Source organism: Entelurus aequoreus, linkage group LG11 (assembly GCF_033978785.1).
Source record: "Entelurus aequoreus isolate RoL-2023_Sb linkage group LG11, RoL_Eaeq_v1.1, whole genome shotgun sequence".
Taxonomy (NCBI): Eukaryota; Metazoa; Chordata; class Actinopteri; order Syngnathiformes; family Syngnathidae; genus Entelurus; species Entelurus aequoreus.
Window position 1 is genome coordinate 27,861,836 of NC_084741.1, and position 72,089 is coordinate 27,933,924.

General features: G+C 40.3%; 1 protein-coding gene across 4 annotated transcripts; it reads right to left on the reverse strand.

Moving 5' to 3' along the window:
- Window positions 1–10,700: 10,700 nt before the first annotated feature.
- LOC133659944 (meckelin-like) lies at window positions 10,701–48,080 on the reverse strand. 4 transcript variants are annotated; one of them, XM_062062880.1, is made up of 17 exons: window positions 48,007–48,080; window positions 38,269–38,304; window positions 37,188–37,341; window positions 36,952–37,092; window positions 32,852–32,950; window positions 32,670–32,768; window positions 30,414–30,500; window positions 28,666–28,765; window positions 28,460–28,599; window positions 24,845–24,952; window positions 24,686–24,763; window positions 22,020–22,136; window positions 17,336–17,452; window positions 11,405–11,512; window positions 11,237–11,339; window positions 11,030–11,172; window positions 10,701–10,951 (listed from the first exon to the last, which is right to left on the reverse strand). In XM_062062880.1, coding segments are annotated over exons 2-17 (1,677 nt in total). In that variant the 5' UTR covers window positions 38,271–38,304; window positions 48,007–48,080; the 3' UTR covers window positions 10,701–10,870. The 4 variants fall into 4 exon arrangements, with proteins under 4 accessions (XP_061918864.1, XP_061918866.1, XP_061918865.1 ...); XM_062062882.1 differs by lacking the exons at window positions 38,269–38,304; window positions 48,007–48,080 and adding an exon at window positions 37,443–37,791 and having other exon boundaries at window positions 36,952–37,047; XM_062062881.1 differs by lacking the exons at window positions 38,269–38,304; window positions 48,007–48,080 and adding an exon at window positions 37,443–37,791 and having other exon boundaries at window positions 36,952–37,050.
- Between the last annotated feature and the right edge of the window lie 24,009 nt (window positions 48,081–72,089).

Sequence of the window (72,089 nt, forward strand, 5' to 3'; positions counted from 1 at the left end):
GAGTCAAGACAGGCAAGTCCCGAGTCAAGTCCAAAGTCAAGACTGGAAAGTCTCAAGTCAAGTCCCAAGTCCTGCATTTTGAGTTTCGAGTCCTTTCAAGTCCTTTTAACCACAGACTAATATATTAACACAGATTGTGTATGCTTTTAAAACGCTGTATTTATTTATTAAAACAAGTGCATTTGATATTGCAGGAAAAAAAATAGTGCTGACATTGCACTTCATAATAGCACTATTAACCAGTTATTTTAAACATTTAACTCATTCCTTTACAGAATAAACCCATTTGAAAAAACAAGTGCAACTGTACTTATTTGTACAAAAGTGTTAACTAAGGCTGCAGCTAACGATTATTTTTCTATCGATTAATCTATAGATTATTTTTTTCGATTAATCGGTTAATCTATAGATTTTTTTTCGATTAATCTATAGATTATTTTTCCTTTTACCGATTATTTTTTTATTCAAAATGAAGATGAAAAAATAAATGTAGGCCCGTTTTTTCAAAAGGCATGGCTTTTATTTACAAAAAAAAGAAGTATGGCCACTCAGTCAACATTGACAACTACATGACTAAATATTCTGTAACAATGTAAACATTTAAAAATTTTAACATTTAACAAAATTAAAAGTAGCTTATTTGCTTTTTAATGTGCAAATATAAAAGTCAACATCCAGTGCAAATCTTAATATTCTGCAATAGTATAAGCATTTCAAAAGTAAAAGTATTGCTTATTTTGCTTTAAAATGTGAAAAAATAAAGATAAACATCCAATACAAAAAAGTGCAAAACGAAATATTCTGTAACAACAGTGTAAACATTTCAACAAAAGTGAAAGTATTGCTTATTTGCTAAAATGTGCAAAAATAAAGATAAACATCCAATACAAAAAAGTGCCAATCTAAATATTCTGGAGCACTGTAAACATTAAGTATAGCTTTTAAAATGTGCAAAATAAACATCCAGTCCAACACAGTACACAATAACCAATTCTACTCATTCCAGTGAGTGACTAACAGTTGTAATGAAGAAAGGTTAGCATGTGTACATGTTTGGTTCTTTTCTTGTTTACAATATTCCCAGCAGCTGAAAATAGGCGCTCAGAAGGGGTCGATGTGGCTGGAACTGAGAGGTAATTAGCCTTCACCTCAAGCCAGGACTGCGAGTGAGCTGAGCTGCAGTTTATATTTCTAGAAGGTCAACGGGCTCATAGTGATGTTATTAGTAGTTGACTGGGAGGTGTTTATTATCATTTGGGGAGAGTCCGCTGCCTGATGCTCACCTGCTAAACACCTATCTGCTCCACGCTGAAGCGCTGACTACATGCGCTCTGAATACACACTGCTGATTGGCTGATAATGCTTCGTGTGTACCAATCAGATGGTTGTGTGGGTGGGACAATGCTGTGTGTGTACCAATCAGATGGTTGTGTGGGTGGGACAATGCTGCGTGCTGAGACAGAGGCAGAGGAGCGAAGCAGCTCGTTAAGACTTTAGCAGCTAAAGTTAGCTTTAGCTTAGAAACTCGTTCGGTACACCCCCGTGCCGAACCGAAAGCCCCGTACCGAAACGGTTCAATACAAAACACATACCGTTACACCCCTAGCAGATACAAATGACCCATTCATGTTTTTGTGTAATGATGACAACGTATGCTCGCGCGGACGATTGACTAGTTGATGGTTTTCTTTTCAAATGTTCGTTCATAGCCGTTGTGCTGCTATGATAGGCCATTTCCGCTCGACACAGTGTGCATACAACAACATTATTAGGCCGTTTATTGAAATACTCCCACACTTTTGACCACTTTTGGCATGCTTTTCCCCCCTTGCTCGCACCGCTCACACCGCTCGCACCGCTCGCACCGCTCGCACCGCTCGCACCGCTCGCACCGTCTGCTTTGATCGTCTGCTTTGCGGTCCGCCATGAGGGTAGTGTGACGTAAATATGCGACGCGTCGACGCACAAAAACGGTGTCGACGTATTTACGTAACCGATGACGTCGACTATGTCGACGCGTCGTTTCAGCCTTAGTGTTAACATTGTATTTCCATGGCATATTGCATTGTAACTAGTTCCACAGCAGTTTCTATCCTGTTCTTACCTTATCTCATTGATCTAATCTCATACTGTATGTGTGTTGATGTGTGCGTACACATGAAAAACATAACAAATACATGAACATAATGAACAGAGTTGTACTTTTTAGATGTCAGGGCCCTATGCAATATGTACACATATTCTTAATATAGTATACATTTTAACTGACCTTTATTTGACTATGTTTGTCTTTTTGTAAGTGGCTAAAATATGCGGTGCTGCTGACCGCCGTCTAACGTTACGTTACTGTGTGATACATTGACTAACGTAACGTTATGTGTAGGTACCTCATGCAACCCTGCTTAAAAAATCACTTGAGAAAAAGTATGAATAAGGTAGCGAACTGCAGTGGACGCAACATATTGCCGTGTTGGCAATGGCATTATAACCATAGACATCTTATAACTAGACGCAAGATTGGCAATTTGGCCGCCATCTTGAAGTGGTGATGAGGAGCCGGCGAACAGCCTAAACTGACAGTTGACAGGTAGAAAACAAAGATGCCGGGCTGGTGTTCAGCGTTTTCCTACTCAAATGAGCGGACTGTTGAAAATAGGAATCGGGAGATTACTTTTCACAAGTAAGATTTAACATTAACGTACTATTGTTTGTATTTTATGAAAATAATATTACCACAGAATTGAGAAGGAGCAAAGATCTTCAATATTTGTATGTGAAAATCACATATAAATCTTCTGGGGGAGGATGACGCCCCTACAGGGGTTTGCTTTACAAACTTTCAGCCCCACCTAAAACAAAATTCACCAGCCGCCATTGATTATGATGCATTCTCATTTTAGGCAAAATATAAGACAATACTTTCTTAACAGTATAATTGTAACCAGGAATAAGTCTTCAAGTAACGATATTCAAATACTAACATTGTTGGGTAAGACAGCATTTGGTTTTATTCTGAATCCAGTGAAACAGATTGGTGGTTTTAGCTGATATAAAGACTTTCAGGTGTTTATTTATGTTTAAGTATTTGGCAGACGCTTTTATCCAGAGCGACATACATAAAAAATACATATAAAACAATCACTGTAAACATTATCATTTAAGGGAAGAATGTAATACAAAATATCGATACAAAGTGTCAAGACAGAATAAACTCTGCTGCTGCAGCAACAGAGATACAGTCTATAAGATATATAGATATCTAATGTATTCATACATTGTTTATGTAGGATATACGCATGTATATATAACCTAATCATATTGTTTCTTCAATTTAAAAATAGCTGACTGTTTTTTCCCCCTTTTTCTGGGATTATATTCCCAGTTTTGATCTCGGACGTCTGGTCACTTATAGCGTATAAGAATATTATATTACTGTTAAGCAAACTATGAATAATAAAACACACCAAAACATGTGTCCGTTATCATAGCTACACGTATGACAAAAAAGCGCGTGAAAATCAGTGGTATTCAGTGAGGTAAGATTAATTAAATGCGCTGACAATTCATTGCTCCTGCCAAATGAATTGCACTGAGTGGAGCGGATCACCACTCCAAGATGGCGGCCCCGCGTCTCGTCTGCGCCAGTAGGCAGTAGCGCTCGATGCTGCGTACCCTTAGAACAGGGGTGGGCAATTAATTTTTACCGGGGGCCGCATGAGCAACCCGAGCACTGCTGGAGGGCCACACCGACAATATTTCAATTAAGTTTTGCACAAATTATTTTTGATATACCGCAAGATAGATGATAATAATAATAATAATATTTTCATTTAACCTAACTTATCTTTATACAAAAGCAGATGGCTTTTGATGGTTTTATTTTTAACACTTTCTTACACAACACTTCCTGATGTATATTACAATACAACAATTTCAATTTCTGTCACTTCATCCTGCATCCTCTTTGTTGTGAACGTAGCACGTCTGTAAGGTGATTGGCGAAGAAGGAAGAAGCGTTGCTGTTGCGGAAATGAGGAGTGAGGATTGGTTTTCCTTTTGGAAAGAACGAGATAAGTTGAGCTGTGTTAGTATAGCATGCTCAATAAAAGTTTAAAAAGAACGTCAGACTTGGTGTGCACTTCTTCTGGACGCTACAATTGATGTCACAAGTGGGATGAAATGCCTCCCAGTTCGCCTTGCCATCAAACCTGGGAGTCTTCATTGAGGGCGGAATTCCCCCCGTGGCAAGCAGCGTGGCTGCACCTGTAAACGCTCTCTCCCTCTCTCTCTCTCTTTCCGGCGAGCTCCTCACGTGGCACGTACCTCCCGATGACGTAGCACACAAGCAGCGCAGTATGCGCAAAGTTTTACTTCTGACACCAATTGTAGCGTCCAGAAGAAGTGCACAGCAAGTCTGACGCAATTTTTAAACTTTTATTGAGCAAGCTATACTAACACAGCTCAACATATCTCGTTCCTTCCACACGCACGTCTCCTCACTTCTCATTTACACAACTCAAGAAGACAACATCTACTTCAGCAGGTCGTTACACTATATTCTTTAAACACAGCAACATGTGTACCACAAATAAGCACACGGCTTTACTTTTACTTGGCAGTCCATGTCTTTTTTAAAACACGCCATTCGTCATCAACTTTTCTCTTTTTAGCGTCTCGGGGATAACCGCTGTGCGCCTTCCCTCACAGGACATACGCACATATAACACTTTTCAAAATAAAAGCAGCACAGTTGTATTGCACGCACGACAAAGATGTTTTTTGAAATGTATTTTGTATTTGTGATTGCCGCTGCGCGCACGAGCATACGTCCACACGGAAGTAATACAAATAACGCTTTTCAAAACAAAAGCAGCACTGTTGTATTGCACACTCGAAATAGATACTTTTTTAAATGTATTTTGTAATTTATAATTGGCCTCACGCGGGCCGGACAGGGGCTTACAAAGGGCCAGATGCGGCCCGCGGGCCGCAGAATGCCCAGGTCTGCCTTAGAAGATGTCTATGGTTAGAACGTTAGCAGTGAGTTTGCAGCCTCACTGATTTAACTACACAGCAAATAAAAGTCATGTTACTTAGCCAATAAACGTTATCTTACATTCAAAACGTACCCTTCTTTGTGCAACTTCAAATGTCGAACGAAGTTGGAAGTTGTTGCGTCTCCGTCTGTAATATTCGAACAGCGTGATTTGCATACGGCAATTCGTTTTTTGTTGACCAAGTTGTAGTTTTTATACCCGAACGAAACCAACTTTGGCATAATTGTTTCTCACTGGCGCGTTGTTTGACAACTCTTGTTCATTGGTTGTCCTGCAATTTGATTGGATGAATGCTGTGTGATGAAAATAACGTAGATCTAATTTGATTGGCTGTTGTGAGAGCACACACGCTGACATGCAGCACACACGCTGATAGACACACACGTGAAAAATGAAATATACGGAGCGCTCCCAAATAACTTTTTAAGCTTTGGGTTTTGGGGAAAGTAGCAAGTCATGTCAAGTCAAAAGGCTCAAGTCCAAGTGAAGTCACAAGTCATTGATGTTAAAGTCTAAGTCGAGTTGCAAGTCTCTTCACATTTTGTCAAGTCGAGTCTAAAGTCATCAAATTCATGACTCGAGTCTGACTCGAGTCCAAGTCATGTGACTCGAGTCCACACCTCTGCCATTTAGTGATCAATTGTACGGAGGCTTTGCAGCTGACGTCATCAGCCACGTGACATTAGCTTGGCGGCCATCTTGCCGGTCACCAGTTCACTGCCGGTCAACGACTCACACACGCTTTCTTGTTTGATCTGCTGCTATTTGAGCTTGGAAATGCCGGAAACCTGCTGTGCTGTTGGATGTAGCAATAGACGAGGCGATAAACCAAATCTTAGCTTCGGATCGCGGCGATTTGTCGTGAACGATGGAAACCTACGATGTACACAAGGATATGCAATGAACACTTCATATCAGGTATGTAAACAAACTATTCACCCCTGATTTGTTTCACAAAATGTGAAATAATACAATATGGGATGATACATATATGATTGTTGAAAATGCTGGGTGCATTTTTAGAAAGGCAGCAAGAGCAGCAAGGCAGGGAATGGGATGATTTCTTCAGTTCACCCCCCCCCCCGCCCCCCGGTTCTGTCTGTGTGATGCTAGGTACCGTTTTTATTTTTTCATGATGTCTCATCTGATTGGCTTGAAAACTTTATCAATGTAAACGTTGAGCTTCATATTGGAATTGAACAATTAATTATCATGAGTGAATGCATTAGGAAATTTCAAAAAAAATTATGATGGACCTTGTGAAACAATTTTTTTCTAATGAAGCATTTTTGAACAAGAGGCTTTTTGTTACTTCATTTGGCACAAGGTAAAATCTACATTGGTAAAGTTTTATCGCCTCGTCTATTGCTACATCCAACAGCACAGCAGGTTTCCGGCATTTCCAAGCTCAAATAGCAGCAGATCAAACAAGAAAGCGTGTGTGAGTCGTTGACCGGCAGTGAACGGGTGACCGGCAAGATGGCCGCCAAGCTAATGTCACGTGGCTGATGACGTCAGCTGCAAAGCCTCTATAGTTTACTATGTTGTGTGTATATTAAATGTCTAATATAATTGTTCTCTTTGTTTATATTTACTGTATTGACAAGCAAAAGGACTTAAATTAATACTACAATATAGACTGCAATAGTTTCCTATATTGGGTGTTTTTTTTAAACAAGTGTACAGTATTTGTAATTTGTTTTCTTTTAATACTCCGGCTTCCTCCCACCTCCAAAGACATGCACCTGGGGATCGATTGATTGGCAACACTAAATTGGCCCTAGTGTGTGACTGTGAATGTTGTCTGTCTATCTGTGTTGGCCCTGTGATGAGTTGGCGACTTGTCCAGGGACGGTGTAGCCCGCCTTCCGCACAAGTGCAGCTGGGATAGGCTCCAGCACCCCTCGCGACCCCGAAAGGGACAAGCGGTGGAAAATGGATGGATGGATATTTTTTTAATCAGTAGAGTTTCAGTATTAGTAAAATATCTGGCAGACTGCAATTTTTAAAAAGTATAACAATTTGTGCCTGCTTGTTTTAAATCTAGAGTCTCTGTGTCAGAGGTGGACATGCATTCTACTGAGGTGGCAAATTATGATATGTCCAGTCTATTGCAGCACCAAGCAAACAATCGGAAAATTCCCGTCATATCAATTCCTAGATATGGTCGAAACTATTTAAAGTGCACTACGCATAATAAACGCAACATTGTTAATATTGCCACTACGGATAATCTTAACAAAAACTCGTCAAAACAGCCCAATACCTATAATATGGGCTTTTTAAACATAAGATCATTGTCTCCCAAGGCGTTATTAGTTAATGAGGTCATTAGAGACAACAATCTTAACATCATTGGTCTTAGCGAAACCTGGCTCAAACCAGACAATTTTTTTGCTAACTATACGAATGCGCATGTTGCCCGTCCTCTTAAAAGGGGAGGGGGGCACTAATATACAATGAAAATTTCAACCTTACCCCTAACCTAAATAATAAATATAAATCGTTTGAGGTGCTTACTATGAGGTCTGTCACACCGCTACCTCTCAACCTGGCTGTTATCTACCGCCCCCCTGGGCCCTATTCGGACTTTATCAGTGAATTCTCAGAGTTCGTTGCTGATCTAGTGACGCACGCCGACAATATAATCATAATGGGGGACTTTAATATCCATATGAATACCCCATCGGACCCTCAGTGCGTGGCGCTCCAAACCATAATTGATAGCTGTGGTCTTACACAAATAATACATGAACCCACGCATCGCAACGGTAATACAATAGATCTAGTGCTTGTCAGGGGTGTCACCACCTCCAAAGTTATGATACTTCCATATACTAAAGTAATGTCCGATCATTACCTTATAAAATTTGAAGTTTTGACTCATTGTGAACAAGCTAATAATAATAATAACTGCTATAGCGGCCGCAACATTAATGCTGCCACAACGATGACTCTTGCTGACCTACTGCCTTCGGTAATGGCACCATTCCCAAATTATGTCGGCTCTATTGATAACCTCACTAATCAACTTTGACGATGCCTTGCGCGAAATTATTGATAGTATAGCACCGCTAAAGCAAAAAAGGGCCCCTAAAGGAGCACCCCATGGTTTACAGAAGAAATTAGAGCTCATAAATCATCATGTAGAAAACTGGAACGCAAATGGCGCGCGACTAAACTTGACGTTTTCCATCAAGCATGGAGTGATAGTTTAATAACTTATAAACGCATGCTTACCTTAGCTAAAGCTAAATACTACTCAAATCTCATCCGCCTCAACAAAAACGATCCTAAATTTCTGTTTAGTACAGTAGCATCGCTAACCCAACAAGGGACTCCTCCCAGTAGCTCCACCCACTCGGCAGATTATTTTATGAATTTCTTTAATAAGAAAATTGAACTCATTAGAAAGGAGATTAAAGACAACGCATCCCAGCTACAACTGGGTTCTATTAACACAAATACGACTGTATATACGACGGACACTGCCCTCCAAAATAGTCTCTCTATTTTTGATGAAATAACATTAGAGGAATTATTACAGCGTGTAAGTGGGATAAAACAAACAACATGTTTACTTGACCCACTTCCTGGGAAACTTATCAAGGAACTGTTTGTATTATTAGGTCCATCAGTGTTAAATATTATAAAGTTATCATTTTCCTCCGGCACTGTTCCCCTAGCATTCAAAAAAGCGGTTATTCATCCTCTGCTCAAAAGACCTAACCTCGATCCTGACCTCATGGTAAACTACCGACCGGTCTCCCACCTTCCGTTTATTTCCAAAATTCTCGAAAAAATTGTTGCACAGCAGCTAAATGAACACTTAGTGACTAACAATCTCTGTGAACCTTTTCAATCCGGTTTCAGGGCAAATCACTCTACGAAGACAGCCCTCGCAAAAATGACTAATGATCTATTGCTAACAATGGATTCTGATGCGTCATCTATGTTGCTGCTTCTTGATCTTAGCGCCGCTTTCGATACCGTCGATCATAATATTTTATTAGAGCGTATCAAAACACGTATTGGCATGTCAGACTTAGCCTTGTCTTGGTTTAACTCTTATCTTACTGACAGGATGCAGTGCGTCTCCCATAACAATGTGACCTCGGACTATGTCAAGGTAACGTGCGGAGTTCCCCAGGGTTCGGTTCTTGGCCCTGCACTCTTTAGTATTTACATGCTGCCGCTGGGTGACATCATACGCAAGTACGGTGTTAGCTTTCACTGTTATGCTGATGACACTCAACTCTACATGCCCCTAAAGCTGACCAACACGCCGGATTGTAGTCAGCTGGAGGCGTGTCTTAATGAAATTAAACAATGGATGTCCGCTAACTTTTTGCAACTCAACGCTAAGAAAACGGAAATGCTGATTATCGGTCCTGCTAGACACCAACATCTATTTAATAATACCACCTTAACATTTGACAACCAAACAATTACACAAGGCGACTCGGTAAAGAATCTGGGTATTATCTTCGACCCAACTCTCTTGTTTGAGTCACACATTAAGAGTGTTACTAAAACGGCCTTCTTTCATCTCCGTAATATCGCTAAAATTCGTTCCATCTTGTCCACTAGCGACGCTGAGATCATTATTCATGCGTTCGTTACGTCTCGTCTCGATTACTGTAACGTATTATTTTCGGGTCTCCCTATGTCTAGCATTAAAAGATTACAGTTGGTACAAAATGCGGCTGCAAGGCTTTTGACAAAAACAAGAAAGTTTGATCATATTACGCCTACAGGTATACTGGCTCACCTGCACTGGCTTCCTGTGCACTTAAGATGCGACTTTAAGGTTTTACTACTTACGTATAAAATACTACACGGTTTAGCTCCAGCCTATCTCGCCGATTGTATTGTACCATATGTCCCGACAAGAAATCTGCATTCAAAGAACTCCGGCTTATTAGTGATTCCCAGAGCCAAAAAAAAGTCTGCGGGCTATAGAGCGTTTTGTATTCGGGCTCCAGTACTCTGGAATGCCCTCCCGGTAACAGTTAGAGATGCTACCTCAGTAGAAGCATTTAAGTCCCATCTTAAAACTCATTTGTATAATCTAGCCTTTAAATAGACCCCCCTTTTTTAGACCAGTTGATCTGCCGTTTCTTTTCTTCTCTCCTCTTCTCCGCTGTCCCTTGCGAGGGGGAGTTGCATAGGTCCGGTGGCCATGGATGAAGTGCTGGCTGTCCAGAGTCGGGACCCCGGGTGGACCACTAGCCTGTGCATCGGTTGGGGACATCTCTGCGCTGCTGACCCGTCTCCGCTCGGGATGGTTTCCTGTTGGCCCCGCTGTGGACTGGACTCTCGCTGATGTGTTGGATCCAATGTGGACTGGACTTTCACAATGTTATGTCAGACCCACTCGACATCCATTGCTTTCGGTCTCCCCTAGAGGGGGGGGGGTTACCCACATATGCGGTCCTCTCCAAGGTTTCTCATAGTCATTCACCGACGTCCCACTGGGGTGAGTTTTTCCTTGCCCGTATGTGGGCTCTGTACCGAGGATGTCGTTGTGGCTTGTACAGCCCTTTGAGACACTTGTGATTTAGGGCTATATAAATAAACATTGATTGATTGATATGATACTCCTTCATTTCCGAACTTGCCCAAAATAGAAAAAATGACATTATACACAATGTGCAACCCTGAATAAATACACATTTTAATCAATATTGTCATGTTTTATACATAACATTACAGTAAACAAATTGAAATCCAAACTGTATTGTCTAAAAAGGGAATCAGCAAAAAAATTAAAGACACTGACCTTTTATAGTTATGAGTTATTACCCTATTATTTACGTAAAAAACCTCTCATCCACTTGACTTTTGAAGACCAAATTCTTCTTCCCGAGACCAACGCGGATCTTTTTAAAGATCTGTAGGGAAGTTGATTAATTTCAATACAGCATCATGTCCGTCTTGGTAAAAGTATATACAGTACACAAAATACTAACCACTTGCTCCAAGTACGTCAGCACGGCTGCTAGTACAAAGTTCTGAGATGCAAGGTCAATGATGCAAAAGAACAACGTGTCAAAAATCAGCAGGGTGCCCTCATGTCCGTAGAAGAGCACATTACTGAAGGTGTGGGCTTCATCTATGGTGACAAACACACTTTACAACATGCACCAACAAACAAATATACACAACACCACAAATACCATTATAAAAGATGCTCTTGTCCTTTGGTTCAAGAAACTCCATGCCCATGATCCTCTCTAAGGTCAGTTTGTCCCTCACATAGTAGTCCACGTCAGGGTGGGCCTGAATGAGAGGAAATTAAGCATGGACCTTGACCACTAACCAAACTAAGTCAGTGTGAAACTAACATGATCTATGACGGATCCCAGGAAGTGGTTCATGGCATGGTAAGCCCGGATGTTTTGATCTGGCTGATTGGCAGAGTTCGGGTCCATCAGCCGTGACGGTCTGTATCTCTGAAAGACAAAGCGAAGCATTAAAATTTAAACAATTGCATTTATAAAAATGTTTTTCAAAGTGTGAGGAGGCACAGTAGCTTGATTAAGACACTGGTAGACACATTTTTTAAAATTAATTTAGCCAGCAACCTAAGCAGAGAAACCCAGTCTTCCTACTCCCCAGGTATTTCGTCCAGATGTTTCCAGAGGATTATGAGGCATTCCTAGGCCATCTTAGAGACATAGGTGTTGCGGCGCGGATTCAAACCCAAGACTCTCCCGCAGCAAGATCACACTCTCTGCCTGGCAGCATGCCAGGACACGCATCCGCACGCGCCGAGCCGCAGCTGCAGGCTGTCAGTCATCAGCGCACCTGGCAGCAATCAGGAGGACAGCATAAGAACCAGTCACTCCTTGGGACCTACGCCGAAACGTCGTTAACTCCTGTAGTAAGCATTCACGTCTCTGGCTTCCCTCTCGTTGTCCTCGCCTCTTTTGTCTTCTGCCCCTTTTTGTCTTGTTGACTTATGTCCTTTGTCCTCCTTGCAGTGCCCGCCTTGTTCCGTGTGCTCGAGCGCTGTACCTCGACCTCCACCCGGAAATTGGACTGCCTCCTTCGATCCTCGATCACTCGCCTGGACTCGGACCATGCATGTACAACATCCTCTTGAATTATTTACATGGTTAATTTTACACTTAATCCTGCAACCAACACTTAGAGTAGCATACACATCCCACACAATCATCAAAGGTTACAATAAACCTGGTAACCTTAAGTCTTACGTGGTATCGTCTCCTTCCAACCCTCACATACATAACGATAGGGCCTGATCTACTAAGATCCAAATATCAAGTGGTAAACAGCGTGTGCAAATTTCAAATTTGCTAGTACTCTTTGTGGGCGTGTTACGGGTGATCTCTTAAGACTGCGTGTGCAATTAGTAACAAGTGCAAAAGTGGTGCAGACTGCTCTAATTCTAGTAGTTTTTTTGTGTGTATACAAACGGCATCATTAGGTCCAATCCAGTGTTGGGAATAACCTGAAATGGCCCGAGCAGATGCGTACGTGACTAAAGACACATTGTTATTGCCAGAAAGTACTGAAGTTCCATGACTAACAGGAAGAATGTAAGAATGTAGAACAGATGGTCAGCAAGAACAGGATGTTGGGGAAGATTCTGGACAGTCCCAGAACTTACACAATGTAATGGGGTGTACACTTTTGTGAATGACAGCATGTAATGGAATGTGTACTGCATCCAATGAAAGGTTAACACAATGTGATCGGCTGTACTCCAAAACCAAAAAAGGAGTTGTTTGTCTTAAAATGTTCCGGCCCACTTTGAAGGGCATAAAAAGGGTGCAGAAACATTATACGGGATTTGTGCTTGGACCGCAACGTGTTAGATTCTGGTGGTAACCCACAAGTTCTTCCCAGAACTTGCGAATCAGGTCCACAGGGTCCCGTCCTCTCGGCGCGGTCGGTCTTACCAGGCTGCTCCACCTACAAGGCTCTACTCAGCTGGATGGCGAGGCAATTTGCCTAGTTCTAACTACCCTTTGGTTCAGCGTCTGTCCCGCTTCCTTTTGTGGTTGACTCGGCTGAGAAGCCTATCTCGTAAGACCGAGTCAAACCCTCAAACCCCGCTGTTTTAGATAGCTTTGTCAGGTTTGTCACTGACAGTTTAGTTATGTTTTGGTTTTCCCTCTGTCTTAATTTCCTGTAAGCGCTCTCATTTTGGTTCAGTTTCCTGCTAGTCTCCCTGAGCGCTGTTCCCCTCAGCTGTGGCTGATTGGCACCTGTCCACACCTGGTGTCAATCAGCCAGCTGCTATTTAGACCTGCTTTGACCTCCAGTCAGGGCTGGATTATTGTCATTGTAATACTTGTTGCTGTCGTTGTATGCTGTGGACTGCTTTCTGTCTCCAGTTCTCCCTAGTTCCTCGTCTTTTGTGAGCTGTTCCCTGGTTCCTGATTATTGTTCCTGCTTGCTGTCTCCTGTTTTCCTGGTTCCTGGTTTGTGCTTTCTTTCTTTATTTTTATTTTATTTTTTGTTTTCCTGTACCAAGCCTGCCTTCTCTGCATCTTGGGGTTCGTCACCAACACATTGTGACAGGATACTCCAGCCTAACACGAACCCCGCGGAGATTTTGATGGCAAAGAGGCTTAACAATGCTTTAACATTAATGGCCGAATCCAAAAAAAGCTTTGCCTCTTTTTGTGATCCCTCCCACCCATCGCTGTCCTGTGTTGGCTTCTCGTGGGAACGTCTTGGATCCGTCCCTTGAGGGGGGGACTATGTGTAGCTGTGCAGCTGGGGAGGCACTGCTACTCCTCACCCCGGTGTGTCTGCAACAGGCGGCACCATCTTCTTCGGTGGGCCAGCAGACGCCACCATGCACTCCGGTGGGCCAGCAGACGCCACCATGCACTCCGGTGGGCCAGCAGACGCCGCCGCCATGCAGTCCGGTGGGCCAGCAGCAGACGGCGCCACCATCCTCTTGTCGGCCACGGATGTGGTCGTTTCATGGGCAACCGCCTCGCCAATTGCGGCGGCGTTCTACTCGCTGTCGCCACCTGACTCTTCCCCGCTGGTTGCGGGGTCACCTGGCCTGGCGGCCCACCGCCTTGTCCTCCCTCCACCCTCCCGTGACTTTGGACTGGTTTTTTTGGAGGGGGGGGGTTCTAGAACGTCTGGTATCCGTTATGGGAAGGGGGGCTACTGTCAGGTTTGTCACTGAAAGTTTAGTTATGTTTTGGTTTTCCCCCTGTCTTAATTTCTTAGCACTCTTATTTTGGTTTAGTTTCCTGCTAGTCTCTCTGAGCGCTGTTCCCCTCAGCTGCGGCTGATTGGCACCTGGCCACGTCTGGTGTCAATCAGTCAGCTGCTATTTAGACCTGCTTTGACCTCCAGTCAGGGCTTGAGTATTGTCATTGTAATAATTGTTGCTGTCGTTGTATGCCGTGGACTGCTTTCTGTCTCCAGTTCTCCCTGGTTCGTCTTTTGTGAGCTGTTCCCTGTTTCCTGATTATTGTTCATGCTTGCTGTCTCCTGTTTTCCTGGTTCCTGGTTTGTGTTTTTTTCTTTATTTTATGGACATTAAATTATGTTTTCCTGTACCAAGCCTGCCTTCTCTGCATCTTGGGGTTCGTCACCAACACATTGTGACAAGCTTGCCTCTAATGAATCTTGGTTCTTGTTACTGACTAGGTTAAATTTGAGGGCTGGGAATGGAATGAAAAGCCCTTCAGGACATACTGTACGTGTAAGTGGATTGACTTAGAGCGACCTTTCAGAGCTAGTTGTAGTACACACAGGATTTCTATCTTTTTACGTCAAGGACGTAATGGTACGATAAGGGATACAATCTTGGTATTTTTGTAATGGTATTTATTGCAGGCTCAATAGGGTAAGCGTTGCACAGAGTCAATAATCGTTCACATAAAATTGTAAAAATGTATTTAAATGCAAATCAATGTAATCTCTAATTCGGTTTAAGATGGGTTTCAGATCGTTTCTTACTGTGCAAAGTTCTTTGGGGAATGTCCGAAAAAGTCCGAAAAGTGTCTCATTGTTTAGAAGGAGCTGGGTAGGTCGCAGGATCAGGGCGACCACACTCAAGCTCTGGCTGCTCCACAGAAGAGGGAGCCCGGCGCACCAGCTCCTGGTCGATGCTTTTCATTCCATTCCCAGCCCTCAAATTTAACCTAGTCAGTAACAAGAGCCAAGATTCATTAGAGGCAAGCTATCTATCTCTTCTCAGCCGAGTCGACCACAAAAGGAAGCGGGACAGACGCTGAACCAAAGGGTAGTTAGAACGAGGCAAATTGCCTCGCCATCCAGCTGAGTAGAGCCTCGTTGGTGGAGCAGCCTGGTAAGACTGACCACGCCGAGAGGACGGGACCCTGTGAACGGAGAGCTGGACCTGATTCGCAAGTTCTGGGAAGAACTTGTGGGTTACCACCGGAATCTAACAAGTTCCATTCAATTATACTGCATAAAAAGGGGCTCATAAATACATAGACACATGAGAATGCACTAGTTCAACAATAACGTTTGTTGAATCCTAGAAGCAGCTTAACAGTCTTCTGCGAACCGATCTAGCGAGTGCTTTGGTTCACAGCTCGATGAAGCCAGCAGGACCGCATCGTCCGGAAAAAAATCACAGAAGCAATACTGCGGCCATCGAACCAGATTCCTTGATGCCCTGGATGTGCCTAGACATTTTGCTCATCAAAGACATTAACAGAATCGGTGACAAAAGTCAGCCCTGGCGGAGCCCTACTCTGGAAACAAGCTTGACTTGCTGCCAATCTCTGGCAGTTGCCATTCTGAAAGCGAATAGCCAAAATCAGTCAATCCAATATACTTCCCTGTACCCTCACATGATTCCTGAAATACAGGGTCCTATTCCTTCTCCAAGTCTACAACACACATTTGGACTGGTAGGGCAAACTCTCGTGCACTCAAGAACCGTGCCCAATGTATAGTTATTCCAAAGTTCCATGACCAGGTCGAAAACTACACTGCTACTCCTGGATAAGAAGTTCAAATATCCGGTGCACCATCCTCTCCAGAATAGATCTTACAAAAAAGGGGTTAGTAGAAAACTACATAATACTCTAGAGCAGGGGTGTCAAACTCATTTCGCATCGTGGGCCACATACGGCCTAGGGAGATGTCAAGTGGGCCGGACCATTAAAATTATACCATACTCTGCTATAAATAACCAAAATATCATGTCTTTCCTTTGTTTTGGTGTAAAGAAGCACAAGAACATTAGGAAAATATTGAAATTTAATGAACTATCCTTTTACAAAACATTTCATGAAACACCTCATATTTCCTTAGACAAATGTGCAATTTACTTTTATCATTCACAAATATGCATTGCAACTGATCCCACTGATTGTACAAAGGCACACAACTTTAATTGGTACTGAAAAATATAGTAATGCACTTTAAGATTAAATGAGACTTTTAAAGAAAGGAATGTTTAAACCACTTACACATACGCATATAAAATCTAAATGTAATCCCTGCGTACACCTTACAAACTAAGGAGAGTGATTTTAAATGTGTAATGAAGAAAGTGTTCGCCTGTCCTGTAAATCTGTAAACTTCATACATGAAACATACATACACATACAATACATACTGAACATTTATGGAGTTGTATGAACAGTAGAATTCCATCACACAACTTTTGTTTTGAAGCTGCTGACTAACATTAAAGTGCACATTTTTTAAATCACCACAGTAAGGATTCATCTTCACAGAGCTGTATTCTTTCAATGCAAACAGTATCTAAGGCAGCATTTTAAAGGTGTTAGTCTAGTCTGGACTTGTATTTGTTCCTGAAACTTGGCATCTTTTGGCCTGTACAAGTGCATCAACACCAGGTGTCATGTCCTGACTAGCTGTCACTTTCAGAATGTCATTTAAGTGCTTGTTTGTGAGCCTTGAACGCATTTTTGTTTTATTGATATTCATCACTGAGAAAATTGATACCGTCTGCTGTTTTCAGTCTGTCTCAGTGATGCGGCTTGTCTTCTACTCTGATGGAAAGAGTGCGCCCCTTAGCGGATAATCCATGAATTGCAGCGAATTTAAAATATTAATTCCATGTCTTTTATGCATTTTTTCCACTTTCAAATTATCCTGCGGGCCTGATCGAACCTCCTTGGGGGCCGGTTCCGGCCCGCGGGCCGTATGTTTGACACCCCTGCTCTAGAGAAACAGTTTTTTTGGGAGTAGTGGAGGCCCGACCATATTATATTCTGAGGGGAGGTTACTGTGCCAGTTCATATTTTATAACAGTGGCAGAAATGAGTACAAACCGTAATGAAGGACTCCTGTATCCTGTCATAATGGGATCGCAGCTGTGTGGAAAGGGCCACCTGAAACGTCTGGATGTCTGTGTTGGGAAGAAGACCTCTTTGACCACACCTTGTCTCCTTTGAAATAAAACAATACAACCTTGTTACTTGGGAACTTTGACCTACATAGGGTCTCCCCTTGAAGACAATTGACCACCAAATATTAGGAACTATTGACGTACTATGTCTATGGATGTTTTCATTTATCCCTGTAATTGTATTCTCAGAGCATTCAGTTGATCGCAACTGAACTGTTCAGTTTGTCTTTGAAAGATGTTTCGCCTTCATCAGTTTCAATGATTTAGTCTTAGTTGAAGTCTATGATTTCTTAGACCGAGTCTAAGTCTATGAGCATGTACTGATGGAGCTTGCTTGAAAGAGACGAGAAACATATTTTAAGAAAAACTGAATAGTTCAGTTGCGTTCAACTGAATGCCCTGAAAATGTACCTACTATGCTACTATGCTACATTTCTGTAGAAATTGCATGAAAATAAGTGTAATTTACATGTTTGGTTATTCGCTGACCTGTACATCAGTGGTGCCCAACCTTTTAGAGCCAAAGTACCTGCTTGACAATGTGTTATGAATAAAGGGGGTAACTATGATAGCTCACGCATATCACACCAAACATTTGTATACTATCTAAACAAAATAATGCTAGTGATATTAATACATATATCATCAATGCTTTATAATCATTAGCATGAGCGTTGTTAGGCCTATTTTAAAATGTTATTAAGTCCCCCTAAACAATTGTGGGATTTTGTTGTTTTTCAAAAAAGCGCAGAGAAATTTAATATAAATATGCAGAAATATGAGTATATGAGTATATAAATAATAATATATATATATATATATATATATATATATATATATATATATATATATATATATATATATATATATACTGTAACCTGTCACTATTCACTATGGTTTCCCTTTACTTCACATTGTAAGGTGGAGACCATTGTTCCCTCTAAGGTGCGCGTCTGTGCAATTGCACACTGCTATTGCATCCTCTGCGCACAACAAATCTATGCCACGCACAAAATCAAATCCAATTTGAACTCTTAACAAAATAAACACATAATTTGTCCTGTGAGATTTGGCAATGCAACTGTGAATGACAGGTGACAACAAGCGGCCTCAACAGATAAAAAGAGTGTTTGTCAACACTCAATTATTTTAACGTCTGTCGTGACGCTTAAAGGACTACAGGTTGTTCATGTATCACTTTGTTGAGCAAATTTGCTTTTTGTCGGCCGTAAACACACCAAAATCATTGGTAAAAATCTTTTAGCTAGCAACACTGGTCAATTTCTGCTGTATAAACCAGGGTTAAACCAACGCTTTGTCATCTGTCATATCAACAGCAGCCGCTCGCGCTCTCTTTTGCGCCAACACACACACTCATTCGACTCTGCCATTGATGCGTTTATGGCCACATAAAAAGTCGAATAACGCCAACAAACTATGACACCCCAATCAGATGTGCGCCTATTCTACAGTCATTTATTGAGAATGTTAACTTACGGATAATAATCATGAAATGTGTCCATGAAGGTTCTCATTCATCCAGGTCATTGTAATCTCAGGGCATTCAATCAATCACAACTGGACTGGTTAGATTGGTCAGATCTACTCCTATCTAAGTCGGACTAGATCTGACCAATCTAAGTCTATGAGCACAAATTTATGAAGCCTACTCGGATGAGCGGCAAAACATCTTCCCAGACAAACCAAGCAGTCCAGTTGCGATCCATTGAATGCCCTGATATAATCATGAAATGCTGTTACTAGATAACAGAAATGCTTATAAAAGTATATATATTTTACTGTCAGAAAGTTACAAGAATGTACCTTTTATCCTATGTTTACATCTCATTGTGCAAGATTTGAATGTTTCAAGAGAACTAAATGAGATCTCTGAAAGGGGTACGAATTATTTTCTCTGAAAGTACCCCTATCCGGACATACAATACTAGAATCCAAATCACTTATATTAGAAAACAATCTAATGGAAATGACTGCTGTCATTTGATTATAATATAAGACATTTAACTTGTTAGTATACCAGGTCTGCGATGAGGTGGCGATTTGTGGTGTAGCCCCGCCTTCCGCTTCGAGTGCAGCTGGGATAAGTAAGAAGACGACGATCCTAGCTACCAGATCCTCAAGCTGCCTTTTGAGAGCGTTTTCTCAGCAGGAGCACAAGTTTCTACCGCGTGTCCCTTTTAGGGTCACGCCGTGACCCTAAAAGGGACACGCGGTAGAAAATGGATGGATGGATGATGTCAGGTTTTGGACAGGTGTGATTCTGGTAAGGCCACAGTGTGCACGTCTGATGTTGCTCACATCAGGGAGCTTTTGCGTTTGTTCACACACATGAAAAATTAGAGGGAACATTGGTGGAGACCCTTTGTCAGCGCTTATTATGCAATCCAATCCGTTCCACAACCCCCACATTACTGAAAATCTGAAAAAGTTTATTTTCACTAGAACCCTTTTCTGTTTTCAGGTCAACTCTGTAGTGCTTTGCAAGTTCATTTACACTGCTATCATCTGTGCAACGTTTCCCCGTCTTTTAAACATACTCAAATTTTACACATAAGGGCTTCCCTTAAGATGTGCGCTAATTTATGGGCTAATTTGCATATACTTAAAGATGGAATATGACACTGCCGGTGTGGATGATAAAGCAACAAGGCATAAAGGTAAGAGCAATCGGACTTAACAAAACCTCATGGAGCTGGATGCAATCTTACTTGGAGGGGAGGGAGCAGGTGGTAGAGGTGAACGGCACCGTGTGTCCCCCCGTCTCGGTGAGCTGTGGAGTCCCCTAAGGCAGTATATTGGGACCTTTACTGTTCCTAATATACATAAACGACTTGTCATCGGCATGCGACTGTGAATTGTTTTTGTTTGCGGATGACTCGGCCCTGCTGGTATCCGACAAGGACAAGTCAAAGGTGGAGAAAATCCTCAGCGCTGAACTCTGTAGAACATGCACCTGGCTCGCTGACAACAAGCTATCCATACACTTGGGTAAAACGGAATCCATCCTGTTTGGGTCCCACATCAACCTTAAGAAAGTCAATGACTTCACTGTAAAAGTGGGTGACATTGTCATCACCAGGAAAGATGAGGTCACCTACCTAGGTTCCATTCTAGAGGCTAATCTTTCCTGTGATAAAATGGCTACCAAGGTAATCAAAAAGGTTAACCAACGAACAAGATTTCTCTACAGAATCTCCTCTCTGGTCAACAAAAGCACCATGAAGATTCTGGCGGGAACTCTCGTTCAACCCTTTTTCGATTACGCATGCACCTCCTGGTACCCTAGCACCTCCAAAACCATCAAATCTAAACTCCAAACATCCCAGAACAAGCTAGTCAGGTTACTTCTAGACCTCCACCCCAGATCACACCTCACTTCTACCCACTTCTCCAAAGTGGGCTGGCTCAAGGTGGAGGACAGGGTTAAACAACTTGCACTGAGCCCAGTCTATAAAATCCACTACACCTCCCTGATACCGAAGTACATGTCAAACTACTTCCTTAACCACAACACCAGGGGGAGCTCCACTAACCACGTTAAACCCAGATTCCGAACTAACAAAGGTCTTAACTCATTTTCTTTCTATGCCACATCAATGTGGAATGCGCTCCCAACAGTTATAAAAGAAAGGGCATCTCTATCCTCCTTCAAAACCGCAATAAAAGTTCACCTCCAGGCAGCTACAACCCTAAACTAACACCCTCCCCGGATTGCTAATAATCAAATATAAACAATCAAATGCAGATACTTTTTCTTATGCCTTCTGATCTCTCTCTCTCTCTCTCTCTCTCTCTCTCTCTCTCTCTCTCTCTCTCTCTCTCTCTCTCTCTCTCTCTCTCTCTCTCTCTCTCTCTCTCTCTCTCTCTCTCTCTCTCTCTCTCTCTCTCTCTCTCTCTCTCTCTCTCTCTCTCTCTCTCTCTCTCTCTCTCTCTCTCTCTCTCTCTCTCTCTCTCTCTCTCTCTCTCTCTCTCTCTCTGTCCACTACTTGCTGTCCATATCCTACCCCTCCTCCCCCTCCACACCCCTGATTGTAAATAATGTAAATAATTCAATGTGATTATCTTGTGTGATGACTGTATTACGACGATAGTATATATCTGATAGTATATATCTGTATCATGAATCAATTTAAGTGGACCCCGACTTAAACAAGTTGAAAAACTTATTCGGGTGTTACCATTTAGTGGTCAATTGTACAGAATGTGTACTTCACTGTGCAACCTACTAATAAAAGTCTCAATAAGGATGTATTGTTTTAGTATTTCTGTTTCAATATAGTATTTAATGTTTTTATTACTGTATTTAAAGGATATGTCCTTCATGTGAATAGATTTAGGCAGGACTTCTGACACTAAAATTGTATTAAAATTTATCTTACAACGTGTCGAAGGAAGGGAACGGCCCACGCTCCCCTCACCTCCCAGGGGGTGAACAAGGGGATGGGTCAATGCAGAGGACAAATTTCACCACACCTAGCATGTGTGTGACAATCATTGGTATCTAATTTACTTTTAAAATGTAATGAATTATGTGCCGATTTGTGAGCGTGGCAAAATGAAAAGCAAGTGTTGATGTTTATACAAACCGCTTCTCTCCTCAGGTTGTTGTTCATTTCCTCCATGTTTGTATCAGCGTGGCCATGCACTGAGCGTCCATGGATGTAGTAGCCAAAACAACGGTGAGATAACAGCAGTACTGAAATCTGCACAAGAGCAAACCTGTTAATACTTGCACGTGGAAATTGGGGAGTTTATATGGACAATAAGGGAAACAAGGAAAAATAAGACGTTCCGAAATAGATTCAGAATGCCTAGTTTGGTGCAACCGTATTCTTTTAAACTGTATGCTTTTATTTTGAAAGCTTGACTGGCTACAGACTGGGTTACACCAATCTTGTCAGAGTGTGCAGCAGGCTAGGCTATTCCCTCAGTACCGGATAATTATTTTTTCCCATGAAAGTTTACTATGGGAAAAACACAGGACAATTACGGGAAAAATACAGACAACTATTAGAACAGGATGGTGCCAAGAAAGCAGGGCAAAATACGAGAGCTTCCCAGAGAAAATGGAAGGTCTGCACCAGACAAAACACCAGGCTAAATTTAGGCCCTAAGCAGATTTTAATTTTATACTTTTGTTTTTATGTGAAACAATCTTTATCCTTTTTAATGTGTTGCATATTTTTTTATCTAAACAAAATCAATGTAAAATAAATTGTTCAATAATAATTTTCTTTAGTGGAAAATCATTTTAAAATCATTAAAATACAATACTCCTGGCCCTATTTCGCCGATTACAGATCCCAGTACCATTGTTTTATGAGTTGAGCACTGTACAATGTGTGCCGCGTAGCCATTATGATGGTGTTAGGGAAGTATGTCATTATATTTCAATCAGTGATGTAGCAGGAAGCGTCCAGGAATATGTTTGTGGTAAAGTTAAATATGAAGCGTTCTGTCATTCTTAAAGGCCTACTGAAATGAATTTTTATTTATTTAAACGGGAATAGCAGATCCATTCTATGTGTCATACTTGATCATTTTGCGATATTGCCATATTTTTGCTGAAAGGATTTAGTAGAGAAAATCGATGATAAAGTTCGCAACTTTTGCTCGCTGATAAAAAAAAACCTTGCCCCTACCGGAAGTAGCGTGACGTCACAAGCGGTAGTGCTGCTCACAATTCCCCGTTGTTTACAATGGAGCGAGAGATATTAGGAGCGAGAAAGTGACGATTACCCCATTAATTTGAGCGAGGATGAAAGATTCGTGGATGAGGAACGTTAGAGTGACAGACTAGAATGCAGTTCAAGAGATATCTTTTTTCGCTCTGACCGTAACTTAGGTACAAGCTGGCTCATTGGAATCCACACTCTCTCCTTTTTCTATTGTGGATCATGGATTTGTGTTTTAAACCACCTCCGATACTATATCCTCTTGAAAATGAGAGTCGAGAAGGCGAAATGGACATTAACAGTGACTTTTATCTCCACGACAATACATCGACGAAGCTCTTTAGCATGAGCTAACGTGATAGCATCTGTCTCAAATGCAGATAGAAACAAAATAAATAAATCCCTGACTGGAAGGATAGACAGAAGATCAACAATACTACTATCAGGAGACACGCACTGGACATGTAAAAACAAGGTTAATGTGTATTCGACGCCTGTCGAAGCCTAGCAATGCTGTTGCTAACGACGCTAACTTAACAACGGGACCTCGTCAGAGCTATGATAAAAACATTAGCGCTCCACCTACGCCAGCCAGCCCTCCTCTGCTCATCAACACCCGTGCTCACCTGCGTTCCAGCGATCGACGATGCGGTCGGCGGCCCGGAGACGTAGGAAGTCAAGGTGAGTTTGCCGCTAGCGCGTCTGCTATCCAACAAAGTCCTCTTTGTTGTGTTGCTACAGCCAGCCGCATACACCGATCCCACCTACAACGTTCTTCTTTGCAGCCTCCATTGTTCATTAAACAAATTGCAAAATATTCACCATCACAGATGTCCAGAATACTGTGGAATTATGAAATGAAAACAGAGCTTTTTCTACGGGCTCCGAATACTTCCCTTGCCCTCGTGACGTCACATGCATACGTCAGCATAATAAAACGTTTTTAACCGGAAGTGTGGCGGGAAATTTAAAATTGCACTTTATAAGTTAACCCGGCCGTATTGGCATGTGTTGCAATGTTAAGATTTCATTATTGATATATAAACTATCAGACTGCATGGTCGGTAGTAGTGGGTTTCAGTAGGCCTTTAAGTTGACATTTTACATGCGCTTATGGACACAAAACAGGGCCCACCACCGATCGCGAGGCCCCTGTGTTTAGGGAGGGACGAGCCTGCTGAACACACTATTTTGGGCTGGGCGGATCAATCAAAATATAGATCGTATTGATACAAATAGTAGTATCATATTGATTCAAGCCATTTAATGTTTTTCTCAATTTTTCTATAGATATGTTTTTTGTACTGTTCACAAATACGTTTGGTAATAGAAATAATTTTGTTTGCCTAAAAAAATTCTCTGTGCTCTGTTACATGATATAAAAAAAGAAAAAAGTCATTCTGATATTGAAAAATGTAGTTGTACAAGTTTAGGTATCAGTATCAGTGTTGATCTTGGCCCTTTATTTACTTGACATCGGATCGATTCCCAAAACTGCTGTATCGCCCACTCCTACTTTTTAGAAAACTTTGCAAAGCAGTCAAGAGTTGAAGAATTTGACACACATTGTAACTCACATTGCTGATGGAGCAGAGATCTACAAACTGGCGGATTTTATCGTCCACACAAATCTCGTAGAAGACCGACAAAATGATCTGTATGGATGAAGAAGGATATTTACAATGTCATCAAAACTAACATACTGAATGTGACTTTTAATGAATGGAATGCGTCACCTGCAGAAATCCAATGGAAAGCCAGAGTGTTGTTGCAAGGCCATAACGCAAGATCCGGCTGTATGAAGTTGTGCGGTCCTTTAACGTGTATTCAGAGAAACCCAACCCCTGAATGATGTTATAAAAGGGGATACATGCGTCAAGCAGACATACTGTATAGCAGGGATATTCAACCTAACTGTTTTGGGGGCCACATTTCCAGAAAGCTAAGGACTTTACTACTTTGTATATTAGTCTTCGTCTTTTGACAAAAATGTATTTTTAGTTTTAGTCATATTTTAGTCCATCCATCCATCCATTTTCTACCGCTTGTCCCTTTTGAGGGCGGGGGGTGCTGGAGCCTATCTCAGCTGCATTCGGGCAGAAGGCGGTGTACACCCTGGACAAGTCGCCACCTCATCACAGGGCCAACACAGATGGACAGACAACATTCACACTCACAGTCACACACTAGGGCCAATTTAGTGTTGCCAATCAACCTATCCCCAGGTGCATGTTTTTGGAGTTTTAGTCGATTTAATTTCTTAACATTTTAGTCGGCTAAAATTACAGTTATTTTTGTCGACTAAAATATAAAGTATAAATCTTTGAATTTGTCTTGATATTAAGGTTATTACAATTATTGTACAATGTAATAAATCAACACAGAATATACAGATTCATTCCAATACAGTCAAGGCGTTGAGGGGATCTGGTTTGGTGGCTGCAGGATTAGGTCTCTGCTTTTTGCAGATGATGTGGTCCTGATGGCTTCATCTGGCCAGGATCTTCAGCTCTCACTGGATCGGTTCGCAGCCGAGTGTGAAGCGACTGGGATGAGAATCAGCACCTCCAAGTCCGAGTCCACGGTTCTCGCCCGGAAAAGGGTGGAGTGCCATCTCCGGGTTGGGGAGGAGATCTTGCCCCAAGTGGAGGAGTTCAAGTACCTCGGAGTCTTGTTCACGAGTGAGGGAAGAGTGGATCGTGGGATCGACAGGTGGATCGGTGCGGCGTCTTCAGTAATGCGGACGCTGTATTGATCCGTTGTGGTGAAGAAGGAGCTGAGCCGTAAGGCAAAGCTCTCAATTTACCGGTCGATCTACGTTCCCATCCTCACCTATGGTCATGAGCTTTGGGTCATGACCGAAAGGACAAGATCACGGGTACAAGCGGCCGAAATGAGTTTCCTCCGCCGGGTGGCGGGGCTCTCCCTTAGAGATAGGGTGAGAAGCTCTGCCATCCGGGGGGAGCTCAAAGTAAAGCCGCTGCTCCTCCACATCGAGAGGAGCCAGATGAGGTGGTTCGTGCATTTGGTCAGGATGCCACCCGAACGCCTCCATAGGGAGGTGTTTAGGGCACGTCCGACCGGTAGGAGGCCACGGGGAAGACCCAGGACACGTTGGGAAGACTATGTCTCCCGGCTGGCCTGGGAACGCCTCGGGATCCCCCGGGAAGAGCTGGACGAAGTGGCTGGGGAGAGGGAAGTCTGGGCTTCCCTGCTTAGGCTGCTGCCCCCGCGACTCAACCTCGGATAAGTGGAAGAAGATGGATGGATTCCAATAAATCTCAATATGGTGCATTACCTAATTCAGAATCAATTCAGACTAAGAGACTAAAAGTCTCAAGATTTTTTTTTTTTCAGTAATTTCCGAATGTGCATGTATTCAATAGAGTGTAGTATGCAACGGAGCAGATCGTTCGCCATTTTATTAAGCAAACGAGCTGGGTAGAGCTATGGCAGGGTACAATGTATTCACTTGCTCTGAGCGGAGTGTAAAATGAAATAAAGTAATTGTATTTAACAAGAAATAAATGAAATGGAACATAACATAACATTAATAGTATAATGAGAACTGCTATAAGTGTTACATTATTTACAAATACAAGGTTGTTGAATACATGAACTGTTTGGACAGCATAACTTAGAATCATGTTTTAACTATTGCGTTTGATAACAGTGTAACTATTTTCTGTTCTATGATTGAAATGTAATGTCGACATTTTACATTTTAACATGTAGGGGGGAGTACAACGCTAGTGTACAGTGCATGAAAATATGTGTGCACGATTATGGTCATATGACGAAAAAATCAATTTTTATTCTATAGTGTGTACAACTGGCAGCACGGTGAAAGAGGGGTTAGTGTATCTGCCTCACAATACGAAGGTCCGGGGTTCGATCCTGCGCTCGGGATCTTTCTGTGCATGTTCTCCCCGTGACTGCGTATTTATTTTCGGACATGTGGTATTTTAAGCGGTCTTGCTCCTACTCTACCGTCTTTAGTAATAACGGTAATTCAGTACAGTATGAGTCATTTTGAAAACATTCGCTTCGGCTTTCTTACTGTTGCGATGGTTAGTCTGCAGATGGCGCTACGAGTGTTGTTTTTTTGTTTACCGGGGCAAAGGTGAAGTTCAAGGTTCTAGGTTCAAGGTTTTATTCGTCACATGCAGAGTACACCACAGCGAAATGATTTTTTCCATGCTCTTCAGATATTGTGTACAGTGGGATCCAAACACTAGTTGCTGAATCTAATACACTAAATACAAAAAATACAAAATTTGAATAGCTCTGATGTACATTAATTACAAGACAATAAGTTGCACAATAAGTCCCAGTAGTTATGGTCGAAGTATCAGTACAAGTAAAAGTACAGTAGTCACATACAGTACCAGTGCAATGTCAAATAGTATAACAGTATATACAGTATACACAGTATATACAGTATAGGAAGTAATAAATATTAAGGTGTCTACAGTTCTTTGGCAGTTGAGTAGTGACAGTAGTATGAACAAAGGTTGTGCTTTTCCACCCGTCTCTCTCCCACATGTAACTGTGATTGGCCATTTTGTCCCACCCATTTGAAGACCAAATTAAATATGATTGGACTTTGTCTCTTGTCAATATGTTTGTTTCATTTTATTTCGTTGACTAAATTGTCAATTCATTTTGTCATTGTTTTAGTCAACATGCATTTGTTTTAATTAGTTGTTGTCCTAATTTCGTCAAGGGAAAATAGGTCAGAGACGATAACGAAGACAAAAATTAACACTGGTCAGAGTTACAGGAGCACTCTCCTGTTTTGAAGGAGCTTCTGCAAAAAGGTTAGTCAAAGATCATCTCTATGACAGCACTCTAGTGTTTTTAAAGAATCTGCTGCAAAAATGTCGTCACAAGTTTTTTCATCTGAGCTCGCAGTTGTATATCCCAAATAATGAAAAAAAGAGGACCTAAAATGAAACCTTGAGGAACACCACTAATATAACTGAAGCTAATGACTGCATCTGAAGTAAACAAGCTGCGTTAACATCTAGGGAAAAAATGTGTAACTGCCAAAAGAAGAGGAATTAGAGGGGTGTCCTGAGGAACACCTCAGTTTTGACCCCTGTGTTCTATGTTTGCTACCAAGGTTAAATGTCAATGCAAGGATCTGCCAATGTGTTTACAGTGCTCCAGATTCCTCTGTTCAACAGGAGCATTCTCGCGTTTTTAAGAGTTTGCTGCAGAAGTGTTTTGTCTTCACAAGTTTTGAACTGAACTCGGGGACATTCCCAGTCCCAGGCTGGATTTGGCCCCAGGACCCCATTTGAATAGCCCTGCTGTAGTGCCTGCATAAATAAAATTAGATTGCATACTTCAAGGCAGAAGAGCACAGCCATGATCTGAAACGTCGGCCAAATCTTCCGGAGGGTTTGGATCTCTTTCCACTCGTTGGCCACAAAGTATGTCCTCCAGATGCTGACAGGGGAGATATCATGTTTCTGCTCACCATTGGCTAACGACAGAGGTGCAGAAAACAGTAAGCAGATATAAAATAAACAGCAAATAAGCATTTCAATACCTGACACAGTCTTTTTCGCTGTGGTCCGTGGTCTCTCCCAGTCAAGAAAGAAGACATCAACAGATAACTGGATGGACAGCTTGTGGAGGAACTGGACCGCCTGGAAGGACATACAATATCCTACTCTATCAATCAATGAAAGTTTATTTAAATATCCCTTAATCACAAATGCCTCAAAGGGCAGCACAAACTACAGCGACAACCTCGGCTTTGATCCCACATAAGGGCAAGAAAAGGCTCAATCCCGAGTGGATAGGGTTAATAAAGTGAGAGTCCAGTCCATAGTGAGGCCAGCAGGGGATCCTCTTGCATGTAGTCAGCAGCACAGAGACGTCACCAAGTGATGCAGAGGAGTGGTCTACCCTGGGTCCAAACTTGGAACAGATAGCGCCCGAAACTGATCCGTGGCCACCTGATAACCTCTCCACGCAGGGGCTGAGCAGAAAAGAGAGACAGCAGATCAACTGGTCTAAATTGGGCCTATTTAAAGGCTAGAGTATACAAATGAGTTAAGATGGGACTGAAATGCTTCTACTGAGTTAGCATCTCTAATTGTTAGTGGAAAACGCTCAATAGCCACAGACTTTTTTGGGCTCTGGGAATCACGAATAAGCCGGAGTTCTTTGAACGTAGGTGTCAGGGCGGAACGTAGACTACAATAAAATCAGCATGTGCATGGCGTGTATTTTCTATGGATCTATTTTGTTTGTGTGTAAGCCTGCAAAGTGGCTTTGTTCCGTGACCTTGGCGCTCTTGCAGAGTGTTATCGCAATAGTCAGCGATAGCCAGTCAGTCCAACAAAAGTCAACAAAGTGTGTTTAAACTTTTCAGTCTAATTGTCTGTTTCTGGTCCTCAAATCCATCATGCCTTGCCATGCAGAGCAGACGGCGTATCCAATATGTTGTCCAGCTTGTGATTTAGTCCAAAATCACAAAAGTCTGAGTGCCCATTGCTCTGCCCATCCTTCAGTCATTTTTGGCAGCTTTGGGGGTACCATGAACGGCTGCCAGCATCTTCCAATTTGTCGATACTCCAGGCAACGCTTACTCCAATCAGCAGATGTCCTGTTATCATGATTCCAAATCAGTAGATATTTTCAGCGTCCTCGACTGAAAGGGTCGCCAAGTAAGCGGCACTCCGCTTCTCCCAAGAGTCCATTGTGTGTCCAGCAACAAACGTTCCGTCAGGACAGGCAGGTTCCCCTAAACGCGAGCTTCTCATCGAGAAGAGCTTGTCAATTTCGAAGAGCTTGTCAATTTCGAAGAGAGGCCAGTTGATGAATTCGATTGTTTAGATATTAAAGAGCAGTGCAAAAAGAGGCTCCAAGAAAGTTAAAACGAGACAAAACAAAGACGCAAGCAGGAGAGATAATGGAGAGGTAAGAAGTGTCCGCCTTCGATGAGTGCCAGCAATAAAAATATAATTGTATTTGTTAATATTATTCTAAAACTCACTCCTGCTACGTACTTAAGTTGTTTTTAGTAGGACTACAAATAAAATAAAGTTGCCTGAGATGGGACAAACAAATGGCACCAATTGGGTGGAATGGCCCTGCTAATATATTAATATTTAATGGAAGGTCTTGTCTTACAACTCTGATGAGCCTGTTTTGCAGATGCTTGTGTGACAGAAGCTACTGAAAAGGATAGGCTAAGGGCCCAACAGAAGACCCCAAACATTTTCATGATCTTGTATCCTAGATAGAACCATGAATACAGGTCTGCTGCTTGATCTTATTTGATCTCACCTTGAGAGCAAAGGCACAAATGATGTACTTCACCAAGTGCTCCTCTTGATCCGGCAGCGGAAACATCACAGGCACTCGCTTTTGGGCCTAAACACACGTAGGCAGAAATACATTCATTTCCAGCCCTGACTTAGATTACATGTTATGGTATACATCATATCAACTATTAAATCCATATTGTGTATTTACGTGTAACTAATAATCAACTTCTGAGCTGCAGTCTGTATAAGAACCAGTAGGGGACCCTAAAAGCAGACGTCACCCATTATAAAGAACTTTCTATTGACGTGGCCTTCTACCACAGACACACTGGCCATCAGTCGGGCAACTTGTTTCTGTTGTGTTTTTATTTCCCTGCCTTCTCTTTTATTGTGACGCTCATTAGTCTCCAGCGAGGGGCGGACACTAAGGCACACCTGCAACCTATTTCTACTGAGAAGTATTTAAGCTCGTCCCCCATGAGTGGGTCTTGCCGGTTATTTTATCATGTACCTCCCACGTGCATGCGCCTGCTTCGCCTCGTCAGTCCTGGTACGTTGCTTTTCCTTAATCCTGTAATTCCTAACTTCTTTGTGTTTGTTTCCTAGCCTCCTTGAGGCAGCAAATTACTTTATGCTGTGCTTAGTGCGCCCTGGCTTTTCCCCTGCCAACCACTGAGGAATCTGTTTTTGTTAGTATTCATGGTGTGCACTTCTGCCCCATCGCTTTTTGTTACACTTTTTGGACTTATTAAATGTATTCCTTTTTATTATTCAAACTTGCCTCCCGTCTCTGCATCCCGGGGTCACCCCATTGATCAGTTCTTAACAGTTTCTTTTGTTGTGGTTTCTGATGAAATTCATCTGCATCTAAGGCAGTTCTTCTCAAATAGTGGGGAGGAGGAGGAGGAGGCATGCTGTGATGCTCGGGGGGCACCTGTTACCCCCGGCAACATGCTTTATCAGTATCATGCTTCAAACCTCGCTTTGAAAAACTGCACCACAAAACATGTTAACGTAGCCATTAATCCTGACTTCCTCATTTTTATTTAAAAAAACAAAAAATCAGCACAAATTATTTTTTATCAATTTCTGTTTTGAAGGTCAAATTATATTAATCATTGTGCCCTTGAATTAATGTTGATCAATTTAAATTCATCATTAGGGCCTGAGCAGCGGAGCGAGCACCACAGGTGTGTTGCAGAGCACCGCAACGGCCCTAAAGAAATTGCTCTGTTTATTATTTTTGTTATTAATATTCTGCCGGTTTAGACGCCTTTTTGAGGCCATTAACATCCACGAAAACTCCACAAATTTGGCAGGTGTGTCAGGTATGGCGAAAAACTTTATATTTTGGGGGTATCGAAAACAAAAGTTCAAAATTAGAAAAAAACAGCCCCTCCCATCAGTTTCACAAAGAGCCCTGGAAATCACTAGAGACTTATTTATTGAGTTTATTTTAATTAAAATTTTCAGTATCAAATGAATGGTTCAAGTTAGTCAACATTTTTTTATTTGTTGAATAAGGATTTTTTCTTTTTATTTCAGGCAAATCTATGCAGTTGATTAAATATTTTATGTTACGGAATAAAAATCAATGTTATAAACTTACTCTTTGTTGTAAGTTGATCTAATCCTATTGAAATGTTTCCTTCTTCCAAGGGGGCGCGTAACAGAAAATACTAACTGCTTCAGCTTGAGTAAATGCCCTCAGATAGTCACACAATGAATAATAATTTTTCCGTAACACTTTCTCTATTAACATTTTTTATTACTTCCACATTTTAAAACCGATTCTGCTCATTTATGGCAATTGTGCTTTGTCCAATATTCCAAAAAAATCCTGGTTATCCCGAAATTCCCAAATTCCCCATACATTCCCATTGAAAATTAATATTGTACATTTTTTCCAAGTTTAACTATTTCCACATTTGTCAACCGATTCGAATGACTCCAAAGTCCAAAAATAGTCTTTGCTAATGTTTGCTAGCATGCTATGCTCACTTTTTAAGCAAATGTACCCTATTTTAGCTGATTTATAGATTGTATTTTTATATTGTGTATATATATATTGTGCAAGCTCAGCTGGTAGCCTGGTATCCAAACATTTTCAGAACAAACTTCTCTTTGGATGGCGTCTCCTTTCGATACACACCTGGCGTCTTTTAGCACACTTTGCAAAAGTTAATTAAGCACTCAAGTTGTTTCTCTTTTTTTCAGTTCACATAAAATTGTTTCCACCCCAATCACAAAAGGATGAAGCATAAGTGAAGCTAACCTTGCACAGCATTAGCCAGTAGAATGACGTTCCCACGGAGATGGTGAGGAAAACATTGGCCAGATCTCCAGCGTAAAACAAAATAAATGTCAAAATGACCTTAAAGAGCGAGGAATAAAATAAGAACATCAAATTATCGATAAGTTTCACTCTGTAAAAATGTGACGTGGTGTAACCTTTACCCTCAAGTCAATGACCTCTGAGGCGATCCTCCTCTTCCAGCTGATCGTCTTCAACACCGATATGAGCCCAGCCAGACCCGCCAACACACTAACAGTTGTCTGCATACATGAGGTGACACACACAGGTGACACATTTGTCCACCCATCAGATGATACGGGTGGCGATTGCGCTATATGTGCAAGCTCAGTATTTTGCAATTGGGCATGAGAAGGCAAATGAATGTGCCATAAAAAACTCTTGTTTGTGAATTTTGATCTGTTATAATTTTTGTGTCACTGTGATTGTGTTTGGTTTTTGATAAGGCTTGGACAAGATTTGTTTTTATCATTAACATCATTCAACCCAATTGATGCAATTTGTGTCCCCAGGAAATAAAATATGAAAATGATAAATTAATTACAAATAAATACATGATGAAATTAAATGAGAAACAAAAAACACATTGTCACATTGATCTAATTGTATATTTAAAAAAGGTTGATTTCAACTACCTAAATCACTTGCTCAAATCAGACTTTATAATGAAATATAATCACCTTTGAGTTTTTTTAAATTTTATATATATATATATATATATATATATATATATATATATATATATATATATATATATATATATATATATATATATATATATATATATATATATATATATATATATATGTTACTTTGTCCCAACTATACTTTACATTTATTTTCTTTAATAACTGAATTAAAATGTACAGTTCTGTCGTGTCCTTTTTTTTTCACTCAGTCTTGTTACTCTAACACAGGGGTCCTTAAGCTTTTTGACTTGGGGGCCACATTGGGTTAAAAAAGGCGGGGGGTATCTAAATGTACATATACATGAACTATATATATATATATATATATATATATATATATATATATATATATATATATATATATATATATATATATATATATATATATATATATATATATATATATATATATATATATATATATATATATATATATATATATATATATAAATAGATAGTACTTTATTGATTCCTTCAGGAGAGTTCCCTCAGGAAAATTTAAATTCCAGCAGCAGTGTACATAATTGAGATCGAATTTTAAAAAGTAAAAAAGTAAATAATGGGGGTATAAATGGAAATAAAATAGAAAATATAACAATAAGAATAAAAAATAAAAAGCAACAATAAGAATACAAATATAATAGTAAAAATAAGAATATAACAAGAGAAACTAGGCAGTAGTGACCATGTTATGAAAATGTACTGCACTGTTATTTTTGTTGCAGTTTATTTCAGTATTGTTATTTTTTTTATCCTAGTACCCCCCTCCCCCTCAGAAAGGAGTTGTACAGTCTAATGGCGTGTGGGACAAAATAGTTTTTTAGTCCATTAGTCCTGCACTCGGGATGAAGCAGTCTAGCATTGAACAGGCTCCTCTGGCTACTGATAACGGTATGCAGAGGGTGACTGGCATCATCCATGATGCTCACTAGTTTTTCCACAGTCCTCTTCTCTGCCACCGTCACCAGAGAGTCCAGTTTATATATATATTAGGGTTGCACATCTCTCTCTGATAAATGATTCGATATGCATCTAGATACACAGGTTACGGTTCGATTCAAAAACGATATCCTTTTATTACAGACCGTTTCGATTTGATTCGATTCCGAACGATAGGATTCGATTTGACGGTTAATATTCAAGACTCCAAATCCCCAAGTATTGTGGCTTTACGGCACTGGCAAAAAAAACAGAGCAACAAAATCACATGTCAATGTATTTATTTTTAGACATGGACCAAAAAAAGTCTGGCTGAATTGTAGGATGGGAACTCCAGAGGTAAAAGTAGCACAGAATAGTAACAACAAAGTGCAATATTTCAGTCTGAGCATAGTTTTGAACACTAGAGGTAGGTAACAAAGATTCAATATTTCAACCTGAGCATATAGTGTTTTGAGCACTAAAGGTAGGTAACAAAGGTGCAACATTACAATGTAAACAAGTTACACACCTAGTACACATCTCAAAATGTGGCAACAATGAGCACAGTGACAAGTGCTTTGTGTAAAAGAATAGAGAAAATAAATACATATGTAAAAAGAAAAATCAAACTACTGTGTGTGAGGTACCGTTTCCCAGGTCAAAAAGCAGTAGTTCACTTACACTATGCCTGTGCATTTTCATCATCACTGTCCTGTTTTTTGGAGGGCAGATGTTTTTAAGGAAAATCAACTGATCCACATGCTCATGTTTGAGCAGACTACGTTTTGTGGAAACAATGTCTCCCGCAGTACTGAACACACGTTCAGATTTCGTGTGTTTCACTTTATGTACTTTTTTATGCCGAAAGAGGCGATTTCAGCCACTTGAATGACGGCGAAATCATTAAAGGCTCACAATTATGAATCCATCCACAAGTAAAGAAAACTTGGATTATTTCACTTTATGTACTTTTTTATGCCGAAAAAGGCGATTTAAAAGAGGCGATTTCAGCCACTTCGGTCATTACAGCCGAGTTAAGATATACTTTTCGAGACGAGTGACGTAAGCGCGCTCCCGCGTCAGGGGGTGCATTTTACGGCAGGGGTGCGTTTCCCGGTGTTGTACCGAAATCTGTTACCCATCGGAATTTGTAACTCCAGGGGGCGATGTTCCCATGGCGTTTGTTTGATGGTTAAACGGCAAGCCCAAAGAGGAGGAGAAGAAGAACGCTTGCGTAAATGGCGTAAACTATCCTTAATGCTGAAACGTCAGTTGTCAGAATTTCAGCATTAATAAATTACACATATTCTGGAAATCAATGACTTACTTTCATTATTGTATGAGTCCATTGTATCGCGTAAATGGCGTAAACTATCCTTAATGCTGAAACGTCAGTTGTCAGAATGTCAGCATTAATAAATAAATTAATCCGGAAAATGTATGTGTGTGAGAGAGAATCAACAGCTGATACAATGGACTCATACTATAATGAGAGTAAGTCATTGATTTCCAGAATATGTGTAATTTATTAATGCTGAAATTCTGACAACTGACGTTTCAGCATTAAGGATAGTTTACGCCATTTACGCAAGCGTTCTTCTTCTCCTCCTCCTTGGGCTTGCCGTTTAACAATCAAACAAACGCCATGGGAACATCGCCCCCTGGAGTTACAAATTCCGATGGGTAACAGATTTCGGTTCAACACCGGCACAACACCGGGATGCAGAGGTATCTTTTAGCGAGAGATGACAGCAGTGGCAAGTCCTGCTGCTCTTTCCACCACTGTAGTGTTTGTTTTTTTAAAAAATCTTTCTCGGTCCATTATCACCTTCGGTCAGACTGACGCTTTCGTTCTCCTCCACATTAATTTTCCGTGTTGTCTCTTGTTTATCACTCGTGCTAATACCAGCTAAGCGGCTACCGCGTTTGGCGAGTAGCTTCAGCTCTCGCGTTGTTTTAGAGACGCTGACGCATATTGTAATCTAGCCAACCCATGCAAAGTCTCGCGATAACCGATCCATGACTCTATAACCGATTCAGCTAGGAATTCATGGATTATTCGCATTGATTGAGGAGTCTGCTACCGATGCAATCTAATCGCTCACTTGTTGAATCGAATACTCGGTCGCATCGGTTTATCGTTCACAACCCTAATATATATATATATATATATATATACACACACTGAACAAAATATGAACGCAACGCTTTTGATTCTGCTCCCATTTTTCATGAGTTGAAAGATCTAAAACTTTTATTATACACACAAAAGACCTATTCGTCTCAAATATTGTTCACAAATCGGTCTAAATCTGTGTTAGTAAACCTTTCTTCTTTGCCGAGATAATGCATCCTACCTCACAGGTGTGGCATATCATAATGCTGATTAAACCGCATGATTATTGCACAGGTGTGCCTTAGGCTGCCCACAATAAAAGGCCACTCTGAAATGTGCAGTTTTATCACACAACACAATGCCACAGATGTCGCAAGTTTTTTGAGGGAGCGTGCAGTCGGCATGCTGGCTGCAGGAATGTCCCCCAGAACTGTTGCCCGTGAATTGAATGTTCATTTCTCTAATATAAGATGTGTCCAAAGGTGTTTCAGATAATTTGGTATTACATCCAACCGACCTTACAACTGCAGACCACGCGTAACCAGACCAGTCCATGACCTCCACATCCAGCAAGTGCACCTCCGGGATCGTCTGAGACCAGCCACCCGGACAGCTGCTGCAACAATTGGTTTGAATAACCAAATAATTTCTGCACAAACTGTGAGAAACCGTATCAGGGAACCTCGTCCTCATTGGGGTCTCGACCTGACTGAAGTTTGTCATCGTAACCCACTTGATTGGGCAAATACTCACATTCAATGTTCTCTTCACGGATGAATCCCGGTTTTCACTGTTCAGGGCAAATGGCAGACAGCGTGCGTGGCGTCGTGCGGGAGAGCGGTTTGCTGGTATCAACGTTGTGAATCGAGTGGCCCATGGTGGGGGTGGGGTTATGGTATGGGCTAGCCTATGTTATGGACAACGAATGCAAGTGCATTTTATTGATGGCATTTTGAATGCACAGAGATACCTTAATGAGATCCTGAAGCCCATTGTTGAGACCATCACCTCATGTTGCAGCATTACGGCCCCATGTTGCAAAGATCTGTAAACAATTCCTGGAAGCTGAAAACATCCCAGTTCTTGCATGGCCAGCATACTCACCGGACATGTCACCCATTGAGCATGTTTGGGATGCTGTGGATCGGCATATACAACAGCGTATTCCAGTTCCTGCCAATATCCAGCAACTTTGCACAGCCATTGAAGAGTGGACCAACATTCCACAGGCCACAATCAACAACCCAAACAACTCAATGCGAAGGATTTGTGTTGCACTGCATGAGGCAAATGATGGTCACATCAGATACTGACTGCTTTTCTGACTCCCCCACACCCCCTATAAAGCAAAACTGCACATTTCAAAGTGGCCTTTTTATTGTGGGCAGCATAAGGCACACCTGTGCAATAATCATGCTGTTTGATCAGCATCTTGATATGCCACACCTGTGAGGTGGGATGGATTATCTTGGCAAAGAAGAAGTGCACACTAAAAAGATTTACACAGATTGGTGAACAATATTTGAGAGGAATAGGTCTTTTGTGTATATAGTAAAAGCAAAAACAAAAGTGTTGCATTTATATTTCTGTATAGTATATATATTTTTATTTTTATTAATTTGTTTATTATTTTAATTTTATATTTTTTTGGTCTTGTCCCCACAATTTCCCCCCGTCTTCTTTTTCCAACCCTTTCTATCCCCTCTTGCTCTGGTCCTGTATATTCTCTGTGAATGATGTTATTCATTTCTTGTGTTGTTTAGTAAATAGCCACATAGCACATAGACCTAAGTACAGTAAGAAGTAGTGCTGCTGTTGAACTGCTGCTACTCACATCAATCATGTGGACCTTGTATTCCACAGCGGCCAACTGTAAACATCAGCAAGACAAACATTAAACAAAAGCGTGTTTTGGTTAGGGATGACTATCAATACTTACTACATCTTGGTGCTGATGTAAACGGTAGTTACCAAGTAGATAGTTACGCCTCATTTCAGTGCTAAATCATAATAGGTACTAATACATTCATGACTGTTTTGGACTTTGATTTTGCTTTCCCGTGTTTAGTGTTTGTTTATGTTCCAGCACTGTAATTTTCTAGTTTCTACTTCCCGTGTTGCTTCCACGTTTGGCCACTTCAACTGTGGTCTGAGCGCTGGTCTAAATGTTCCTGGTTGGCAATCAGGAGGCTCGCCTGTTCCTGGACAGTCAGGGACAGGTGAGTCTCAATAGTTGACAATCAGGAGGGTTTAATATGTTCAGTGGAACTTATTTGGTTCTTGAACTGGGTTCCCAGAAAAGCTTAAAGAGTCGCACCTTGATTTTTGAAGCCGCCTTTTTGCGAACTTTTCGATTTACGAACTATTCAGATCAAGCCAAATTTTCCTCTGTGTGCGAATCATGTCTATGTGTACGAACGCTTTAGTCGTTCATTCACATTGAGTTCTGCTGGCAGACATTTTGTGCCAGAGGGAAAAACAAACAACATTTTGGAGAGGCGCGGCCCTCTACGTCACTTCCTGTGCAGTACAGCATGTGTTACATTTCTTTTTTTTTACAAATTTCTTTTTTTTTTTTGTCCATTTTGCTAATTCAGTGTCTCTTTTTGGGACTCATGAGTCTGAAAAAGGCAACTGCGCAGCATGGAAAGAATGAGGGAATCGCTGTGGAGTTGAAAAAGACTTCATGTGAGGAGTATATCAGAGATAATGTCACCCTAAAAAAGGGGAGCCAGCGGGGATAATTGTTTTATGACCGGGAAGGTGAGTTTATGACCCCCCAGGAAGTGGGCGTGGCCTCCAATGTCACCCCAAAAAAGGGGAGGACGTCAAACTCATAGGGCATGGCCTAAACCGGAAACAGGAAGTTTTCTGGTTTAGGCCCATTTACGTCATTTTAATTTTGTCGGTTTTTTTTAAGATGTGCGCCATTTTAGTTGTAGTATTTACAGCAGTTATTCCATTTTTAAAGGCTTTAATCCATCCTCTCAAATGCATCATTTACTTTGATTACAGTGATTTATCATTTTTAATTGACTTCATTAGTTTTAGTTAAGGTAAGTAGTGCACGCGGCCACCGCTGCTGCTCACTGCTCCCCTCACCTCCCAGGGAGTGATCAAAGGTGATGGGTCAAATGCAGAGAATAATTTCGCCACACCTAGTGTGTGTGTGACAATTTACACCACTAATTAACAGCATTTTAGCCTAATTACAAAAGTTTATTTCTATGCCAAGGTTAAACCCATATATTATCTTATTTTAGTTGTCTCGTACTACCAAGGCTGCTTTTGTCACGGATTTGAGTTATAATAGATATTTATAACTTAATATAACTTAAATAAAAAAATGATTTACTATTTTTTTCTTATATGTATTGTCTACTTTTTGTCCTAATTAAAGTTTCTAAAGTATCTTCCTTATGATAATTAGTGTATTTATGCCATTATTTCACAGCATTTTAACCCAATTACAAAATTGTATTTCTATTCCGTGCCAAACCCACATGTTTGTAGCTCTCGTGGCGTGCGTCATTAATACTCAGTTGCTAAACTGAAAGTCGTGGGTCCGATCCCCGCTCATAGTTGAAATTATAGTAAGGTTTATAATTTATGTTTTAATGATGTTAAAGTTGTTTAATACGCTAAACTTCAGTATATTATATATTTTAAAAAAGTGGACAGTTACAAAAACTTGCTGTTTATCAAAGATGTTAGATAATATCACACGTGACAGTTCTACCTCAATGAAAGCTTTTGTTGTTCTGGAAATTCATTGTGTTGTTCAAGGTAATATTATTTATATAGTACATGATTTCAGCCTTTTAAAGCTCCTGTTGGTCCACCAATTTTTGACCTTGGTATTTGTCACATCCTACGTTATTTGTTACGGCCCTGGTCACGCTGCCATTAGGCATGCGTTTGCAGTTGTGGCCCTAAACAAGATTCTATTTGTGGCCCCATTTTGGTTTTTAATATTACACGCTAGGGGCTAGGACTGACTGCAACCTAGTGAGTATTGTAATACAGTCGTCACTCAAAGCTTCTAAAGGGGACTATTATTTCATGTCTAGGGGACTTTTCAATGTCAAAAAACACATTTAGAAAGTTGTAAACAGGTTTTTATGCTCCAGCTGTAAAAAATATTCTATATATAATGAATAATTCCTACTTTGCCGAAATTAGTTTACCACGGTTAGGCCCGGAAGCAATTAACAGCGATAAACGAGGTCTTACTGTATTACCCTTGAATACCAAAAGTAGATTTGGCTACCAGAGCCTGACTGAGTGTGTGCATCAGAGATACAACCAACAATAATACAGTCCAAATACATTCATAGTTAGATATTGATAAATAATGTGTTCTTAAAATTTTACAAGTTATGTAAAGATTTGTATTTACAATAAATCATCACCTATAAACTACAGTTCAGTTTAATCCAATATGTTCAATAATCATGTGTTCATATTCCAGATAATGTCCAAAGTTCATATACAATTAGGTTGATGGCTCCGAAGAGAAAAAAAAAGATATCTCCCACCGCAGTGAAGTACGGAGCCCCTAAAGGGACATGGGAATTTATTTTTTTTTAGACATGTATCTCGTGGCCACGAGAAACTTTCTCGTGCGCACGAGAAACTTTCTCGTGCGCACGAGAAACTTTCTCGTGGCCACGAGAAAGCATTGGATGCGTGCTGATGGTTTGGTGTGTGTTAAAATGGCAGTTTAGGAGTTAATATGGCTGTATTTCCAATTAGGACTTTCCCCCATGTGTGTTGTGGCAAAATGTGAATGCTTGATTAGTAGGTGTGAGACAAACACTTTATCTTCCTGGCTATTGTAACGCTACGTCCATCCATCCATCCATTTTCTACCGCTTATTCCCTTCGGGGTCGCGGGGGGCGCTGGAGCCTATCTCAGCTACAATCGGGCGGAAGGCGGGGTACACCCTGGACAAGTCGCCACCTCATCGCAGGGCCAACACAGATAGACAGACAACATTCACACTCACATTCACACGCTACGTGTTTGACATTATGGGGGTGGGCGTGGCTTGCGGACCTGCAGCGAAGCGGAGTGTGTCAGTTAGTCCGATGTTGATGCGATCAAACTTCTTTCTTGCTTGGAAGATACACACACAATTGTAACTGTTATTTCTTCCTGCAAATAATAAATATGTACAACGTGTTTGGATGTATTCATTTATGTAAAATTGTCATTAAATGTAATATTGCCTGACAAAAAGTGATTCGACGTACGTAATATTTTGATATTTACACATCGCATATTTACACACGCGCATCTGACTGGAATACCCTTATGTGCATTACATATATCAACATCAACTACCTACTGTACTGTTTACTTGTTGAAATACCCTTTTTAGAACAAATATCTACCCACATAATTTATATGTGTATATAATATATATATATATATATATATATATATATATATATATATATATATATATATATATATATATATATATATAGATACACACACACATATATATATATATATATATATATATATATATATATATAGATACACATACATATACATATATATATATATATATATATATATATATGTATGTGTATCTATATATATATGTATGTGTATCTATATATATATATATATATATATATATATATATATATATATATATATATATATATATATACATATATATATATGTGTGTGTGTATCTATATATATATATATATATCTATATATATATATATATATATATATATATATATATATATATATATATATATATATATATATATATATATATATATATATATATATATATATATATATATATATATATATATATATATATATATATATATACATACATATTATGTATAAGCATGTATATATATACTCTACCGTTTAAAAGTTTGGGGTCACATTGAAATGTCCTTATTTTTGAAGGAAAAGCACTGTACTTTTCAATGAAGATAACTTTCAACTAGTCTTAACTTTAAAGAAATACACTCTATACATTGCTAATGTTGGAAATGACTATTCTAGCTGCAACTGTCTGGTTTTTGGTGCAATATCTACATAGGTGTATAGAGGCCCATTTTCAGCAACTATCACTCCAGTGTTCTAATGGTACAATGTGTTTGCTCATTGGCTCAGAAGGCTAATTGATGATTAGAAAACTCTTGTGCAATCATGTTCACACATCTGAAAACAGTTTAGCTCTTTACAGAAGCTACAAAACTGACCTTCCTTTGAGCAGATTGAGTTTCTGGAGCATCACATTTGTGGGGTCAATTAAACGCTCAAAATGGCCAGAAAAAGAGAACTTTCATCTGAAACTCGACAGTCTATTCTTGTTCTTAGAAATGAAGGCTATTCCACAAAATTGTTTGGGTGACCCCAAACTTTTGAACAGTAGTGTATGTATATATTATATATTACTGTAACTTGTTCTTAAAAATAGTAGTTATTTTGTATGTCAAATTTAGTGTTTGTGTGTATATATGTATACTGTATATATGTATGTGTGTTTCTTCCTATACAGTATACATGTATATGTGTGTGTGTGCGTGTATATACTGTGTATATATATATATATATATATATATATATATATATATATATATATATATACATATATATATTTATATATTATATATACACATATAAATTATATGGGTAGATATTTGCTCTAAAAAGGGTATTTCAACAAGTAAACAGTACAGTAGGTAGTTGATGTTGATATATGTAATGCACATAAGGGTATTCTAGTCAGATGCGCTTGTGTAAATATGCGATGTGTAAATATCAAAATATTACGTACGTCGAATCACTTTTTGTCAGGCAATATTACATTTAATGACAATTTTACATAAATGAATACATCCAAACACGTTGTACATATTTATTATTTGCAGGAAGAAATAACAGTTACAATTGTGTGTGTATCTTCCAAGCAAGAAAGAAGTTTGATCACATCAACATGGGACTAACTGACACACTCCGCTTCGCTGCAGGTCCGCAAGCCACGCCCACCCCCCACAGCCACAGAAGAGGAAAACTGTCCTTTCCCGGGCATGATAAAGTCTTAAATAATGTCAAACACGTAGCGTTACAATAACCAGGAAGATAAAGTGTTTGTCTCACACCTACTAATCAAGCATTCACATTTTGCCACAACACACATGGGGGAAAGTCCTAATTGGAAATACAGCCATATTAACTCCTAAACTGCCATTTTAACACACACCAAACCATCAGCACGCATCCAATGCTTTCTCGTGGCCACGAGAAAGTTTCTCGTGTGCACGAGAAAGTTTCTCGTGGCCACGAGAAACTTTTAGTAAAAAAACAAAAAAAAAAAACAATTTTTTTTAACTTTCTCGTGGCCACGAGATACATGTCTAAAAAAAACAACATTCCCATGTCCCTTTAGGGGCTCCGTAGTGAAGCCACTTCAAAATGTAAAACTAATTGAAAAAGTAAACAAAACACAATAAATGGACAAAAAAACTAACAAATCAAATGTTCTTTAGGCATTATATCTTTAAGGAAAAGTTTTGTGAACATTATAAACTTAAATAGTAAACTTGTTTTTTATAAATACGACCATAAATACGCCACAATGACGGCGTTGGAAACGATGCCAAATAAGCAATTGTCTCTATGGACTTTTGAAGTGACATAGCCACCATGCTGCTAAACGGAACTAAAACTATTAAAACTTTAGCAGCGTAAAGCATAATTTATCAGATAGAATTGCACGGTGATGGTCAGCTACTTAAGTAGCCGGTTGCCATAATCATGTGGCCCCTCCCCTAGTCGACCGCATAGTGAAGGGATGTCAAACTCGTTTTTATTGAGGGCCACATCATAGTTATTTATGGCTGCCATCAGATGGCCACATGACATTTATGGCTGCCATCAGATGGCCACATGACATTTATGGCTGCCATTAGAGGGCCACATGACATTTATGGCTGCCATCAGAGGGCCACATGACAGTTATGGCTGCCATCAGAGGGCCACATGACAGTTATGGCTGCCATCAGAGGGCCACTTGTAACAGTGAATAATGTATGAATTTGTCTCTGGAATTTTATTATTAATTATGTACATTGTTTTAAGTAGACTGTTGATTTCAGTAAAAACTTTACATTTACAACATTTTAATGTAAAATATAGTGGGTTTTTTTGTTTTTTTTACAGCATGTTACGGTAAATGGAAAAACAGTACCATTGTTTTTTGGGAGGGTTTTTACGGAAATAGCTGGCAGCTTAGTTGCCAGAATTTTTGTGTTAAATTGACATTGGTTTTTACAACATTATATTATTTATGGGAAAAAAACAGTAGAAGTTATTTTTTTATTCTGGCAACTTAGCAGCCAGTTTTTTCTACCGTAAAAACAAATGTACCATCTTTCCATCTACAGTAATAAACCGTTAAAAACAACCGTAGATTTTACAGTCAAAAACTGGCAGCTCAGTCAACATAATTTTAACACAAAAAACAGTGGTAGTTTTTGTCAGTTTACAGTAATATGGTGTAAAGAAAAACGTAAAATGTATTGTCATTTTTATTCATTTGATGGGTAGTTTGCTGTAAAGTTAAGTATTTTTATTTAAACAAAAACATGTTTGGAAAGTATGATAATATACTGTAATATTTGTTGCAATATTGCATACTATTAAAGTTTAAAAGGTATGCAATTTCAAGCAGTACATATATTTTTTCAATTTAAAAAATCAATTACGTTTTGTGAGAAAATATTAAGTACTTTTGTTAGAGCCATTTCGGACATATTTACACATATTTCTTATGTTTACATATCATGCCTTGTTTAAAGTAATTTTAAATTATACAGTAATAGCTTAAATGACTGTATATTTGGTATTTTGCTATATTATTGGTATTTCTTATGTTTACATATCATACTTTGTTTAAAGTAAATTTAATTATATAGTAATAGCTTAAATGACTGTGTATTTCGTATTTTGCTATATTATTGGTATTTCTTATGTTTACATATCATACTTTGTTTAAAGTAAATTTAATTATATAGTAATAGCTTAAATGACTGTGTATTTGGTATTTTGCTATATTATTGGTATATAGTTTAAAATATTGTCTTTCACTTCCTATCAATGTAGTTGTGCTCTATTAGTTTGCTCCGCCTTCTGCCCGATTGTAGCTGGGATAGGCTCCAGCACCCCCCGCAACCCCGAAAAGGGATAAGGGGTAGAAAATGGATAAGGGGTAGAAAATGGATGGATAGATGTTTAGACTGGGTGTCGTAAAAGTGCCAGTAATTGTCGTAAATTGTCAGCAACTGCCGTAAATGACAATGTTTTGTTTTGAAAGGTCGAGCATGGCATGGAGCAACAGCTTTTCTTTGACTGTGTTTAAAGGCCTACTGAAATGATTTTTTTTTATTTAAACAGGGATAGCAGATCCATTCTATGTGTCATACTTGATCATTTCGCGATATTGCCATATTTTTGCTGAAAGGATTTAGTAGAGAACATCGACGATAAAGTTCGCAACTTTTGGTCGCTGATAAAAAAAGCCTTCCCTGTACCAGAAGTAGCGTGACGTCACAGGTTGAAAGGCTCCTCATATTTCCCTATTGTTTACACCAGCAGCGAGAGCAATTCGGACCGAGAAAGCGACGATTACCCCATTAATTTGAGCGAGGATGAAAGATTTGTGGATGAGTAACGTGAGAGTGAAGGACTAGAGTGCAGTGCAGGACATATCTTTTTTCACTCTGACCGTAACTTAGGTACAAGCTGGCTCATTGGATTCCACTCTCTCCTTTTTCTATTGTGGATCATGGATTTGTATTTTAAACCACCTCTGATACTATATCCTCTTGAAAATGAGAGTCGAGAACGCGAAATGGACATTCACAGTGACTTTTATCTCCACGACAATACATCGGTGAAGCAATTTAGCTACAGAGCTAACGTGATAGCATCGTGCTTAAATGCAGATAGAAACAAAATAAATAAGCCCCTGACTGGAAGGATAGACAGAGGATCAACAATACTACTATCAGGAGACACCGAACCAAACACTGGACCTGTAACCACGCGGTTAATGCTGTGCCGCCTGTCGAAGCCTAGCAATGCTGTTGCCAACGACGCCATTGAAGCTAACTTAGCTACGGGACCTTGTCAGAGCTATGATAAAAACATTAGCGCTCCACCTACGCCAGCCAGCCCTCATCTGCTCATCAACACCCGTGCTCACCTGCGTTCCAGCGATCAACGGCGCGACGAAGGACTTCACCCGATCATCGATGCGGTCGGCGGCCAGCGCGTCTGCTATCCAACTCAAAGTCCTCCTGGTTGTGTTGCTGAAGCCGGCTGCTAATACACCAATCCCACCTACAGCTTTCTTCTGTGCAGTCTCCATTGTTCATTAAACAAATTGCAAAATATTCACCAACACAGATGTCCAGAATACTGTGGACTTTTGCGATGAAAACATAGCTGTTTGTATTGGGATACAATGTGTCCCAATACTTCCGGTTCAACCTTTGACGTCACGCGCAAACGTCATCATACCTACACGTTTTCAACCGGAAGTTTCCCGGGAAATTTAAAATTGCACTTTATAAGTTAACCCGGCCGTATTGGCATGTGTTGCAATATTAAGATTTCATCATTGATATATAAACTATCAGACTGCGTGGTCGGTAGTAGTGGGTTTCAGTAGGCCTTTAAGCGTATGTAAATTTGACCAAGGACATCCTAGCGCATCAATGAATTGTTTGTGCTAACGCCATCTGTATTATTTTTTGCTATTCTTGTGAGAGTTTGTCAAAAAGAAAAGTACTTTGGATCGGCGTCAGCCTGTCGTTAAGAAACCCACGCGTCAAAAACGTTATGCCCTGCCGAGGAAACGACAAAGGAAGGTTAGTTGCCGTTACAACTTTATTGACACATATCATTTCCAGGTGTTTGCGGGCCAGATAAAATGATGTCGCGGGCTAGATTTGGCCCCCGGGCCTTGAGTGTGACACCTGTGGCATAGTGTGTTTTGAGCCAGCTTGGATTTGGTATGCTCCACTGTACATTTGCTTTTCTGACAGAAATTTCCGCCCCAGTATTTATATATCGTCTCTGTTATCATACGGTCAACCATTGCACGTAACAAACTAGTCTGATTGATTGCCTGTGTATCACTCCACAGAACTGGGTTCTCACATAAAGATTTCCATGCGTTGGTGACACAGTCTGAACTTTTTACATTTTTATTGCGTATAACTGCAAAATAACTCACCATATATCAAAGGGAAGTTGGATAAAGAGGTTAACAAACGCTATTGAATTCAAGAAAGAACTCGTTGCAAAGTAAAAACTTGGCTCTTCCTTCCAATCCTAGCTCTCAGCTCAACGCTGTTTTCACCAGCAAAAGACTTCAATTAATATCAATTTGATTTAATTCGTCATTTATACAGTATTTACTTCACATTTCTACTGTAAATACATACACATATACATACTGAATATACGTACACACGTATATGATAAATATATAATTGAATATATTTGTGTTAGCTGACTTACTGGTGGATGTAAGGTGCTGTCATTGTTGGTGGAAATTGTATTCATCATGAAACGATATTTGCATTTAGTAAAAAAGACTGGAAGACAACACACACCCACAGTATTGTAGTGTGGAGGCTGAAGCATAAAGTACGATGGGATTCAAAGACGCACATATCAAAGTCATAATACATCATACAGCAACAATATGCCACTGTGATGCTTTCAGTACATGATTGTTAACTCTTATGGTTGTGGAGGTCCCATCTACCACACAGCATGGAAATTATTGATAAAATTAGATGTATTACAAATATTTGTATCTGTAGAAAATTACGACTATATCGTAATTATTTTCTTCATTATGAATTGCCACTGTGACATCACCAAACATGGCACAAGCGTACTATTACTCGACTTGGTGATGTCACAGTGGCAATTCAAAAACCTGTACTCTAGTATACTGTATGTACGGGAAAATATACATCATAATATTATTGTTGTAGTAAAAACATAAAGCCATGAAGATACTGAGGTAAATTATACCGTGTACATTTTTATTATACGATTGTTAACTAGCATGCATTTGTATTTGTTCACAGAATCTTTTAGGGGATTATTCCATTAAGGAAATATGCCTTTGCATAGCTTCAGATCAGTGGCGTGCCGTCACTAGAGGCAGGGGAGGCACGGCCTCACCTGCCATCATGGAAAGAAAAAAAAAAGTAAAAAGAAAAAAATATATATTAAATTGTTATGTGTATCAAGTGATTATACTAAAGTTATTTTCCATTTAACTTCACCAGTTTTAGATTATTTTTATTTTTATTTTCACATTTGCCGTTCAAATACTGAGAAGAGACGGTGCGGTGATCGGCAGCCAGTTGAGGCACGTCACTGATTTGTGCCTCAACATGGATTGTGCGCAATGACTCGGCTAACTGCTGGCCTGCTGTGCAGTGAGACCATATTGCTATATGAATTATACTATACATTTCCATAGTTTAGTTAGCTGAGGTATATAATGTACAGTGTATTTTGTCAACAACTGTATGTGTGTAACGTATTTTTAGTGCTGAGCATTCTTAAACTCTGCTGCGAAGACACACTGTGTGAGGCTCGTCTCATAACCCCGCCTCCTGGTGCCAAGCACCTCCGCCGCAGATTTTAGGAGGAAGTGTAAACACAATAACGACATCTGGTAAGAGCCCCCACCGGTAGGAGTAGAGATCAGGGATTGGAGGTCACCCGACTCCATTGAGCAAAGTGACAACGCCCAGGTGTTGTCTGCATTTGTACAAACAAACTGGATGTTGTCCTAAATGGCCGGCCCCAAGGCTAGAACTACAAAGAGTAAGTGTCTTTGCGTAGAAGGTATTTAAGGACAGTGGTCCGAGAGGACATTAGGAGAGGAATCAGGCACATACTCCTCCTGGAAGCTGCAGTTCCAGTCTGAGGCTCGCTGAAACAAATAAAGCTTTTTGTTCGACGATGCCTCGTTGGCGTCTTCTTGGCTCATCACCCATCACACAGTCACTCTGTCCTGGGAGAGTGACACGACCAGAAATATACCACAATACTAAAAATAATGACCTCACCCAGTTCTGCTCTTCATAGTTATTCACCATGGTCAGATAGAAAGAAAGAAATATGATCGTTTTGACAATCCTAAATCCTTGATGCACGATTATGGTAAATACTATAATGCTAGTGACACCTAACATAGTTTGTTTTGTTTTGGCATGTTTCATATGCTATAAAGAAATGTCCGGAGAAAGCTAAGGTCATTTACGTGCAGTGTTGGGACTAACGTGTTACAAAGTAATGCGTTACTGTAACACCGTTAGTTTCGGTGGTAACTGGGGACGGCGTGGCGAAGTTGGTAGAGTGGCTGTGCCAGCAATCGGAGGGTTGTTGGTTACTGGGGTTCAATCCCCACCTTCTACCTTCCTAGTCACGTCCATTGTGTCCTTGGGCAAGACACTTCACCCTTGGTCCTGATGGCTGCTGGTTAGCGCCTTGCATGGCAGCTCCCGCCATCAGTGTGTGAATGGATGAATGTGGAAATACTGTCAAAGCGCTATGAGTACCTTGAAGGTAGAAAAGCGCTATACAAGTATAACCCATTCATTTATCATTTAACTAGTAATCGAACACGTTATTTTTTTATATTCAGTAACTCAGTTACCTACTACATGATGCGTTACTGTGTTATTTTACGTTATTTTTTATGTAGTATCGGCTAGAAACAGATGCGCTGCGGTGTCGTTCTTCTAAATCTTCCTCTGTCACAAGCCAGAGAGAAGAAAAGAGGCGTGTGTGTGTGTGTCTGGGTGTGGGTGTGGGAAGGGGAGGCACACACGTGATCCGCGGTTTGATATATAAAACAAAACAAAAAGGTTGTTCGCATGCACGTTCAGTCCACACACAGCGTGGTCATGGCGACCGGAGTAACGGAGGAGCTTGAACGCCCCGCGCAATTTAATCGGTGTGTTTATAGGTGCAGACTCCGTTGTGCAAAACGAGGGTTTTAAACACATGCTGAACGTGCTTGAGCCACGTTACGACATCCCGTCGCGCACCCACTTCAGCGATAAGATTGTGCCAGATCTTTATGAGCAGGAGAAGAAAAAAGTTGTGGATGAACTATCCCGAGCATCATCTGTTGCGCTCACGACAGACTGGTGCACGTCCAGGGAAACTATGTGACGATAAGCGCTCACTTTATCACAGCAGACTGGCAGATGAGAAGACACGCCCCCTCTACGAGAGTCACATTGCACAGGTACTGACACAAGCAGTGGAGGAATGGAAGATAAAGATATCCCAGTCACAAGTGATAATGCCAAAAATCAAATAATTGCAGTGAATGAGGCAGGACTGGGACCACAGATAGGTGATTTGCACATGTAGTGAATTTGGCATCACAGAAGGGAATCTCAGTCAATAGGATGGATCAGGAAGGAGGTTTCCTGGCACAACAGCTGCTCATGTGCTTAAGACAAAGCAAGAAATGCTAAAGCTGCCTACTCATAAAGCTCATACATGATGTCCCAACGAAGTGGAACTCCACTTATGATATGTTGCAGCAGCAGGCAGCTATATACTCTGCATTGACCCACAAGACCCTGAAGGCAAATGTCAAAGACATCATCAACCTGTCTGATGATGATGTGAGAGTGGCAGAGGAGGTCCTCCAGGTGCTTAAACCCCTCAAAAGTGTTACATCTCTACTGAGCACTGAAACTTCACCATCTGTGTCAATGATCCTGCCACTGAAAACAAGGATTCTACAATCCATGGCTCCAAGTGTGGAAGACAGCAGCATCACTCGAGATGTCAGGCTTTATTTCACTATCTATGTTTCAAGGAAGATGATGTGCCTTCTTATGTTGCACTTTAACTTGTTTTTTATTAATGGTCATTGGTCCAAGTTTAAAGAAAGGAGAAATTCCTTTTTATGTTGCACTGTTTTTCATTAATTATGTTAAAATGAAAATAAAAATGCATGTCTAGTTGATCAACAGATTGTATTATTCTCCAGTGCAATAACAGTACTGAAATGAAGGCTAAAAGGGCATTAATGGGAGCTTTAAAAAAAAAGAAGAAAAAAAGAAGTAACTAAATAGTTACTTTTCACAGTAACGCATTACTTTTTGATGTAAGTAACTGAGTTAGTAACTGAGTTACTTTTGAAATTAAGTAACTAGTAATTGTAACTAGTTACTGGTTTTCAGTAACTAACCCAACACTGTTTAAGTGTTTATTCAAGATCTCAAATAAACATTAGATTACGTAGCAATAAGGTTATACTGCTAAATTAGGGGTGTCAAATCTGCCAACAGGTTTAATCCGCAAGATGGATTTGATCATTTTTTAACTGTTTCTTAACCCTTCGTGATGATTGCGGTTAATTCTTCATCTAAATGGGATTATGTGAGCAAACCGTCAGTTGGCATCCCAGCGAGAGTGGAAATTATACAGTACACGTTTGTTTAAAATGGTTAGTTTGTATGTTTAGCACCTAGCAATGCTGCAGATGCCACAGTGTCACAATAAAGCTGCATCTGCCGAGTAGCATTCTTCTAAAACTTATTGTTTATCCTCTTTGTGTTTGGGCTCAAAAATATAAGGTCCTGGATCATATTTTTCCAAAAGTAATCGTTGTCGGCTCTTACAAAATATGCTTGATTAGCATTGTTTTTGATAGGGAAAGGATCTTTGGTTCCTAGCACGACGGCACACAATCACGTGACTGGCTTCCTCATTATCTCTCAAAATGGCTCGAGAATCTCCGTGAGATTGATACTATTTTGATCATATCCATTTACCCGCAATCTTTGGAAGACTTTTGGTGTCATAAATCCGACATATATGATAATACGAAACCCAAAACCAGTGAAGCAGGCACATTGTGTAAATCGTAAGTAAAAACAGAATACAATGACTTGCAAATCCTTTTCAACCTATTTTCAATTGAATAGACTGAAGAGACAAGATACTTAACGTTCGAACTAGAAAACTTTGTTATTCTTTGCAAATATTAGCTCATTTAGAATTTGATGCCTGCAACATGTTTCAAAAAAGCTGGCACAAGTAGCAAAAAAGACTGAGCAAGTTTAGGAAAAAACTTATTTGGAACATCCCACAGGTGAACAGGCTAATTGAAAACAGGTGGGTGCCGTTATTGGGTATGAAAAAGCCCAATAGGGGTGATGGAAGGACGTCAAAATTCTTCTTGGGACCACTTTGGGGACCCCTGGTGTACAAGGTTACAGAACAGGAACGCTGATGGGTCGCCACAAGGCGCCCCGTAAAAGATGGGGAAAAAGGTAAAACACTGGGGAAGGATGAGTAAAAAAATACAATCTAGACTGGGTTCCTAAGGGAGCCCAGTCTGGAGTGGGAAAAAAACTCTATAGCAAAGCACATACCTGTATACATGTCGAGAAAGCCGGCCCTGTTCGTACGTCTAACGTATATCTAGCTTTTACATAGTAAGTTACAGAATGTTAGGCCATGTCCACACAAACACGGAGAGTTTCACAAACGCATATTTGGGGTTAAAATGATCACCAGCCACACAAGTGTAGTTTCTGTTTATGTCTACACACAAACGCATACACCTGCTGTCATGCACATTTTGTCCAATCAGAAGCCTGGAAAAAGATAGATAGATAGATGGATAGGTCTTTATTGTCATTGCACAAGTACAACGAAACTTTGTTTTCAGCACAAACCCGTTCAAGATTAGACAAACAAACAGTGTACAGCAGGGGTCCCCAAACTTTTTGACTCGGGGGCCGCATTGGGTTAAAAAAATTTGGCCGGGGGCCAGGCTGAGTATATATATATATATATATATATATATATATATATATATATACATATACATATACATATATATATATATATATATATATATATATATATATATATATATATATATATATATATATATATATATATATATATTGTCTTTATAAACCGTTTTGTCATTTATTATCAATTAACATTGATGTTCATCAACATTTAACATTGTCAAGTTATCGATGGGAAAATTAATTTTTAGACAATATGATTTGCCTGAGCGACAAGGAGACACCAAGAGTAAGAAGCGGTAGAAAATAGATTAGAAAGGAAAGATTTAAAAAAATAAAAAATAAAAAATTATTTTTTACTTGGGACTTCCTGTGGGCCGGATTTTGGGCCCGTGGGCCGTAGTTTGGGGACCCCTGGTGTACAGGGTTACAGAACAGGAACGCTGATGGGTCGCCACAAGGCGCCCCGTAAAAGATGGGGAAAAAGGTAAAACACTGGGGAAGGATGAGTAAAAAAATACAATCTAGACTGGGTTCCTAAGGGAGCCCAGTCTGGAGTGGGAAAAAAACTCTATAGCAAAGCACATACCTGTATACATATTACAACATACATCTCAAGATATCTAGCAACAGAGGGAAGGGACTGCGGGGTAATGGTGGTAGGCCGCAGCTCTCGCCGCTGATAGCTGCAGCGAGTTGACAATCAAACTGCTTTACTGTAAGGTCGGCCGCCGCCTCCTTCCTGAAGCTTCTTTTTTGGAACTACCTCAGGTTGAAAAATGGTCCCAAGAAGAATTTTGACGTCCTTCCATCACCCCTATGGGATTTGCGTCAAGGGCGTTGGGGTATGTGTGGCCAAAAAGCAGCCACAGCTGAGTTGGTGCCATTACACCTCCTATTATGTTTATTTTGATATACTAAACGTACAATGACATGTACATTATCTTTAAAACCAGCCTGCATGATGTACACAGAGCCCTGGGAACACTATGAATCTTTTTTTTAATTATAACATGTTCAGCAACATGGTGATGTATTACACGTGCAGTGAAGTGTACATTACTTCTAAAATCAGCACGCACTAACGAGCCAAGGAAACCCTTTTGCATGTTTAAGTGCCTATATGAAGCACACAGACGTGCGTGTGCCGCTGCAAAACTCTCGTGGGATTATAAAGCATTTCAGCTTTCTGACACAACTTGTATATACTGTACATATACTAGCACATCTCAATAAACAAGGATATCCCCAAAAAGTAATTTCAGTTGTTCAATGCAAATAGTAAACTATTTTATTTCAGTAGTTGCATTTAAAAAGTACCTTTGATAATTATAGTTTTTAGCTAAGTAACGCCTAACTCAATAAGCTATAAAAACTATAATAAATGATTTTCAAAAAGTTTAATATTGCAAACTATTAATGCACCCTCTAATCAAAATTAAAAACTTCCTTATCTTTCAATTGTGTTCTTTATCTTAATCAAGCTACTGATTTTAAAATAATCCTGCAACTTTTATAATTTATTGAAACATTTTGTGCTTTTCACTTTCCCTCATCATAAATGTTTCAATGGAGTAGTATCCTTGAAAGTGTGTCGATAATCGGGTTTATGTTGCAAGGAACATTTTAATTGTCTTCTCTTGCAGTGAGACTTCTGTTAACATTACACGCAGGAGGAGGGGCTGGCCGGTTCCTCTCACCCCCCTACTCCTGGTGAGCGGGCATGTAGATTTATCAGCGCAACATCAACTCTAATTTGATCTATTTTCCCAAATTGAAACACATATGCGAGTTTGACAGCAAGATGCTTATTTGTTTAGTTTGGCACAAATATGTTTGGGTGAGGAAAAATTATTGGCAAGAATGAATCAAAATCAAAACTATTCAATGCATCTTTTTTTATTGCCTTCACACGTCACACTTCGAACCCACATCCATGTCTCTCCCCCACATCCTTTGTTCCAACTAACTTGCTTTTCCATACAGTTGACTTCCCTTGATGGCATAGAATCTCAAACATCTAGTACTGTCATGTTCTGTGGTCATGTTTTGTTTTGGTTATGTTCTGTTGGGTTTTGAACGCTTTTAGTTCCTGTTTACACTCCCTTGGTTTGGTTGCCATGGTGACATATGATTTTCCCCTGCTGCTGGTGTTTTGAGTCACACACCTATTGTCACTAATGATGAGACTTTAGTATTTGAGCTTGTAGTTGCCAGGCAGTCGGCCTGGCGACATTAACTCTGATACCCTTGTTACTTCCATGATTACGCGTCCATGCCATAGTTCTATGATCTTTCCATGCTTGACCAAGTAAGTTTTGTTTCATGTCCTTAGTCTGTTTATGTGTTAATTTTGTTCATAGCCACGTTTGTTCTCCGCCTTTGTGCGCGCCTTTAGTTTGTTCTTTTTGTTAGTGTTAAAGTAAATAATGTCCTTACCTCCACGCCATGTCCACTCCAATTTCTTTGCATCTCGGGAAAACAAACCATCCCATAGTCCACGTCGTTACAAGTACCAATAATATTTTATACCTTCTACATTTAGGTTATATTTACTTTATTTCTCAATTTCTGCTTCCACTTACCAATCCTCCATCCATCCATCCATCCATCTTCTTCCGTTTATCCGAGGTCGGGTCGCGGGGGCAGCAGCCTAAGCAGGGAAGCCCAGACTTTCCTCTCCCCAGCCACTTCGTCCAGCTCCTCCCGGGGGATCCCGAGGCGTTCCCAGGCCAGCCGGGAGACATAGTCTTCCCAACGTGTCCTGGGTCTTCTCCGTGGCCTCCTACCGGTTGGACGTGCCCTAAACACCTCCCGAGGGAGGCGTTCGGGTGGTATCCTGACCAGATGCCTGAACCACCTCATCTGGCTCCTCTCGATGTGGAGGAGCAGTGGCTTTACTTTGAGCTCCCCCCGGATGGCAGAGCTTCTCACCCTATCTCTAAGGGAGAGCCCCGCCACCCGGCGGAGGAAACTCATTTCGGCCTCTTGTACCCGTGATCTTGTCCTTTCGGTCATGACCCAAAGCTCATGACCATAGGTGAGGATGGGAACGTAGATCGACCGGTAAATTGAGAGCTTTGCCTTCCGGCTCAGCTCCTTCTTCACCACAATGGATCGATACAGCGTCCGCATTACTGAAGATGCCGCACCGATCCACCTGTCGATCTCACGATCCACTTTTCCCTCACTCGTGAACAAGACTCCGAGGTACTTGAACTCCTCCACTTGGGGCAGGGTCTCCTCCCCAACCCGGAGATGGCACTCCACCCTTTTCCGGGCGAGAACCATGGACTTGGACTTGGAGGTGCTGATTCCCAAACCGGATCCCCTCAACGCCTTGACTGCGCCTAGAAATTCTGTCCATAAAAGTTATGAACAGAATCGGTGACAAAGGGCAGCCTTGGCGGAGTCAAAACGTGTCTGACTTACTGCCGGCAATGCCACAATACCAAGCTCTGACACTGATCATACAGGGAGCGGACAGCCACAATCAGACAGTCCGATACCCCATACTCTCTGAGCACTCCCCACAGGACCTCCCGAGGGACACGGTCGAATGCCTTCTCCAAGTCCACAAAGCACATGTAGACTGGTTGGGCAAACTCCCATGCACCCTCAAGGACCCTGCCGAGAGTATAGAGCTGGTCCATAGTTCCACGACCAGGACGAAAACCACACTGTTCCTCCTGAATCCGAGGTTCGACTATCCGGTGTAGCCTCCTCTCCAGTACACCTGAATAGACCTTAACGGGAAGGAATCCTGGCTTTATCAAATGTGTTGAAAATATATGTTTTATCATACTATGACCTTAAACCTCTTCTCTACAACTTTCAGGCCCCTCAGAGAAAAGCCAACTAGCAGAAGATACTACAAATACTGTAATCCTTAACTACATTCAAAATATTACATATATTTCAGTTATTTATCTTCCCTCAGTTATTTTCGCACTGACAAACACAGAATGCAACTAAACTAGAATAGAGAAAAGATTAACAAGAGTGTAAACAGAAAGAAAGCTTCAAGCAATGCCACTGCTGTTAGGAACTGATCAAGGGGGTGACCCCGGGATGCAGAGACGGGAGGCAAGGTAGAATATCAAAAAGGGAAAAATTTAATAAGTCCAAAAAGGGTAACAAAAGGCGATGGGGCAGAAGTGCACACCATGAAATACCAACAAAAACAGGTTCCTCAGTGGTCGGCGGGGGAAAAGCCAGGGCGCACTAAGCACAGCATAAAGTCCTCTTTAACTCAAGGAGGCTAGGAAACAAACACAAAGAGGTTAGGAATAACAGGACTAAGGAGAGGCAACGTACCAGGACTGACGAGACGAAGCAGGCACATGCACGTGCGGAGTTCAGGAAACAATAACCGGCGAGGTCAAGCTGTAAGTGACGAGCCTAAATACTGGCGGGCTAATTGCGAGCAGGTGTGCCTCAAGGTCCGCCCCTCGCCGAGGACGAATCACTAAAAACACAGGTGCAGACAAAAGAGAAGGCAGGAACACACTAAAACACAACAACTGCAATGTTATCATTGCTATAAGTGGTGTGAAGTCGTCCACCTGCAGCCTTGATATCACAGGAGAATCACCAGAATGAAGGGAGGAGAACATTTTCTTCTACACGTGTTTAATTTCTAATAAAGCTCACTAAGTCATTGTCAATTTTCAAATTCACCATCTTGGATTTATTTTACAGTGTGATTGTTTGAATTTAAGAAATACAATTCCCTCACGGCCACAAGCAAAATGTATGTCTTCTTCTCCGCAAAGTCCGATATTCTTTTCCAAAGCGGGTTGGGTTGTCTTTGTCCCATCTGAGTCAGGTTTCCATGGTAACTGCTCCTCCGCCGCCTTATCTCGAATGATTATTGCTGCTCGCAAATACCCCACACTCCCATGTCAAGGCTCTATTGTCCCTCTATGTGTTATTTTAAAACTAACCATTTACAGTAATACCTAATCCATCCATCCATTTCCTAATGATATACTACAATAATATATGACAGTTAACAAGCAGAAATATACTAATTTCATCAGGTGTTTGTGTATGCTAGCAATATGCATTAAAAATACTCAAATCCTTAAATGTGGACGTACGTACCAGTACGTGCTTCACGTGCCGCACATGTTGACTAGTTTTAGGTTCGCGAGCTAACGTTGTGTCGGACTTATCAAGAGGTAATTGCAGCAGTGGCAACTTTTTCATCAGCTGATGGCAGAAATACCAACGAGATCACTTTTTATCCGCAAGCTCTGTGATCACTTGGATGTTCGTTTCCCAGAGGATGAATAGTGGTCTGCATTTGACATGGGATCCACATACACTGCTACACTGTCTAAGAAGTTTGAGGCCATTCTCCACCATGCACCCCCATACTACAAATGCCATTAACAATGAATGTGCTGAATTCAAGTAAATTAGGAAGCGGCACCTTAAACAAGGATCAAACAGCACATTTTTAGATATGAGCTCAAGGAGATCTCACCAAATAGCTGGTGGATATTTGTGCTACATTTCAAGATTCCAGGGCAGATTGTGAAAGAAGCTTCAGTTTAATGAGTGGTATCAAAAAAAACATCCAGAAAAAACATCTTGAAGTGACACATTTGGACCAGCTGATGTGAATAAACATGTACAAGGTCTATAACCACTTGAGAAGTGAAAAGGGCAGACGAGGAACAAAAGGTGACATTTATTTTCTTGTCCAGATTTGTGGTATTTAGTAAGATTTTTCATCTATACATAGTAATTATTAAATACTGCTTCTAGATGATGAGGAGAAATGCATGTAAAGAAACTGTATTTGTATCACATTCTTTTTCTTCATCACATGATTATATTACATCCGGAGATGCTTTCCTCTTCATTCACCTTAGGTGAATGGAGCCTTGGCCAGGAGGACTTGATATCATCAGATGGTATCCAGCGGTCATTGGGTGTTTCGACCCTGAACCATAACACCCTACCGCTGGTGGGCCGGCAGTGGTGGCCAAGTCACTGCCTATCTCCTCCTCCTGGCTTCCAGCTCATCTCGTCTCTCCTGCTCCATAACCAGCAAGAGGCTCTCTCTGCTGCCTCCCCCATCCTGCGAGCTGCTGTCTTTCTCTCCTTCCCTGTTATTCCCAAGGCTGTGAGCATTCTCCATACCGACTCTGCAGCCGACCTCGACCGGGAACAGCCATGCCTGCCATCCTTTTCCCCTGCAGTCATTCAAAAGGTCCTGGTATTTGGCACTTTTCCTTTCAAAGGCTTGGCTGCACCCTTCTTCCCATGTGCAAAATGTAAATGTTTCAACGTGAACTAAATTTTACTTTCTTAAGTCTCAATTCTTCCAGAGCCGGACTACCCCACTGAATAGATCAGCTCCTCACTGTGATACGGTATACAAGTTGGAACCTACTACAGCTGGGATATTTAACTGGCGGCCCAGGGCCAAATCCAACATCATAGTTCAGTTCAAAACTTGGGAGACAAACATTTTTGCAGCCAATTCCTAAACCCAATAGAGTGCTCCTGTTGGAACTTGGACTACTGTAAACACATTGGCAGAGCCTAGCACTGACATTTCAACCTTGCTACAATGGCAAACATAGAACACTGGGGTCATAACATAACATAACATAACATAACATAACAGCAGACTGGACTATAAGGACAACAGCAAAACTGTATACAAGAAGGGCATGAGCAGACTCTTTTTCCTGAGGAAGCTTAGGTCCTTTAATGTGTGCTACAAGCTGTCGGAGATCGTTTTTCAGTCTGTTGTGGCCAGTGCCCTGTACTTTGCAGTGGTTTGTTGGGGGTGCAGCACCAGAAAAAGAGACTTAAACCGGATTGACAAACTGATCCGGAAAGCGGGCCAAACTATTGGCACGCAGTTGGAGGCGTTTGTGTCAGTGAGGGACAGGAGGACACTGGACAATCCTGCCCACCCACTCCCCCAGACAATTGCGGGACAGCAGAGCTCATACTCCCACGGGCTCCTTCAGCTTTGTTCCCAGTGTTCGATTCAAGAACTCCTTCATTCCACACTCCATCCAGCTGTATAATCACTCGCCATACAGCAATAGATGATATCTGTCTAATACCTGACCTCTTCTATGTTAGCTAGCTCTCTTTTTTTATGATGTATATTTTCTGCTGGATCTAATCTCTATTTTATGCTGCCCTTTTTTTTTTTTTGCTGAAGCTGTTATATATACTCTAATAATGTACATAGTAATTGTGATTTGTTATATATTTTGACATCCTGCTGTTGTTTGAGATAATAATGTTAGGCTTGTACAGCTAGTTAGTAGTAGACAGCAAGAAGGATGTCCTGTTATCAAAGTGCTACCATAGGATTGTGGGGTTCCCCCTGTCAGCTCGTCCATTACAAAGTTAGTAGATAGAATAGATGGCAAGGAGGATGAACAGGACATCCTCCTTGCCATCTATTCTATCTACTTATCTAATTGTAGTCATTGTCGTGTGTGTGTGTGTGTGTGTGTGTGTGTGTGTGTGTGTGTGTGTGTGTGTGTGTGTGTGTGTGTGTGTGTGTGTGTGTGTGTGTGTGTGTGTGTGTGTGTGTGTGTGTGTGTGTGTGTGTTCTGCAATGCTTACTTAATGGGGACATCGCTCTGTTTACACAGTCAACTTTAGGGGACCTCTGACGGTATGGGGACAAAAAACAGGTCCCCTAAAGGGAAACCTTTTTGAATGATAGTCTGATCCATTCTGAAGATGCCGAAGTGATTTTTAAGCTTTGGCCCATAAAACATGTTTACTGGTTAGTTTGAGTGTGAGACATTTGCACAGCAGCCCCCTCATCGGGCTGTAGCTGGTACTGCACTCACTGCTCTGCTCACACTTCTTCCGTGTATAGTTAATCACATCCACCTGGTCCCCATAACGAAGGTGGTTTGTCTGCAGGAGATGTCGACTAATGGTATACGAAAATAAGCTGTTTAAACCAAAAGGTAAGCACATCTGAACCCACACCAAACAAGAATGATAAACACATTTCGGGAGAACATCCGCACCGTAACACAACATAAACACAACAGAACAAATACCCAGAATCCCTTGCAGTACTAACTCTTCCGGGACGCTACAATATAACCCCCCCCCCCCGTTAGCCCCTACACCCACCAACCCCAACCCCACCCCCCTCAACCTCCTCATAGTCTCTCTCAGAGAGAGCATGTCCCAAATTCCAAGCTGCTGTTTGGATAGATAGATAGATAGATAGATAGATAGATAGATAGATAGATAGATAGATAGATAGTACTTTATGGATTCCTTCAGGAGAGTTCCCTCAGGAAAATTTTAAATTCCAGCAGCAGTGTACAGAATTGAGATCGAATTTAAAAAGTAAAAAGTAAATAATGGGGGTATAAATGGAAACAGAATAGAAAAATATTACAATAAGAATAAAATATCGGTAGGCCAGTAATGTGGTGGGAGTGGAGCTAGACTCTCTGGCGGTGGTGTCAGAGAGGAGAAGTCTTGCAAAACTCCTAGCCATTATGGACAACACGTCCCACCCACTACATTCAGACCTTGCGGGGAGAATGAGCACGTTCAGTGGAAGGCTCAGACTCCCAAAATGCAACACAGAACGACACAGGAGGTCCTTCATACCGACAGCCATCAGACTGTATAATGCATATGCTCCTTCTTGACTGCACTTAAAGACCTACTGAAACCCACTACTACCGACCACGCAGTCTGATAGTTTATATATCAATGATGAAATCTTAACATTGCAACACATGCCAATACGGCCGGGTTAACTTATAAAGTGAAATTTTAAATTTCCCGCTAAACTTCCGGTTGAAAACGCCTTTGGATGATGACGTATGCGCGTGACATAGCCAGTGAAACAGAAGTATGGATACCCCATTGAAGCCAATACAAAATAGCTCTGTTTTCATTTCATAATTCCACAGTATTCTGGACATCTGTGTTGGTGAATCTGTTGCAATTTGTTCATTGCATTATGGAGAAAGAAGCTGAGCAAGCAAAGAAGAAAGTTGTCGGTGCGAAGCGGAGTATTTTGCGAGGGAAGTCAGCAACACAACACAGTCGGTGTTTCATTGTTTACATTCCCGAAAGATGCAGTCAAGATCGAAGAACTCGGACAACAGAGACTTTACCAGGAGGACTTTGACTTCGATACACAGACGCCTGTAGAGAACTGGGACAACACAGACTCTTACCAGGATTACTTTGATTTGGATACACAGACGCAGACGCGGTACCGTGAGTACGCAGCTGCGCTTCCAAACATTTGATCGCTTGCCCGTACGTGCGTGTCACGTACATAACTTTGGGTGAATATATAAGCTTTATGAACCTTGGGTTAGGTCAGGGGTCGGCAACCCAAAATGTTGAAAGAGCCATATTGGACCAAAAATACAAAAACAAATCTGCCCGGAGCCGCAAAAAATTAAAAGCCATATTACATGTATCATGAGATATACATTTAATTAAGAGGACTTAAAGGAAACTAAATGACCTCAAAAAAACCTACAAATGAGGCATAATGATGCAATACGTACATATCGCTATCCTAAATAGCATGTTAGCATCGATTAGCTTGCAGTCATGCAGTGACCAAATATGTCTGATTAGCACTCCACACAAGTCAATAACATCAACAAAACTCACCTTTGTGCACTCAAGTACAACGTTAAAAGTGTGGTGGACAAAATGAGACAGAAAAAGAAGTGGCATAAAACACGTCCTAGAAAGTCGGAGAAAGTTATACATGTAAACAAACTATACGGTGAGTTCAAGGACCGCCAAAATTAGTAGGACAAAACGGCGCTCGCCAAATACTCGAATCAGTGAAGCATGTTTAATATAAACAGTGTGATTTATAACAATTAGGGAGGTTTGTGTCATGTTTGTCCTCCTACAGAAACCATACTAAAACAAAAAAATAGATTTTTTTCCCCTCATCTTTTTCCATTCTTCATACATTTTTGAAAAATCTCCAGAGAGCCACTAGGGCGGCGCTAAAGAGCCGCGGGTTGCCGCGGGTTGCCGACCCCCGGGTTAGGTGAACGGTCCTTTGGGCTGAGTGAGTGTGTGTGTTGTGCAGGTGTTTGAATTGTATTGGCGGGTTATATGGACGGGAGCTAGGAGCTAGGAGCTAGCATAACAAACACTTAGGTGTTTGTTATGTGGGATTAATTTGTGGCATATTAAATATAAGCCTGGTTGTGTTGTGGCTAATAGAGTATATATATGTCTTGTGTTTATTTACTGTTGTAGTCATTCCCAGCTGAATATCAGGTCCCACCCGCCTCTCACAGCATCTTCCCTATCTGAATCGCTTCCACTCCCCACTAGTCCTTCACTTGCACTTTCCTCATCCACAAATCTTTCATCCTCGCTCAAATTAATGGGGAAATCGTCGCTTTCTCGGTCCGAATCGCTCTCACTTCTGGCCGCTATCACTGTAAACAATAGGGAACTTTGCGGAAATGTTCAACTGACTACGTCACGCTACTTCCGGTAGGGGCAAGGCTTTTTTTTGTCAGATACCAAAATTCGCGATCTTTATCGTCGTTGTTCTCTACTAAATCCTTTCAGCAAAAATATGGAAATATCGCAAAATGATCAAGTATGACACATAGAATAGATCTGCTATCCCCGTTTAAATAAAAAAAAATCATTTCAGTAGGCCTTTAAATGTAGAGTATATGTAGTATATGTAGAATATATTATAGGCGGTATAGCTCGGTTGGTAGAGTGGCCGTGCCAGCAACTTGAGGGTTCCAGGTTCGATGCCCGCTTCCACCATCCTAGTCACTGCTGTTGTGTCCTTGGGCAAGACACTTTACCCACCTGCTCCCAGTGCCACCCACACTGGTTTAAAAATTTAACTTAGATATTGGGTTTCACTATGTAAAGCGCTTTGAGTCACTAGAGAAAAAGCGCTATATAAATATAATTCACTTCACTTCACTATTTATATTATTTATATATTATATATATAATATATTATATATTATATATATTATATCCACATCGAGAGGAGCCAGATGAGGTGGTTCGGGCTTCTGGTCAGGATGCCACCCGAACGCCTCCCTAGGGAGGTGTTTAGGGCACGTCCGACCGGTAGGAGGCCACGGGGAAGACCCAGGACACGTTGGGAAGACTATGTCTCCCGGCTGGCCTGGGAACGCCTCGGGATCCCCCGGGAGGAGCTGGACGAAGTGGCCGGGGAGAGGGAAGTCTGGGCTTCCCTGCTTAGGCTGCTGCCCCCGCAACCCGACCTCGGATAAGCGGAAGAAGATGGATGGATGGATGGATGGATTATTTATTATTATTCTTGTCTATTGTGAGCGAATTGTGGTGCTGAATTTCACCCAGGGATCAATAAAGTACTTTCTATTGTCGTAGAATTTCTGACCTTTTGACCTATATTTCTTGTCTTTTAAGAATGTCCGCTCATTTTCAATTCTCTTGTATTTTGTGCCATTGAATGGACCAGTGGTGGGACAAAAGTGAATATTAAGTTGTGCCAACCTGTCTACAGAATGTGTTGACTGTCTAAAGGATTCGAGTTGTTATGGAACAGATAGGAAAAACAACAAGACATTGACGCATTTAGATAACAAACAATGACGCACAAAAGACATATAAAAAATGGCAGAAGACCGGAACTCGACAGTGATTTTGGCTTGTGTGTGTCTTGTTGGCTCCGGAGTAACATGTGGTCTGTCTGCACGGCCAACTTAATTCAACCTGCACTTCTGATAATGGGTAAATAAATTTGTTGTACTAAACTACTTTTGTTGCCTGTTTAAGCTTCGGACAATCCACTACACAAATTGGCGTCACGAACAGGATGGTTTAGAAGCTACGGGTCGACAGCCGCTCCCGCTCTCTCAGTCAGGCAGACAGTGTGCTGCACGCGCGCATCACAAGGTAAGCGTTTTGCTTAAAGTGTAAACATTTTCTGCCTGGAGAGAGCCGGATCGATAAGACTAATTGCTGAATCTATTTTTGATAAAAGATAGGTTTAGTCAGGTTCTCCAAAAACAACCTGGAATGGGGTAAATTATGGTTGGATTGAGTTGTTTTATATGTGATCATTTGTCTGTGTGTTTGTTGAAAACTTGTGATTTCTTGTTTTTAACATAAGGGGATTGTTGATAAAAATTTTGGTGGTTTGGAGTGTAGAAGCATAGACGATGTGAGACGAAAAATTTCTTTTAACCTCTTCATCCTCTGTCGTTGTTGGCAGAGGATGCTTTTTTCTGCAAGTACATTAGGTTAGCCGGAGTTGGACAAAGCGAAATTTAAGGCAAGGTTGGCTAAACTGGTGTGACATTTGACCCACACAAATTTATGACGTCTATGAAGGTCCTACGTATCTGTCTATGTGGGAAAAAAAAGCCTGATATAAGGTGATCGTTCAGTGACTCCGGTAAAGGAGATCAACTGAGCCAAGTTGTCACGAATTTGGAAATTTGCTGCAGTATAGATGGATAGAGTTAAGGGCTCCATATGGTAGAGCCTTGGTGAAACTATATGGACTGACCAGACACGATGTACTGTAGGATTGGGGGGTGATTCCTGGTGATTCTACAGCGCCTTAGGCTGTTACCCGTGTTGGTCAGGAAGGAAAAGCAGGGTTAATCGCCGTTATATGAGTAAGAATGACCTGCGTGTGTGTGTTATGAGACGGCCGATTCCACAAAAGCATGCGTGCATTAGTTGTTTATATTGGTCCGGACCAGGGGGGCGTGGTTTGTGGGATAAAAATGTGTGTTTTTTAAATTTATATATATATCTGCATAATTTAATAACTTTTGTGTAGCACCTGGTTTCTTATCTGGTTTAATTCCCCTCTTCCTTTTCCTCCCCCCCTCTCGCAACCTCCCTTCACGCTTTTTCTCACAGCCCCGCTATCTGTAAAAGTTTGGAAATTGTCTAAAATGTGTGTGCGTGTGAGAAAGTAGACAAAGTTTATGTACAGAAAACATATGAGTGTATGATTTATCCATTTAATTATGTTATTCCGCTCTCGGAGGTTGGATCGCGGGGGCAGCAGCCTAAGCAGGGAAGTCCAGAATACCCTCCTTAAACTTGACTATTTGTCCATCTAAGAGTGAATGATAAATGTTGTTCTTATTATTAAGGTTCTGATATGATACAGCTGTGCTTCTGGATGAGAAAAATAGTTGTCTATTGCATTTACTTTTAACTGTGCTGGTAAATTCTCTGTGTGAGTGACTGTGTGACGCATATAAAGAAAAAAAAAAAAAAGGAGTCTCAGCTGGAAGACATTTTGAGATAAGAGTGTGTGCGTGTGGCGAGGCTGTGTGAGTGTCAGCTGTACGAGGCGTGGGCCGAAGAGGTGTGACAATGTTAGGATAGCATTGAGCTAGGATAGCATTGAGCTAGGTTAGCATTGTGTTAGCATAGCATTGAGCTAGGTTAGCATTGTGTTAGCATAGCATTGGGCTAGGTTAGCAAAAGTTTGCTTACTGAGGCATAGTAAGGCTAAGTTAGCATCTAGCTTGGCATTACTAAGTGTGGTTGAACAGTTATTCTCGGTCTGTAGAGTGTGCTAGTAGTAGGTGCTTGCTAAGTCCAGTAAAATAATAGATATATGGAAAATTACACGTTTAAATATCAATAAATAAATACGGATTGTGGGACATTGAAACATTGTTTAATTCATCATTCATTTATATGTCTAGTATACTTTTTTTGGTACAGCCTTGTTGCTTATCTGATCCATCCAGTTTCTGTGTGGAAGTTGAGACAAACACACACGCACGAACATCATAGATTAGGACACATTGTAACTTTGAATTAATAGTTATACAACAAATACATTAATAATATTGAATTTAAATTTGATAAAGATAAATTGATCATACATTGACATTTTAATTTTTTTTAGGAATAAACACACAATAAAATAAAAGTTAAATTTATATTCTAATACATCTAAGGGCATCTGTGAAACATAGAGTCTGAAGAAGTACAGATAAGAGCCACTCAGCGCCATTGTCAAAACAAAACGTAGAGAAGCGTTAAACCAATTCTAATCAGAAGGAAGACAGACCAAAATATGAGAACTTAAGTAAACAGACAGCAAGTAAACCAGAAATAATAATGTAAATAAATAACAAAGAAAGCAAATTTCTATGTGACATTGGTGCATGTAGAATTACAAATAGAGGATAAAACTAAATGGAAATAACTGTCTGCAAGATGAGCATGACGTCTTGAATTGTGCTCGGGTTAGTAATAGATAAGATAGATAGACAGATAAAACGTTATTGATTCCTTCAGGAGAGTTCCCTTTGGAAGAAGAAGTAAAAAGTAAACAGTAACTAATAAGGGTATAAATGGAAACAAAATAGAAAAATATTACAAGGAGAATAAAAATAGAACAGTAAAATAAGAGAAACTAGGCATTAACGACCATGATATAAAAAAGTATTGCACTGTTATTGTTTTGCATTCCCTGTCATCCTAGCCCCCCCAAAGAGGAGTTGTACAGTGTAATGATGTATGAGATAAAGGATTTTTTATAGGCTAAACCAGTAGTTCTCAAAGGAGGATATGGTGTTTCCGACCGGACAAAAAAGGGGGGTACTTGAAGGTATGCCAAGGGGTACCTGAGATTTTAAATATTTTAAAATAGCGACAATTCAAAATCCTTTATAAATATAATTATAGAAGAATAATTCTTCAACAAAATAAATATTTAGAATTAAGTTCACGAGCCCAGATGGATCTCTATTACAATATCCAAAGAAGGTTGATGATTGATTATATGTATAGAAATCTTTATTATAATTTAATCACTTGTTTAATTTTAAAACGTTTTAGTTATTCTTATATTTTTTTGTCCAAATAAGTCAAGTAAGACCACAACAAATGAGCAATATGGTGCACTGTTATACAATTTAATAAATCAGAAAATGATGACATTATGCTGTATTTTATTTCTTTATTTTACTGGGAAAAAAGGTTGAAAACCACTGCCCTAAATCATATCTAAAGCTAAAATTATTTTATAAGACTGATTATTTTGGATTATTGTGTTTGTATTGTGAGAGAAGGAGAGAAAGTGAGAGAGAGAGGAAGAGAGAGCAGGTGAAAAAACAGAATGAGGGTGAAGAGGATGGTTTGAGAAAATATGGGAAAAGGATGTTTATAACCTTACGTTATGTGAATGGTTTCTAGGAGAACAGAAAATAGAAACATTGTGTGAAGTGTAAGGAAGAGATGGATACAGGATGTTGTTTGTAAAGGAAAACAAAAGTGAAGAAAAGATGAGAAAGTGACAAATGAAGGTATTCGTAAATGGTATGCTGTTGATTGTGGTTAGCTGCAAGTTTGTTTATTTGTTTGTTTGTTTAGTTGTTTGAGTGAAAGGGGAAGAAATCAATAGGAATAATTACATGCAAAATGGAATAAAACTATGAGTGCGATAGATAATGAATGAATAAATGAAATAAGTTTATTTTGGTCATATAATCAACCATCAACCAATTTGTGTGAGCAGTTTAACAGTAAATTAGACATATTAACAATCATACACATTTACACACAGAAAAGAAAAGAAAAAAGAATGACCGAAAAAAGAATAGGCGGAAGCCAAAGCTTATATTGGCCTATGATATACAATTACTGAACATTAAATTACCTGGAACATCAACGTTAAAAGATGAAAGTAATTGTTACTATATTTTATAATGTTCAAAAAACTTTACCTTTCAAGGGTCTCCAAAACCATAACAAAAAACTACATGTGTTCAGCTCATCACTGAGGATGGTACATCATTTAACTCCTAAAACTGAAATACATTTGTGTTTTTATTTTATTTTACTTGACCTATTTCAAAAATCAATATCCCCCGTAAATGATAGTGTCTCCTCATAATGTAAACAAGCTAAGAATACAAACTGGAAGGCTGTTGTTCTTTACTCGGAAACATAATTGCCATTGTTTTAAAATTAAATTATCTGAACATTTAACACATTATGACTTATAAAAATGGATTGGTATGATCATAATAATAATGCTTTGTATAATATTGAAATGAGCCTTTTAATTTTAAGTATTGGGTCTATATTTCTTCTATAAACATTTCCCCAAACTTCAAAACAATATTACATATGGAAAAATAAATGAATATAACATGTGCAGACATTTCTTATTCAGCATGTGTTTAACTTTATACCGAATAGCAATGGATTTGGATATTTTTCTTTAATATGTTCAATATGCGGCTTCCAACATATTAATGATCAATTACTATTCTCAAGAATGTAGTTCATATACTCTGTCAATTTCCACTTGATTCAACTTTAATTTTTGTTTCACAATTTGACTTTGCACCCTGGACAGGTCGCCACCTCATCACAGGGCCAACACAGATAGATAGACAGACAACATTCACACACTAGGGCAAATTTAGTCTTATTAATTTCTACATATTGAGATCTATTACTTAAAATAACTACTTAACCACTGTTGTGAAACACTTTTAATTTATGGGAGTATTGGGATAGGATTGAGGAAGATGTCTGCTGTGGTGGTGGTTAGTTTGGAAATCAATTTAATAAAAGTAAGTTTAAGTCAGGTAACTTTGAAGTGCAGTCTGACATTTTGGTTTGGAGTAATTTATAGTTTTATTTGGACATTGCAGTGCACCATACCATGCGCCCGGGAATCGTTTTTGGTGATTTGGCTCCCAAAATTTTTTGTAGTCTTTGGTATGACTCGGCCGGGGTTTTGGGCTTGCGACCTGCCGATCTCAGGGCGGACACTCTAACCACTAGGCCACTGAGATGAAGGAGGCAATCCAAATCTCAACAGCTTTCAGTTAGCTACAGATTTTGAGAGTATAATGCGAATAACTATAACTTTACAACTGTTTGCTGTGAATAGTGTTGAATAATAATTACAAATAACAGCCTACATTAATAATTAGAATAAGAGCCGATATGTAAAGTGTTAAAAAGAGGAGAAGTGTGATTAGGGCTGGCGCCTAGAGCATGGCCTTGTGTGTTTTGTTGTGACTAGGTTGGATAACAAGCAAGGAAAGGATAGGCAGCTTTGTTTGTGTGGCGTTTTTCATGCAACAAAGTGAAATGAAAGAAAATAAAAGCGAAATTAAAATGCAGACAATAAAAATAAACACAGTGCGGACGTTAAAAGTTAAAAGATTAAAAGATTTAGCTGAAAGATAAGGAGAAACGTGAATAAAAACATTCCTTTGTTTGGAGAGTATCACGCACAGCGGGAGGTCAGAGTGCAAGCATGACAGCTTGCTCGCGCCTACTGATAGACAAATGATAGTTTAAATTAACTTATAGATAATCTTTAAGTGAATTAAAAGGGTACTTAAATACACATGAAGTAGTATGTATAATCTTTGAATTAAGGTTATTGATTAGCAATTAACGGGATACTTAAAACTGTCATTTTAAAACGTGATATGCAAAATTGAACTAACCGAGAGGATATGAAAACGATGGGTGTACATGTTTTGAGTTCCAAATTCTGGAGGAAAAAACCTCAACAAAACGTAAAACCATACAGACGGACTTGGGTGGTAGCCACGGTTGTGCTAGGTCAAGCGAGGGTGGAAAGGATGTGCAGCCGGGGGACTGCCAGCTTCTCTGAACAAGACAAGCTCCAAAGTTGTAGCCAGAACATGCTCACAAAAAATACAGGTGTGACAGCAGGACGAACAGCAGGATACAAACAGACCCCTGCTGGACATAAGTGTCAACGGACAATGTCCAACGCAATCTTTGAAGCATTCCTTTGTGGTCAACCTGCACACACCTTGTAATGACCTGCTTACGAACTGTGCCCTGACAATTCAATACCGCACAGAAGGAACTTCCTGATGTTGCCTGACAGCACGACATCAGCTGACAACTACTGGGGACGCCTCCCAGGAACAAATGGAAGACGGGGACTGCTCCAACTGTCCTAGCACTGGCTGACTGAGGTGCGTCCGTGTGTCCTGCCACCCAAACCGCCAAAGTGTATGAACACCAATTAGACGACTCATAATAGGAGCCATTTGACTCTTATATATGGTGGGACTCAAGGTATGGCCGCTCATGTGAACTATCCTTACAACAATTAGAATGGTATAAGATGGACAACTAATGACCCACATTGTTCCTTTGCTCTCTGTCCTGCCTACGAAACCAAAAATGTAGGTCAAATGAGAAAACAGGGCGTAGCTGCCGCTGATTGAACCGATACGCAAATAACACATTTTCAATTATTTCGGTTGTCTTTAAAAACATAGCTATTGGTTGCAATTTGGACATTCCTGCTGTAGGCTACAAAGAGCCAGCAGCTACACAACAGCTGAGCTAAAACAAAATTTAAGCATATCAAATAATTGTAGTTGCTTATTACATACACAAAGTCGCAGAGAGACAGAAGTCTGTAGAAAGTAATCAGTAACAAACGTGTCCGCATTATTAAACTTTCCACCACAGGAAACATACTGAACAAATACAGCAGTTACTGTCAGACTCTAATCCGGATTACCTTGTCTATCAGAGACATGGTTAAAACCCACAACACCTTTCGTTCAAATTAATGTCCCGGGGTACAAGATTACAGAAAAGACAGATCGAGTGACAAAGGGGGGAGGAATTATGATTTATGAAAGGGAAAAAAATAAAAGTAGATCAATTTGAGTATGTTGAAATTAAAATTTAATTTTCCTCAGAAATGTATTTCAAGGTAATTGTAGTATACCGACCGACCACAGCTAAAGA

Coding starts and splice junctions, on each gene's coding strand:
- LOC133659944 (XM_062062879.1), bottom strand. Junction 28,766..30,413: donor TTTGTGCCTTTGCTCTCAAG/GTGAGATCAAAT, acceptor ATGTCCTTCCAG/GCGGTCCAGTTCCTCCACAA. Junction 10,952..11,029: donor TGACGTACTTGGAGCAAGTG/GTTAGTATTTTG, acceptor ACTTCCCTACAG/ATCTTTAAAAAGATCCGCGT.